Source organism: Micromesistius poutassou, assembly GCF_964030765.1.
Source record: "Micromesistius poutassou genome assembly, chromosome: 7".
NCBI lineage: Eukaryota > Metazoa > Chordata > Actinopteri > Gadiformes > Gadidae > Micromesistius > Micromesistius poutassou.
In genome coordinates, this window is record NC_140277.1 from 82,277 (window position 1) to 154,365 (window position 72,089).

Below are 72,089 nucleotides of genomic sequence, written 5' to 3' on the forward strand. Positions count from 1 at the left end.
GTGATGTTTTTGTCGTGGATTGTGATTTTTTTTATTTATAAGATTATTATATTATAAGATTATTTATAAGGAGACAGGCGTTGGTAAATGTTGGTAAATGTCTCCATGTTGGATTCATACTCACACAGCGCTGTGTTCAGTCACAGAGACACCTGTAAAGTGACCCTCCATGCAGAGGATTTATAAACTGACCACTAAAGAAGGACCAGGAGACGACAGAATACACATCTCTTATTTCTGTATTTATACATTATTTTTTTTTTACATTATTAATGTTATAGATTTTATTAATTTAATTGTTTCATTTATTTTCTCCCGGTCTTGATCAATACCTAATAGGTTAACAATCATTAGTTTCCATTTCAAAAGTGTTCACAATTCAGAATTCATAAAATTAGAATAAATTAGAAACACTACCATCTAGTGGCCATACTCGGTTATAGCACCAACTTTATTTTATTTGTTTAAACAACTACATACAAACATCATTCATTTAAACATGATTATTTGTTTTTGTAGGTTGAAGAATAAATTACTCAAATTACTTAAAAAACACATTTAATACACTATCTATCCCGATTCATAACCTCAGTACATTTAATACACTATCTATCCCGATTCATAACCCCAGTACATTTAATACACTATCTATCCAGATTCATAACCTCAGTACATTTAATACACTATCTATCCGATCCATGACCCTGCTTGTTTCAGTAAAGTTAAGGACTGTTTAAATCATCATCATGAATCAAATCAACATCAACATAATATAAAGCAAACAACAACAAATATACTACAGAATTTACCAATAGAGCGATCACTAAAGATAGAAATGTAATAATTACTGATAACTGAGGGATTTATTGAGCATCACTGAAAACAAACCTTTTTAAAATAGCTTTCATCATCAAACTCTCCTCATCTGAACAATTAATCTTTCTAACTGTAGAGGAAGCTCAATGCATAATATTTTTAATAACTGTAGAGGAAGCCAAAGATATGATATTGAGGATAATGAATTCCCTATTGCATAAAAAAAAGTTTTTGAGTTAAAAAAAAAAGAACATATGGAGTGTGTGTGTGTGTGTGTGTGTGTGTGTGTGTGTGTGTGTGTGTGTGTGTGTGTGTGTGTGTGTGTGTGTGTGTGTGTGTGTGTGTGTGTCAATACAACTGACTCAGAGAGACTGAGATACCATCATCTAAAAACCCAAACCCAGGGAGGAGGTCCTCCTGGGTGAAGGAGGTCCTGAAGGTGTGGATGTGTGTCAGTGTGTCTGAGGACCCTCCTACACCTGGGGACACTCTGTAGAAGGACAGAGTGCCAGCAGGCCGGTCCAGATACACTCCTACTCTGGTAGAGCCAGCGGGGGGGAGACGGATGGCTGTTGCTATATTGTTGTGCCCGGCAGAGTAACGGTCATCATAACAATAAAGAAACCAGGACTTGTTGTTCCCTCCAAACATGCTGTCACGACCATTTCCTTTCCTTGTGATTCCTCTGTATGTCACTCCTACAGCAACACCTCCTTCCCACTCTACCTCCCAGTAACAGCGACCAGTCAGAACCTCTCTTCCCAACACCTGGTGCCAGCGGTCAAATCTCTCTGGGTGATCAGGATACGGCTGCAGCTCTTTAACCAGCGTCACCTTTCTGTTGTCCTCAGACAGAGAGAGTCGTCTGTGGGCTGTGTTTGGGTCCAGTGTGAGTTCACAGGCATCTGAGGGGAGAACAAGACACCGTTACCAGGGCCGGTTCTACACTGAATTGCGCCCTAGGAGAGACCCCGCCCGAGACCACCCCCCCCCCTCCGCCCGAGCGCCCGGGCTCATTCATGCAAATGAGCTGCTGCCCATTGACCAATCAGCTGTCAGAGTGAACCACAGCATGGAGGAGAAGTGATTGTTGCCGTTTGCGGACTCCCTGAGCTCTATATCTATATAATAATAATAATAATACATTATATAATATATAGGTATCTATATAATATAATATCTAACATCAGGGTCAAAAGCTATGTGTGCCTCTGATGATATTATGAATCATAAAGACTGCGTCTGACGTCTCTGGTACTTCCACAACAAGTAAAGACTCGTAGTGGGGGTTATCTCGGCCATGGTTCAGAAGAATTGGGGGAAAGGGACTTTGGCTTTGACTCTCTGAAGTCCGGATTGAACCGCGACATGGAGGAGAAAGGGATTGTGCTCCCGGAGCTGAGCTGCCGGACTGCCGCCGAAGCTCCCCCGCCGTACTCCCGGAGCGGGGCTGCCGGACTGCCGCCGGAGTTCTGGCGGCAGTCCGGGAGCTCCGGCGGGGGAGCTTCTCCCTGCCAGGCGGTCACATCTATTTCTGTATGGAATCTCCCTGCTTCTGAAATGCGCGAACATCTCCGCCCAGCGCTCGTCCGCTGGTCCAGGTCCACAAAATCGTATCCATGCTCTGATTGGAGGGGGGTGGGGAAGTGGGTGGTAATATGCAAATGTGCCCCCCCCCTCCTGTGTAGGAGGGGGCGCCGAAACTGACTCGCTCGTTTGGTAACTGTAGGCGGGGTACTTTCAGAAACGCATATCTCACTCAAAAAAGCATGTACAGACTTATTTCAAAGTTTGTATGCGTGTGGCAGCACCAGAGACCCAAAACAACAGCCCAAATCCCAGGAAAAGTGTTGTTTTCATAATATGTCCCCTTTAACACACTCACTGTTAGAGTAGCACTACTAATAACATGCGGTCTGGTAGCGTTTAAATGGCGGCTATTGTGACACGGTTTCAGTATCGGTATACCGTACTGCGACACTATGAGGGGCTGTTCCGTTATTATAGGGCAGACTAAAGGGCTCTTTATGGTTCCACGTCGACGCAACGACCCCGCAGACGCTTCCACGCAGTCCTGAACCTTTCTGGTCCTGCGTCGGGTTTTAGTGAGCGGACCAATCACAGCCCTTGCGGCTGCGTCGCCTCGACGGAAGGTTACGATTTCTGGGAGGCGCACGTCAGGCCCTCGCGGTGGACGCAAGGAGGGTCCGCAAGGACCCCCTTGCGTTGCGTGAACGTGGGACCATAACCAGCCCTTAACAGTCCTCCGCTCTCTGTTCTCTACAGGCTGCTTGTTCCTGCCGCCGTCCTGATTGTGGGCGGGGCATCGGATATTGTCGTTATTATTATATCCTACCTTATCTCCTAAACAATGTAAGACCTTCCTTGTGTTTCCCTGAATGAAAAGCACTCGGGGCGTCCTGTCTGGGCCTTAGATCTACTAAAGCACTGGTCCTGTCTGGGCCTTAGATCTACTAAAGCACTGGTCCTGTCTGGGCCTTAGATCTACTAAAGCACTGGTCCTGTCTGGGCCTTAGATCTACTAAAGCACTGGTCCTGTCTGGGCCTTAGATCTACTAAAGCACTGGTCCTGTCTGGGCCTTAGATCTACTAAAGCACTGGTCCTGTCTGGGCCTTAGATCTACTAAATGGGATGGGGGGGGGGGGGGGGGGGGGTCCTCGCTGGGCGGCCCTCACACGTAGCATCGGAGCTACAAATCATATTGGGTTAAAAATCATTTTGGCGGGTGTTCATAAAAACTTACTTTACGCCAGTTTGGCCGGTGATGCATGAGGCAATCTCAGAGCCACTCTACACGGCATTTCAGAATGTTAGTAAACAATAGCCGTAAGGACACTTCAGAATGTTTGTAAACAATAGCCGTGAGGACACTTTAGAATGTTTGTAAAAAATAGCCGTAAGGACACTTTAGAATGTTAGTAAACAATAGCCGTAAGGACACTTCAGAATGTTAGTAAACAATAGCCGTAAGGACACTTCAGAATGTTAGTAAACAATAGCCGTAAGGACACTTCAGAATGTTAGTAAACAATAGCCGTAAGGACACTTCAGAATGTTAGTAAACAATAGCCGTAAGGACACTTCAGAATGTTAGTAAACAATAGCCGTAAGGACACTTCAGAATGTTAGTAAACAATAGCCGTAAGGACACTTCAGAATGTTAGTAAACAATAGCCGTAAGGACACTTCAGAATGTTAGTAAACAATAGCCGTAAGGACACTTCAGAATGTTAGTAAACAATAGCCGTAAGGACACTTCCGGGTGGCAGAACGCGAGCGGCTGCCACTGACCTGAAGCCATCCAGCCGGCTACTGTGAACATAGTTACATAGATAAAACCATTGTTGATCTGGAGTTGAAACGATGACGTAAACAATATTAATATAATATAATATAAGTTATATTTATATATATTAATGAGACGTCCTGTAGCACCCCGCAAGAAGAAAACCATTCATTCAAGCCATTGACTCTGTTTTCTGGATCGCTCTGCCCTGGTCAAATGACATGGAAGGGTTTGTTTACTAGTGGTGCCATCGGAGAACGCTTCGGCTTTTGCCACCCGGAAGAACGAATTGTGACGTCATGGTGAATTGTCGTACTGTTCTCGCTCCCTGGGCAGTACTGACTACATTTCCCATGAGCACTGTGGTGATGCTACGTGATGTTGTGTGGGGCGCGCCCCACTGGTGGGGAATAGAGACGTGCAGGTGGGGCGCGACAAACGGGAGGAAGTGTCACTGAAAACTCCATGTTTCTTATGGTAGGAGCGAAAGCTTGACAGTAGGGCTGGGCGATATGGGCCAAAAGTCATATCTCCTATTTTCAAGCAGAATGTCGATATAAGATATATATCAATATTTGTTCATGCAATAAAATAGGTGCCGTCGCCGCGCTCCAACTGGTCGTTCTATATCGGGGGCGCCGCGTCGCTGTGCTCGTTAACCTGCCTTGCCGATTGCAACTCAATCCTAAATTTGGGTGTAGGCCAGGGTAGCTAAACATTTTAAAATGAGTCCGTCAAAAACAGTCGGAGCAAGATGTTGCAAATGCATGTTTCGCACTGAAGGGGATTTAAAAAAGTGAGGCGAGTGGTGGAAGAGCGGGGCCGGGGCAGAGTGTGTGTGAGCCAGAGGCAGAGCGGAGTGGAGAGAGATGAGCAGAGCAGAGTCCTGCACGCCTCTTATTTGCAAACCCGCACCCGTCCTTACCCGCAAAACTTAAAACCACATCCGACCCGTGTTCCGACAGTAGCGCAAATTACATTCCGCACCCGACCAGACCCGCTATAAATTGATACCGACGCCCGACCCGCACCCAAAGGAAAATCAGACACATAAGATGGAACGCTGGGGAATTACACTAGTGGTGTTTGGCGTGGTGCTTTAGATTGCCGTGCAAAAAAGCACATCATCCACTGTGGACGGTTTTAGTTGACTCCTCCGCTCCTGAATAGGCATCAGATCCAGCACCGGAGAAGTCTCGCTCTTTTTTCTTTTAGCTGCACTTTTATTTTCTCTATTTTTGAACTTGATGCAAGTTATAACACAGCTACACTTTTATTTTCTCTATTGTTGAACTTGCTGTTATTTGATGTTATTTAGTTAGAATTTAGATACAACATGATGTAACTTGATGTTACTTCAATAAATTGGGAAATGTTAAGCTTGGCGTATTTCATTAGCATTGTGTTGGGGCGATGGGGGCAGGTGGGGCTTGAAAATCCCCCCTTGTCCAAAGTGGGGGGTGACCGAAAAAGTTTGAGAACCACCGCGTTAAACTAAACGCGGCGGTGGTTGGTTGGACAGACGTCTGGGGGCGAGAAGGGGAAGGAGGCAGGGGATGAGATTGAGAATATCAACAACAAATATCAACAAAAAATTGGGCTAGTGGAAATTCTGATTGGCTGGTAACTTTAGAAAGTTACCAGCCCAATTGGCTGGTAATCAAAAAAGTTAATTTAGAACCCTGCACACGGGGGTCAAACTCGCACACGTTTCAGCCCTCGCGGCTGGCCGCTCACGGTTAATATTTCTTAATGCTGCGTAACATTCACTAGGAAGCAAATATCAAACGAGAACGAAATATAGATTATTGTAGAATATAATTATTATACATCAACAGTTTGATGAAGGTGATGTCCACCATCATCTTCATCTTCATCTCTATAGTTAGTGTGTGTTGAGATGAATCAAACTAAACAGACACTTACACTTCTTTAGAGCTGGTTTCATCCTCCACTCTCCACCGTGCTCCACACTGGGGAGACAAAGAGAGAGCAGCATGTTGTCTTTAGACAGGGAAACATTATTCACATGTTAACAAAGAGAGAGCAGCATGTTGTCTTTAGACAGGGAAACATTATTCACATGTTAACAAAGAGAGAGCAGCATGTTGTCTTTAGACAGGGAAACATTATTCACATGTTAACAAAGAGAGAGAGCAGCATGTTGTCTTTAGACAGGGAAACATTATTCACATGTTAACAAAGAGAGAGCAGCATGTTGTCTTTAGACAGGGAAATATTATTCACATGTTAACAAAGAGAGAGCAGCATGTTGTCTTTAAACAGGGAAACATTATTCACATGTTAACAAAGAGAGCAGCATTTTGTCTTTATAACAGACATATTAACATTTCTAACTTCTGAAACAATAATCATAGCTGCTTCTAAATGAGAGCACATTATCTAATAATATAACGGTAACATGTTCCACTGATCCTTGTAGGAGACATTGTCCCTGAGTGGTGAGCTGTCCTCTCCATACCTGAGAGTGTCCAGTCTCCAGTGTGGATCCTCCAGTCCAGCAGAGAGCAGCGCAGCTCCTGAGTCTCCTGGGTGATTGTAGCTCAGGTCCAGCTCTCTCAGATGGGAGGGGTTGGAGCTCAGAGCTGAGGCCAGAGAAAAACAGCCTTCCTGTGTGACCAGGCAGCCAGACAACCTACACACACACACACACACACACACACACACACACACACACACACACACACACACACACACACACACACACACACACACACACACGTTCAACACATGCTGAACCATTGTGTAAAAATGTCTTGATAACAGGGAACAGACCAGTGTAAATGTATTGGCGAGAGTGAACAGCTATTCAGTCTATGGTCAGAACGTCCAAAATAATTTCACAAAAATCCAAAAATGTAACGAAGAACTTTAACTTCAACAATCATTTACACACTGAATAACTGAATAATATAACATAAGTCTCATTATATCAACAAAAATGGCGACTTGAAATCGGTCAAATGTCTTCTGATATGGAACATTGTGGCGTAACTGTTTGCACATTATGTAAAACTGCCATTGTAATTATTAATACATTTCATACCACAATTAGTTTAATTGTTTTTGCACATTGACTAAAACTGACCTGAGAGTTTCCAGTGTACAGTGTGGACTCCCCAGTCCAGCAGAGAGCAGCTCCACTCCTGAATCCTGCAGATCATTGGTACTCAGGTCCAGCTCTCTCAGACTAGAGGAGTTGGAGCTGAGAACTGAGGCCAGAGCTTCACAGCATCTCTCTGACAGATGGCAGCCAGTCAGCCTTCAAACAATATGCAGTTGTTTTAATTATACATAAATTATACATCTATAATGTTTTATGAATGATGAAACAACTGGAAAACGTGTCTTCAAAGAAACTTTTTAAGAAGAGTCTGTTATTCTACTTTAGGGCTCTAAACTCACACAAACAGACAGAAACATGTTACTCTTCAGAACATTTTTAACAGACAGTTAAACTACTGTCTATTAAAAATATTCACACAACTAACCCCAGTTGAATATGTAATTTAAGACATTTTAAATGTATACAATCATCGCTAGATCGTTGTTTCACACTAACAGTCAGTACCTCGTCCCTGGTCCCTCCTAGTGTCTACATTGTTGAGTCCTTGTGCTCCGTCGCTCACCCTAACAATCTCCTCCCTGTACAGTGTCACCGACCCCTCCCCTGTCTGACTACCCTCCTGTCACCGACCCCTCCCCTGTCTGACTACCCTCCTGTCACCGACCCCTCCCCTGTCTGACTACCCTCCTGTCACCGACCCCTCCCCTGTCTGACTACCCTCCTGTCACCGACCCCTCCCCTGTCTGACTACCCTCCTGTCACCGACCCCTCCCCTGTCTGACTACCCTCCTGTCACCGACCCCTCCCCTGTCTGACTACCCTCCTGTCACCGACCCCTCCCCTGTCTGACTACCCTCCAGCCTTCAAGCCCCAAGTCCCTCCTTTACATATTTGTGTCCCTCAGTAAAGACCCTTTGATTTACTGTCTGTCAGCCTCACTCTGTGTGAGCATTTGGGTCCACTCGCTCTACTTCCCCTTAACAGCTGCTCAGACGGAGCTTCACAGAGGAGGGGGGTGCCCCTCGGTCGTGACGTCAGACTTCCTCGGTAAAGGTCTGACGTCACGTAAAGAACGCCACCTGCGTTCAGCAGGGTGGAACGTTCATGCCGTGTTTTGGGGAGAATGGCAAAAACATAGGATTTTACCCCTTTTCTCTCTGAATTGGGGACTTATTTCAGTAACAGATACAATGGCATGGATTACTATATTGAAGATCATATAAAACATATTAAGACTCGTTAAATAACAAAAACAGCACATTTATTTTTGCCATGAAATCTTATCTCAGAATTCTGAGATAATTAACACAGTAATTCAGAAAAACAAGAACAGAATTCATTTTCTCAAGTGAATTTCCAAGTATGTTAGGTGGCATACATACAATGATTACGTCTAGGCTTGTGACAACTACTACACTATTTAAGAATCAGCTGAATGTCTGCTGATAGTAAAATGTTATTATGCACTTTAAGTAAACTGACCTGAGAGTTTCCAGTGTACAGTGTGGACTCCCCAGTCCAGCAGAGAGCAGCTTCACTCCTGAATCCTGCAGATCATTGGTACTCAGGTCCAGCTCTCTCAGACTAGAGGAGTTGGAGCTGAGAACTGAGGCCAGAGCTTCACAGCATCTCTCTGACAGATGGCAGCCAGTCAGCCTTTAAACAATATGCAGTTGTTTTAATTATACATCAATTATACATCTATAATGTTTTATAAATGATGAAACAACTGGAAAACGTGTCTTCAAAGAAACTTTTTAAGAAGAGTCTGTTATTCTACTTTAGGGCTCTACACTCACACAAACAGACAGGAACATGTTACTCTTCAGAACATTTTTAACAGAGTTAAACTACTGTCTATTAAGAATATTCACACAACTAACCCTAGTTGAATATGTAATTTAAGACATTTTTAATGTATACAATCATCGCTAGATCGTTGTTTCACACTTAACAGTCAGTACCTCGTCCCTGGCCCCTCCTAGTGTCTACATTGTTGAGTCCTTGTGCTCCGTCGCTCACCCTAACAATCTCCTCCCTGTACAGTGTCACCAACCCATCCACTGTCTGACTACCCTCCTGTCACCGACCCCTCCCCTGTCTGACTACCCTCCTGTCACCGACCCCTCCCCTGTCTGACTACCCTCCTGTCACCGACCCCTCCCCTGTCTGACTACCCTCCTGTCACCGACCCCTCCCCTGTCTGACTACCCTCCTGTCACCGACCCCTCCCCTGTCTGACTACCCTCCAGCCTTCAAGCCCCAAGTCCCTCCTTTACATATTTGTGTCCCTCAGTAAAGACCCTTTGATTTACTGTCTGTCAGCCTCACTCTGTGTGAGCATTTGGGTCCACTCGCTCTACTTCCCCTTAACAGCTGCTCAGACGGAGCTTCACAGAGGAGGGGGTGCCCCTCGGTCGTGACGTCAGACTTCCTCGGTAAAGGTCTGACGTCACGTAAAGAACGCCACCTGCGTTCAGCAGGGTGGAACGTTCACGGCGTGTTTTGGGGAGAATGGCAAAAACATACGATTTGACCCCTTTTCTCTCTAAATTGGGACTCATTTCAGTAACAGTGATAAAATTATCATATTATATATATTATTAATACATTACTATATTGATGATCAAATAAAACAAATGACGTTTAAAACCAAAAAATGTAGTTTTGGGTTCACTGGTTCTTTAAGGCTGATGAGCAGCAGCTACCGTACTCCATAGAGGGGAGAGCTTCTCTTGGGATTTGGAGGTATCTCGTTAAATCACAAAAACAGCACATTTATTTTTGCCATGAAATCTTATCTCAGAATAATGCGATAATTAACACTAATTTAGAAAAAAAGAGCATCTTATTATTCCATAAAAACTCAGAATTCAACATAATTATGTCGTTAATTCAGAAAAACAAGAGCAGAATTTATTTTCTCAAGTGTATTTCCAAGTATTTTAGTTGGCATGCATACAATGATAATGTCTAGGCTTGTGACAACTACTTCACTATCTAAGAATCAGCTGAATGTCTGCTGATAGTAAAACTTCATTATGCCCTTTAAGTAAACTGACCTGAGAGTTTCCAGTGTACAGTGTGGACTCCCCAGTCCAGAAGAGAGCAGCTTCACTCCTGAATTCTGCAGATCAGTGGTACTCAGGTCCAGCTCTCTCAGACTAGAGAAGTTGGAGCTGAGAACTGAGGCCAGAGCTTTACAGCATCTCTCTGACAGATGGCAGCCAGTCAGCCTTTACACAAAACAAAAACAGACAGGAACATGTAACTCTTCAGAAATTATATCACTATTAACATGAAGTTGGTTGAATATATGTCAGTTCAGCTTTTATTTAAAGGTTATACCACCAGGTGTGAGTGCGATTAGCCTCCTGGTGGTATAATATGTCACCTTTAAACAAAGTAAATATCTTTGTATCATATAACTATGTCTCTGTATACTTATATTTGTTATAAGTGAGTATATTTGTTATGCCTGGACCAACAGACATGTATTGTAGATGTTTATATTATTCTAGTATTATTGTGTTGCATGTGTTGAAATACAAGGTCTTAGAACATATACAGAAATGTTTTGTATATTATTGTAACCTTTAACTTGTGTTGTGTATTGTAGTACATGTTATTAATGAACCTACAGAGATGGTTTGTATATTATTATTACAACTTATATTCTAGTGTTATATATTTTGTAAAACATGTTATAAGTTAAACTACAGAGATGTTTTGTATGTTGATATAACTTTTATATTGTAGTACTGTGTGTATTGTGTTGTCTATTGTAATACATGTTATTAGTGAACCTACAGAGATGTTTTGGAGGCTTTGACCACTGGCAGCAGCCTCAGAAGACCCTCCTCTGAAGCAGAGTATTTCTTCAGTTCAAACACTTCCAGCTCCTCTTCTGATGTTAGTAAGATGAAGACCAGAGCTGACCATTGAGCATTCGAGAGAGATTTTCTGGAGAGACTTCCTGATGTCAGGTACTGTTGGATCTCCACTACTAGAGAACGGTCGTTCAGCTCATTCAGACAGTAGAACAGATTGATGCTTCTCTCTGGAGAGAGATCTCCCTTTATCCTCTTCTTGATGTAAGACACTGTATTCTGATTGGTCTGTGAGCTACCTCTTGTCTGTCGCAGCAGGCCTCGTAGGATATTCTGATTGGTCTTCAGAGAGAGGCCCAGGAGGAAGCGGAGGAATAAGTCCAGGTGTCCGTTCTCACTCTGTAAGGCCTTGTCCACAGCACTCTGGTAGAGGAGATCAGATTTCTTTCTAATAAGAGTAGACCACCTGGATGGTTGATCTTCTGAGAGCAGATTGACACCAGTGTCGATGAAGGACAGAAAGACATAAAGGGCAGCCAGAAACTCCTGGATGCTCAGATGGACAAAGCAGAACACCCTGTCCTGGTACAGCCCACACTCCTCTTTAAAGATCTGGGTGAACACTCCTGTGTACTCTGAGGCTGCTCTGATATCGATGCCACACTCTGCCAGGTCTGCCTCGTAGAAGATCAGGTTTCCTTTCTCCAGCTGGTTAAAAGCCAGTTTTCCCAGAGAAACAATGATCTCCCTGCTCTCTGAACTCCAGTGATGATCTGTTTCAGCTCTTCCATGATACTTCCTGTCCCCCTGTATGGCCTGAACCCTCAGGAAGTGGCTGTACATCTGAGTCATGGTCTTGGGCACCTCTTCTTCTCCCTGGGATGTTTTGAAGAAGTCCTCCAGAACTGTAGCAGTGATCCAACAGAAGACTGGGATGTGACACATGATGTGGAGGCTTCGTTGTGTCTTGACATGGGAGATGATCCTGCTGGCCAGCTTCTCGTCTCTGAATCTCTTCCTGAAGTACTCCTCCTTCTGTGGGTCAGTGAACCCTCTCACCTCTGTCACCATGTCAACACAATCAGCAGGGATCTGATTGGCTGCTGCAGGGCGTGTGGTTATCCAGACGCGAGCTGAGGGAAGCAGGTTGCCCCTGATGAGGTTTGTCAGCAGCACGTCCACCGAAGTAGACTCTGTGACATCAGTACAGATCGGGTTGTTCTGGAAGTCCAGAGGAAATCGACACTCATCCAGACCATCCAAGATGAAGACAACTTGGAACCGGTCGTTTCTGCAGATTCCTGCTTCTTTGGTTTCAATAAAGAAGTGACAAAGAAGTTCCACTAAGCTAAACTTTTTATCTCTCAGTAAATTCAGCTCTCTGAAAGTGATTGGAAATGTGAAGTGTATGTCGTGGTTGGTTTTGCCTTCAGCCCAGTCCAGAGTGAACTTGTGTGTTAAGATGGTTTTACCAATGCCGGCCACTCCAGTTGTCAATATTGTCCTGATTGGTTTATCTTGTCCAGCTAAGGGTTTAAAGATGTCTTCACATCTGATTGGTGTTTCCTCCCTGGCTGGCTTCCTGGAAGCTGTTTCAATCAGTCTGACCTCATGTTCCTTGTTGACCTCTCCACTGCCTCCCTCTGTGATGTAGAGCTCTGTGTAGATCTCATTCAGAGGTCTTGACTCTCCTGCTTTAGCGATTCCCTCAAACACACACTGGCTCTTCTCCTTCAGATGAGACTTGATTTTATGTTGACACTCCTTAGCAACTGTTTCTAAATAATAAAAAAAACAGAATAATATAAACATTAAAGATCACTTCTTTTTTCAAAATAAAAGTGTCTTTCTGTTACATTCCCAAAAAAGAGTATATTCTTAATCTGTTTTCCAAATAAGAGTATTTTACAGTTCTGTTTCAAAATAAGAGTATCTTACTGCTCCTCAGTGTGTCGGCCAGCTCCTCCAGCTTCAACTGCTTCATGCAGAGCAGTGTGATGTCTTCTACTCCCTCTCTGGCGCGCCTCCTCTGCTCCTCCTCCTCCTCCTCACCATCCACCTCCTCCTCCTCCTCCCTCTGGCTCTCTGAGCATTGTGGGTAATCTGGGAAGAGAACCCTCCAGAGCTTCTCCACCTCCTTGTCTAGAAAAGCGTGTGCGTTCTCCTTGATCCGCTGGAACAGAACAATCATCAATGAGAACTTTACTGTGAACTAACTGAGCACATCAGAAGCGTCTGTCCTGGATTCACGTCCTGCTGGTCTGAAGAGGGAAGCCTGGAGACTGTTAGCTCCAGGAGAGATGTTGTTCACATGTCATTCATGACTGAACTCAGTGTTGTACATTTACACACCTTCAACTCTGTGTGCTGCTGCTGTACAGACGGACCACTGGGAACCTTTGACCTCCTCTGGTGTCTGTGGAGAACAAACACACACACACACACACACACACACACACACACACACACACACACACACACACACACACACACAAAGTCCTGTTTTTTATTGCAGAATAACAATATGTCAAATTGGTTGAGATGAGATTACTGACTGTTGATGTACAGGCTCCAAAATAATTTGTTTATCCTGACCTTGTTCCTTTATTTATATATGAATCAATTAATCTATACCTTTATTCTTCTTTTACATAGAATTGCATTGAAATTAAACTTGGAATGCTAATTTAGAACTACCGTATTGACCTGAATATAAGACAAGGTTTATTTCCTGGAATTGCGTCTGACAAAGTGTGGTTGTCTTGTGTTCGGGGTCTAGACTTTTAAAAGTCGATCTACATTCCGTCTTCCTGGTGATGAATGCCTTTCATTTGACCGACTCCTTGTGGTTCCATGCTGCTTCCCTTTCCCCGTAGGAGCTGGGCCCTAACAGTTACTGTACTTTGAGAGAAAGTCTCTTTGTTTGCTCTTTTCTTTGTTGCGGTGTGCGAGCAAGGTTTGGGGAAAACAAACTGTTTTAATTATTAGGATTTTCAAATAAAATGATTTTCTTTATAAAAAGTGATTTGATCTTAAAAAAATATTTTTCCAGAAACGACTCTTTAAAAAGTGGGGGTCGTATTTTGTCTTTTATCCAAAGAGACTTGTGACAGAAAGTGAGTGAGCTGGAGGTACGAGGAGCAGGGTCCTCTTGCTGAAAGACGTCAACTCCAGTAGTGCTCAGGCTGAAGAACAACTGATCCATATTCTGATGACAAGCCGGGGGAGAAACAGTTCTGATGAACTCAGATATGGGTCGGATATCAAGTGGTCTGTTTCATCGTCTGTTTGAAACTCCTACCTCTCCTCTCTGGAGGGGCGTCCATCTTTAAACAGAACAGGTAGAACCATAGAGCGGTCACTCTTCATGGAGACACAGCTGGGTCCAGGGGAGTCTGCTCTCTCCTGCTGCCCTGGGCTTCACAACACACACACACACACACACACACACACTTGAACATAACCTGCATGATTTCACACGCTGTGATTGGTTCATGATAGTTTGGAAAAGGAGAAATCAATAAAGTTTGACATAGGAGTTGTGTTGATACACTAATGTACAGGCTACAGAATCATTTGATTCTCCTGACTTGTGCCTGTATTTAAAGATATGATATAGTATCAATCAATGACTTTTATAATTTTCTTACATAGAATTTCATAGGAAATACACGTGGAATACAAATTTAGAACTTTTTTTTTGTCTTTTATCCAAAGAGACTGAGTGACAGAAAGTGAGTGAGCTGGAGGTACGAGGAGCAGGGTCCTCTTGCTGAAAGACGTCAACTCCAGTAGTACTCAGGCTGAAGAACAACTGATCCATATTCTGATGACAAGCCGGGGGAGAAACAGTTCTGATGAACTCAGATATGGGTCGGATATCAAGTGGTCTGTTTCATCGTCTGTTTGAAACTCCTACCTCTCCTCTCTGGAGGGGCGTCCATCTTTAAACAGAACAGGTAGAACCATAGAGCGGTCACTCTTCATGGAGACACAGCTGGGTCCAGGGGAGTCTGCTCCCTCCTGCTGCCCTGGGCTTCAACACACACACACACACACACACACACACACACACACACACACACACACACACACACACACAAAGTCCTGTTTTTTATTGCAGAATAACAATATGTCAAATTGGTTGAGATGAGATTATTGAATGTTGATGTACAGGCTCCAAAATAATTTGTTTATCCTGACCTTGTTCCTTTATTTATATATGAATCTTTTCTTCTTTTACATAGAATTGCATTGAAATTAAACTTGGAATGCTAATTTAGAACTACCGTGTTGACCTGAATATAAGACAAGGTTTATTTCCTGGAATTGTGTCTGACAAAGTGTGGTTGTCTTGTGTTCGGGGTCTAGACTTTTAAAAGTCGATCTACATTCCGTCTTCCTGGTGATGAATGCCTTTCATTTGACCGACTCCTTGTGGTTCCATGCTGCTTCCCTTTCCCCGTAGGAGCTGGGCCCTAACAGTTACTGTACTTTGAGAGAAAGTCTTTTTGTTTGCTCTTTTCTTTGTTGCGGTGCGCGAGCAAGGTTTGGGGAAAACAAACGGTTTTAATTATTATGATTTTCAAATGAGATGATTTTCTTTATAAAAACTGATTTGATCTTAAAAAAATATTTTTCCAGAAACTACTCTTTAAAAAGTGGGGGTCGTATTTTGTCTTTTATCCAAAGAGACTTGTGACAGAAAGTGAGTGAGCTGGAGGTACGAGGAGCAGGGTCCTCTTGCTGAAAGACGTCAACTCCAGTAGTGCTCAGGCTGAAGAACAACTGATCCATATTCTGATGACAAGCCGGGGGAGAAACAGTTCTGATGAACTCAGATATGGGTCAGATATCAAGTGGTCTGTTTCATCGTCTGTTTGAAACTCCTACCTCTCCTCTCTGGAGGGGCGTCCATCTTTAAGGTCAGGAGGACAATTCATAGAGCGGTCACTCTTCATGGAGACACAGCTGGGTCCAGGGGAGTCTGCTCTCTCCTGCTGCCCTGGGCTTCACAACACACACACACACACACACACACACACACACACACACACACACACACACACACACACACACACACACACACACACACACACACACACACACACACTTGAACATAACCTGCATGATTTCACACGCTGTGATTGGTTCATGATAGTTTGGAAAAGGAGAAATCAATAAAGTTTGACGTAGGAGTTGTGTTGATACACTAATGTACAGGCTACAGAATCATTTGATTCTCCTGACTTGTGCCTGTATTTAAAGATATGATATAGTATCAATCAATGACTTTTATAATTTTCTTACATAGAATTTCATAGGAAATACACGTGGAATACTAATTTAGAACTTTTTTTTTGTCTTTTATCCAAAGAGACTGAGTGACAGAAAGTGAGTGAGCTGGAGGTACGAGCAGGGTCCTCTTGCTGAAAGATGTCAACTCCAGTAGTACTCAGGCTACTCTGCTCTCTCCTGCTGCTCCCTTCGAGATACACAACAACACCAATCTGTGATTCAGGACTCTTGGATGTACTGATGTATTTCATAATCTGACTGATCCTTACTTTTGCTCAATAGACAGATTTCCATCTTTAAAGGTAGCAGGATGATCCATAGAGCGGTCACTCTTCATGGAGACACAGCTGGGTCCAGGGGAGTCTGCTCTCTGCTGCTGCTCTGGGCTTCAACACACACACACACACACACACACACACACACACACACACACACACACACACACATACACACACACGCACACGCACACGCACACACACAAAGAGCAGGTGAACATCACTATAAACACTGCTCTGATTATTGGATGTGAACTCTAGAGAGACAACACTGAATCAACAGAGTTTGAAGGTCCACAACTATTTATTTTCTCCTGCCTTGTTGCATCTGATCAGTAGAGTCTGAAAACAACCAAATGGTCTGTTTTCATCGTCTGTTTGAAACTCCTACCTCTCCTCTCTGGAGGGGCGTCCATCTTTAAACATAACAGGTATACGCATAGAGCTGTCACTCCTCATGGAGACACAGCTGGGTCCAGGGGAGTCTGCTCTCTGCTGCTGCCCTGGGCTTCAACACACACACACACACACACACACACACACACACACACACACCAGCTTTTACTCAGACTAATGATGATGTATCACTGCTGAGCTCTGAGATGGACAACAGTCACAGACAGTGAGAGATCCTCTTCTTACCTCTTAGCTTTGCTCTGGCGGCCATGTTCCCCAGACAGAGTGGTCTTAGAGGTAGGACCCCCCTCCTCTCTCTCCTCATCCATAGTAGACCAGAGACCTGTAGTCCTACACAAATGTGTTGTTTTTCTACGGTCACTCAGATGAGTAAGCCGTTGGTTTGTTATCCACACACACACACACACACACACACACACACACACACACACACACACACACACACACACACACACACACACACACACACACACACACTTGAACATAACCTGCATGATTTCCCACACTGTGATTGGTTCATGATAGTTTGGAAAAGGAGAAATCAATAAAGTTTGACGTAGGAGTTGTGTTGATACACTAATGTACAGGCTACAGAATCATTTGATTCTCCTGACTTGTGTCTGTATTTAAAGATATGATATCGTATCAATCAATGACTTTTATAATTTTCTTACATAGAATTTCATAGGAAATACACGTGGAATACTAATTTAGAACTTTTTTTTTGTCTTTTATCCAAAGAGACTGAGTGACAGAAAGTGAGTGAGCTGGAGGTACGAGCAGGGTCCTCTTGCTGAAAGATGTCAACTCCAGTAGTACTCAGGCTACTCTGCTCTCTCCTGCTGCTCCCTTCGAGATACACAACAACACCAATCTGTGATTCAGGACTCTTGGATGTACTGATGTATTTCATAATCTGACTGATCCTTACTTTTGCTCAATAGACAGATTTCCATCTTTAAAGGTAGCAGGATGATCCATAGAGCGGTCACTCTTCATGGAGACACAGCTGGGTCCAGGGGAGTCTGCTCTCTGCTGCTGCTCTGGGCTTCAACACAACACACACACACACACACACACACACACACACACACACACACACACACACACACACACACACACACACACACACATAACCTGCATGATTTCCCACACTGTGATTGGTTCTTGATAGTTTGGAAAAGGAGAAATCAATAAAGTTTGACGTAGGAGTTGTGTTGATACACAGCTTTTACTCATACTAATGATGGTGTCATGATGTATCACTGCTGAGCTCTGAGATGGACAACAGTCACAGACAGTGAGAGATCCTCTTCTTACCTCTTAGCTTTGCTCTGGTGGCCATGTTCCCCAGACAGAGTGGTCTTAGAGGTAGGACCCCCCTCCTCTCTCGCCTCATCCATAGTAGACCGGAGACCTGTAGTCACAAGTCACCGGAGACTACACAAAGGCAAAATATTGTTTTTCTAAAAAATATCTTAGGTTGAGATGAGATTACTGATTGCTGAGGAGATGTTTGGATCAAATACACGGGCTACAAAATAATTTGTTTCTCCTGACTTGTTCCTTTATTTATCGATATGAGATAGTATCATTAATCTTTATTATTTTCTTACATAGAATTTCATAGGCAATACTCGTGGAATACTAATTTAGAATTCCATATTGACCTGAAAATAAGTTTATTTTCCTGGGAATGCGTCTGACAAATATTTGTATTGTGATCAGAAGCACTGCCTTTAATTTGCACATCAACACAATCAACAATGAGCGTCTATATTTTATGGTGTGTTGAATATGTGTGAAAGTACGCTGGGAGAATATAAACGTGTTTTAAGGCCAATCTATACCAATCGAAGGAGCTATTGAAAATACAGGCGACCATCAGCAACATATTCACACCATAAATGACCAGTGGCGTCACTAGGCTGTTTTATTCGGGGCTAAAGCCCCGGATATTATTTAATTAGCCCAGAATATAATTTGTTGGTAAAAAAATAAATAAATCAACTTTCCGACCGTCCTTGAACGCCCCTCGTTTACCGCACGACAACAGAGCAACAGGTGAGTCAGTACACTTAAGCAGTCGGACTCAGTATTCACAACAGGTTAGTAGTGAGCACAAGCTCTAGATTTCACTCTCTTTATTATATGTCAGTAATTCAAATGTCTGTAAACGTTTTGAAAACCAACTATACTAATAAGAAATGAATCAAGAAAAACATGTAAAGAATACATGACTGTGTAACTCATTAAACAGTCATTAAATAGTTCACTTTTGCTGAATGTTGACTGTTGGTGTGTTTGTGAATGAGGCACTTTTGTGTTTGGGCAAAGGGAAGTTTGTGAAAATGTGTATTTTTACCATTGGTATTTATTGGTATATTTACTGGTAACCATGGAATGCATTAATTCAATTCAGTCTAGAAGTGATGAAATTATTCTAGTCACTAATTGTAGTTAGTTATTTGTTGGACGTCCCGTGTGCTTTACACTAGAAAGAAACATGGGGATTCCATCTCAAAATAAAGTAGCCTAGTCCTTCTACAAAGAGAATAAACGGTTTAAAAACATAACCAGACTGTTTACCACCTCAAGTAAGTTACCTTATCATATCCCCAGTCAGATCCATATATATATAAAATGTAAGATCTGTCTCACTTGTATTCATTTTACTCTGAAATAACTTGAATGGAACTTTAGATGTCTGGGGATAAGCAGCACAGCAGTCAGGTAGTTATTTAAAGCTACAATAAACTGTGTATTTAGTTTATTTAGGTAAAGCATGATGAAAAAATTTGCATGCGCAATAGAGCATACAACATTTTTTAAATCCTTTTTCCTCTGGGCTGAGCCCCGGATGTTTCAAAAACCTAGAAACGCCCATTTATGACATACTGTATATAAAAGGGTTTGATGGCAATCCGTTGTTCGGATGTGAAAATCTGTGAGTGCTTCTGATTACAATAAAATGGTATTATAGATATTTCGTCCCGTCATTTAAATTAGATTGCAGCGTTACATATTTCTGCATGCACCTTTTAGACGATCCCTAAACACCGGCAGGAAAAGCGCTTCACAGCTTCGCGCTTCGACATTCAAAGCCGTCTATTTGTAATATCATCGAACTAGTTTGTGACGCTGAGCGAACTAAGAGTGTGATGCTATCACCAAATGTCCAGTAGGCCTATTTACAACAAGATTAATCTGTAAGGAATCGGTCCTGCTTTAAAGGCGCTATTGTGCACGCGCGCGCGCGCGCGCGCACACACACACACACACACACACACACACACACACACACACACACACACACACACACACACACACACACACACACACACACACACACACACACACACACACACACACACACACACACACACACGTAAATGGGGATTGAGGAAGAGGAAGTCTGGCCTCCACAGAGCGAGACGGAGCGGACCGTTACTTCAGCTGCACGGTGAGCAGCCTGGAGCTTCGACTGTGTTGAGCACGTCTGAACAGATCATTGATCATTAGATCATTGATCATTAGATCAGTACCATGATGAGCAGAACACGTCTTACCTGTGAGGAGGAGGAGGAGGAGGAGGAGGACGAAGGTGGTCGGGTTCTTGAGCTGATGTCGCACTTAAAGAATCGTCTGCACGGATGATTCTTACGAGTTCAAATGTAGTTCTTACAAGTACGAATTAAAACATAGATATCTTACATTAATCTCACTAAACTGATCTACTGTAAACTCTAATCACCGTAGGCCTAATAATGTAATTCTTACGAGTTCGAGTTGAACATCTGCCGCGTGTCGCCCACTCCAAAGTAGGAACGGAAAAGAAAAACTTTCAACAAAGTTTCACTTTCGTTTCCGTCAGAGGGCGTCACATCTATGGAAGCATATATGTAGTAAAATTAGGATTTTTTAATGTGAAAATGGCGGACATTCTTTATAATAACATGGTTGCTATGACGGTTGCTATGGATGCTGAAACCAGCAGCTCGCGTGCCGTTTAAATCATGGCTATAAATGTTTGTCTTTGCTGATTATGTTATTTTATGTAACTGTGTAATGATGTTCTCTTATTAACGTGAAACCAGGACGTTTTGACGAGTTTAACGAGAATAAATAAATAAATAAATATATATAAATGAAATAATGGTTCAATACCTGCTCGAAAAATGTATTAATGTTTTTTTGTTGTTGTTAAATAAGAGAACATCATTAGGCCTACACGTTACATAAAATAACATTTTATGTAACAAGCAAAGACAATGGTTTTATAGCCATGATTTAAACGGCATGTGAGCTGCTGGGTTCAGCGTCCATAGCATCCATGTTAATGTCTTCCTAATAACTATCCAATAGGAAAGACGCTCACAACGTCTACTAGAGCCGTAGTTGGGTTAATACAGGAGTGAATGGGCTGCTGGAGCAGCAAAACGTCTGAATGTCCAGGTTCTCTGCCAAAACAGAGTGGATGTCTTTCGTTTTATTCTTGATGGACAATTGTGGAGAAACATTTTAATATAGTTTTGGCAGCTTAATGACTTTGATGCCATTTGTAGCGATTAAAGTGCATTTTATATTCCCAATCTTTAGTCAGTGAATGATGTTCAGTTTGTTAGTTGATGCAACGTTGTCTGTCGTTGCCATGGTGATTCATATGGAGGCTGCTTCCGCTGAAACCAAGCTGTAGTGATTATCTCGATCAACAAGATGTATTTATATAAGGAGGAACGTTTGGCATGGATTTCTTTCGGAGGAAGCGAAGCAAAAAATCAAGTTCCTGTTTTCCCAAGAAAAACACGTCAGCTTAGTCTGTCCCCAAGAAACTGAAACAAGAATAATATCAAATGTATTTGTAAGATATCTGATAAAAAACTACAAAATTATTTTCAATATCCTATATTTTTTGATATAGGAGGGGTGCGGGGCAATACGCCGTGCCTGTAACATTATTTTACAACTCCATTGGCGCTCTCTAGTGGCAAAGCCGCGTCATGACAGCCTATAATAAAGTAGTCTGTATAGGAGATACTACATTAGGCCTATCTATAATAAAATAATGACATAGAGTACTATGTATACCAGATACTATAACCATTAACAATGTATAAACAACATTTGTGAGTGGGGAATGGACATACCTACTGTATGAATGCAATAATGATTGTAATACCCATGAACGTAATAACTTTTTCTGAATAATTTCTGATGATGTTATGATGATATTATCAATTATCAATTAACATAAAACTTGCTGCGATACAACTGACAATGTCCTTTGTGTGATTGATCATCTCCACCATCTCTCTCTCTCTCTCTCTCTCTCTCTCTCTCTCTCTCTCTCTCTCTCTCTCTCTCTCTCTCTCTCTCTCTCTCTCTCTCTCTCTCTCTCTCTCTCTGGAGGCCGTCACCCAATTGGAAAACTACCACAGCTTTAACGCAGGTGAGAGACTTTGCCCAAATTAGGACGGCATCATCTCATAATACCACTTTGTACCCCAAGAGGCGACGGCCGTTACTGCAGCTTGGAGTCTGCCTTCAGTCCAACATGAGAGGATGAAGTGAAGGGCGCGTTCTAACCTCTTGTCAATCATGGCTCTAACCTACCGGATCACTACAAGCGCCGTGGCACAACTTCACTGTCAACCGTAAGCTCGACGCAATATTCAGCGGGTGATGCGTTTAGGGGGAGGGAGGAAGTGGGGAACCAAGACGGGGAGGAACTGTGCATTTCCTTGTTTCTTACGAAAGGGGTGGACACCACAACTGGGATTACATACTGCCCCGTATTTTGTGTAGGACTAATTTGACCGTTTAAATCGAGACAAATCATAAGATAAATCTTGTAGTTTCACCTTGACATCTAATTGAGATGACAACTCCCGTAAACACCGATGAACATGTAAGAGGTACTGTATATATGTGTGGTCCACACCCACACATGCAACCAATTAAACACAAACGCCAACCTAATTTATAATCCGATAAACAGTCAAACACTGACAGGCTGGCAAAGCTGTGCTGTGCTGTCCATGACACACATGGACAAAAGGAGGGACATCAACGCAAGCATGTATAACATGGGTCATAATAACCAAGGCTGAGTTTTTGCATTCACATTATTTGGCTGCTAACATATCCGCAAAAAAAACAATATACAGTTCAAAGACCAACCTATACTACTTTTGACTCAAAATGTTCAACTTGAGGTGCCATTATAACCTATAGATTTTGTGGGAAGTGGATCTATTATTCACCCCTTTAAGGAGGACTGCATAGGAGATGTAACACAATGTGTATCTTTGAGGAGCCTATGATTGCACACTAGTGTGCTTGTAGGAAAGCGTAATGCATAAATCCTCCTTAGCCATAGCTCTCCCCCCCCCCCCCCTCCAGATGTGTATCTATGCTCTGCTGTTGCTATGGCCTGAAAGTATGCAGCAATGTTGCAAGAATATGCTCTCAAAGCACAGACTTTACGTCAATGGAACGGCTGTCAAAACAAAGTCTATCTACGGTAATGATCTTGCATTCCTCTATGTTATCTGGACTGTGGATGATGTAGCCTACACCGGAGAATAACCAAGCAGGGAGTGAGCAAGGCTGGAGAAGGTTTGTAATGTGTCCTCCTGTGTGATGTTGTGTACTGACTGTCGACAGAGTCTATGAGGAACACCTTACTGTGCAGTGCTAAACAGATGGTGACGGTGGACCTCATAGATATATATATATATATATATAACACTAGCAGAGTGTAGAACGTCGTCACAGACGTCCATCTTGTCACAGGAAAGCTTTCTGGTGGTGCCGGAGGTAAGCAGTGATCTGCACAAACGCTCTTATACTCTTATCTCGCTGAAATCTTGACGGATTTACAAACGGTTTGGTTTCTCACAAACTACTACTATTTGTAAAGGGAAATCTTCTACCTATTTTAGATTATTCTATTTTTTTTTTAGAACATAACATAATTATTCATAAGTACGCAGTGTCATAACTACATCTCTGACGTTTATAACAAACCAAACCGTTTTGAAATCGGTTGAAAATTGAGCAAGTTATGGTTATTTAAAAAGTACATGTACCACCACCGACACAACGTTATGGGTGAGCCAGCTGACTGTGGCAAGATGGCCGCCGGTGCGGACATTCGACTCCATTGGCCAGCAGCGCGGACGAGACATCTAGTGGTCTGTATATCTATGGTGGACCCCCAGGGGCCGATGTACCCCGGACAGGACCTCACCCAGGTCGCCGGTGACCCCAACTGACAGAGGAGCGGTTTCAGAGTCCGAGGGGCGTTCATCCGCATGCTTCTATTTTTGTATTATTTTGCGAGTCACCAATCAAGTCGTTATTATTTTAGATGAACTGGGGAACACCGGAGAAGACACACTGGAAGGTGGCGGCCTGGGGTATTTGAGATGAGGGATTTCTGGACTGGCATTTCACTACTACTAGAGACCTACTTTTTGAACTACTTGTTTTAAGTGGATGTAGGGTCTTTCATGTATTTATTTTATTGGTTAGTGTGACACATTAAATATATATTCGTATGTAAAACAATGCATTTATGTTAAGTTTAAAACTAAACTGAAAGTCTTTCCAAATTATAACTGTTTTTAATGTGTGTGAAAATATGTTTGGTAATGATAAATCCTGTTTACATTTTACATTTAGTTATTTGGCAGACTTCTTTCTAAAGCAACTTTCATTGTATCATTATAACAGAGCAGGTGCATTGTTGTGTCCGCTGGCTAAAGCTGTTTCTATCCGCATTTGATATATTGGACATTGGCACTTTCGTCCACTAGATGGGGCTATTTCGACGATTATGAATGACAACAATTTGAACGGTTGTTGGTTTTTAATAACATTTGCGAGAGATCGTCAAGCCATCAGCCACTTGCATAAACAGAACTTCCGGTTTCACAACCTTCAAAATAAAAGCCTTAAACCGACCTGATATGAGGCACAAAACAGATCACACTCACTCAACATGTGCAGGCTTTGACAAGCTTTTTTTTTTTTTTACATTTACACCTGTTTTACCGAAAACCGATGCACAGCGTCGTATTTTGTAGGCATATTTAGTGTATTTAAAAAAATTAATTCACTTGCCCGGACGGGCAACTACATGCCACATTTTAGTTGCCCAATCACAGAGTTCACCTGCCCCGGGCAAGCGGGCAACCGTTAATGTGGAGGCCTGATGTGCGTTAGTAAGACTCAATAAATGGGTTTGTAATGCTTTTATTAACAACTATAAGAAACTCATAAGACTATTAATGTTATTAAGCAATCAATAAATAGTTAACAAGTGAACTTATACGTTTCTTGTAAGTGGTTATAAAAGTCTTATAATCTCACAATAAACATGTTTATTATGTTATTATTAACACTTATAGATAGTCGTATTAACACCAATTAATGTTAATAAGCATATAATAAGGGTCTTATTACCTATTAACTAAGGCTTATTACAAGGACCTTAATATAAAGTGTTAACCACATTTTGAATGTCCTACGTCAACAACAGCCAATGGCTTTTATATAAACCTTCCTTAAATTTCAATCCCTAACTTGGATTAAGATTTTTTTTAAACAAACATTGCAAGTGTAAATCTAGGCCTATTCATGGGGCCAAATCAAAAAGTGCATCCCACATTTCCAATGTTGCTCTATTTCTCTGTTCTTGTCTAGTTTGTAGCAATGAAACAGACAACACCACCATTCAACAATGTATTTATTTAAGTGAGAAACAATGATCAATGATACATTTTACTGTCTTTTCCTTTTTTCTGAAATGTATTTTAGGGTGCACTCACACTAGGCAAAGTGTCCCTGTACCGTACTCAAGTACGATTGATGATGATGACCTAACATCACTTTCCGAGAACATTGCCCACTGGGCAGTGAGTTTCGGCATTTCCATGGTTACCCTGACTGCACTGTTGAGTATACTCCATATAACCCATCCCAATCTGCCAAAGGATGGTAGGACCCTTCTCAAGATGAAAATGCATTATGCTATTCAGGAGAAAGCTGGGGGGAACCACCATCACTGTGGCATCCTTTCCTCCTTGAAGGCCACTCTAAGCAAATATGCCAAAACACTGGCAGAGGGCATGGCATTGGGGCTGCAGATTAATGTAGATGGTCTACCTCTATTTAAAAGTTCCACTGTACAGCTGTGGCCCATCCTTGGCTTACTGGTTACCGTCCCCATGAAGGAACCTGTGGTCATTGGGGCGTACTGTGGACCGAAAAAACCTAGTTCGGCCACAGAGTTCCTATCTGATTTTGTCAGAGAACTACAGGAGCTAGAGGCTGGGTTTTGCTTTGAAGATAAGAACCTTAAAATTGAGCTTCACACGGTAGTCTGTGATACCCCTGCACGGGCCTTTGTGAAAAATACAAAGGCCCATAATGCTTACCATGGGTGCGATAAGTGCCTACACCCAGGGCAATACCAGAACCGGCGTATGTCGTACCCTGGACCAGATCGCCCCCTTAGAACTGACATTTCATTCAACCTGAAGGTTGATGAATTACACCACCATGAGGGGCCACATCCATTTCAGAACGTCAAGGTTGGCACGGTAACGCAGTTTTCCCTTAGATTATATGCATCTAGTGTGTTTGGGCATTGCAAGGAAACTGCTCCAGACCTGGCTCCGGGGTCCGTTAACAGTAAGACTTTCCGGCATTAATAGAAGACGTGATGTCAGGCAAACTCCAGTCCATGAGGCCCTACGTGCCAATTGGAGACCGACTAACCCTAATTCCGACAGTTCTCACTGTACACCGGCCCTGCGGTGCTGGCGGGATTCCTGGACCGGAACTTGTACTACAATGTCCTGCTCCTGTCAACTGCTATATCCATTTTGGTAAGCCCTGAACATCTCAACCTTATAATATATACAAAAAATATTTAAAAAGTAATTTCTACGTCCCGCCGCCATTGATGATGCACATCGGGCAAGATGGATTCCCCCAACTCATCGGGGTAGAGATGCCGTGATTGGTCAGGAAGGCGCTGGGAGCGTTCTAAAGTCTAAATGGGATAATACAGAGGCAGGCACAGGCAACTGGACACAGATGTTCTCACAGGGCGTTTCACTCACTGATAGCTGACGGATGGCTATGGTATTTATTGCAATTTACACTCAAATAGTAGCTCTTGAATCTTACCTACAGCATCTTTAACAAGTGGGTCTAATGTTGCATATTGTTGCATTTAGTCACAAGGCTGAATCCAAAACAACAGCATTAAGGCAAATGACTGAATATATTGCATTGCATATATATATATATATACACTACCATTCGAAAGTTTGGGGTCACTCAGACAATTTCATGTTTTCAATGAAAACTCACACTTTTATTCAACAGTTTTCAGCTGTGCTAACATAATTGCAGAAGTGTTTTCTAATCATCAATTAGCCTTTTAACGTGATTAGCTGAACAATGCACCAGTGGAACACAGGAGTGAGGGGCTGCTGTACACCTGTGTAAATATGAGTCATTATAGTCATTTACCACATTAACAATGTCTAGACTATATTTCTGATAATCTGATAATTCAGATAATAATTTCTGATAATATTTCTAATGTAATGTTGGACATTTCTAAGTGACCCCAAACTTTTGAACGGTAGTATATATATATTATATATATTGCATTATGTTTTTATTTATTAACACTTAAAAATGCATAGCAGATGCACGCACAGCACAATTGCCTTTCATCAATTAATAATACATGGCATGCAAAACCAATTGCAGTGTCTATTTGGAAATTGTAAGGATGAGAATTCTCCCCATGTATTATTTATCCATGCATGGCAACAAACATTTGCATAAACAAACAAACACTGATCGTTTGTACCTAATGAGGCAAGAAAACACCAACAAGAGGATTCATTCTTATATTTCGGTTTACATTTAAACGGAAAAGAAAAAGAACAAAAGACAATGATCTCATAGAAATATGTCCTCTTATTTTGAGGACACAACACAGGGTGCTGATTGGTCAGGGCTTGAAGGCCAGGGAACAGCATAATGTTCCAAACAGCTGTGGAACATTATGTTCCCCACGCATTCTGCCTCCAAAACACCCCCTGGTGGTCACTTTGGGAATCGCGCATGTAAGCCCATACGATTTTACTCAAATAATGACTAGGACTGAGGGAAGTTAATATCACAATTCACTTCACTCAATTCGATTCACTCAATAATATATATATATATATATTGTCTATTTGGAAATTTGGAAATATATATATATTTTATATATTTTTATATATTTTTATATATATTTTATATATATTTTTATTATTATTATTTTTTTTTAAATTAAGATTAAGGTTTTTTGAATTGTGTGTGTGTGCGTGTTTGCGTTGTTGCGTGTGTTTGGTTTTCGTGTGTGTGTGTGTGTGTGTGTGTGTGTGTGTGTGTGTGTGTGTGTGTGTGTGTGTGTGTGTGTGTGTGTGTGTGTGTGTGTGTGTGTCTCTGCTCCTCAGGCTGCTATCCGAAAGGAGCTGAACGAGTCCAAGAGTCGTGAGATGGAGGTCCACGAGGAGAGCAAACATTTCACCAGGTGGGTCGCCTCATCCATGTCTCTGATTGGTTCACTCGCCGGTTGTTGGTCCCCGACTAACAGAAAGAAAAATAGGACTTTATTCAGTCCACTTAAATTCAGTCCAACCAATTGACTCCTCTGCTATCGATCCTCCCTTAAGTATAGCCCTGCTGTCTCCACTAACACGGAATTAAACGTCAGTGCCGTGATTAAGTGAATGTCCCACTACACCAGTACTTAGAAGACAAAGACAACTAGATTTATTCATGTCTACGTTTCCCACATCTATCTTCTAAACGTCTCTACGGAGAGAGACTTCTTTACACACACTAACCTGTCCTCCATTCCAGGTTCCGTCCACCCTGACCTCCATCTCTGCCCGTGTGGGTTCCTCCCAGCTGATGTCCCGGCCTCCGTCCCTCACTCCCATCTGCTTTTCATTGTTTTTCTACGCGTCTAAAGAGAAGATAGATACCGATGGTAAATAAGGCCTGGATGTGCTGTGCGACCGAAACACAATCTGATTTACACATTTCCCTAAAATGAGAGTTGGAGTCGGTAAAAGGGTAGAGCGATTTTATTTATTATTCAGTATTTTCTTTATTTTTTACCTTTTAACTGTGCCAAATTGTCGTCAAAGCCTTGCATAACAGAGGATCAAGGAGAAAATGCGATGTATATGGTTGTGCTCTCACGTGGCTATCTTAAAAACACAGAGAAATCTATTGTAGTGTGCGGTAACAGGGCAGGACGAGGGGTCGCTGATTGTCATGTGCTGCTGCCTCGTCTTATCTAAGTGGCCGAGAGGAGAAGAGAAACTTTGTCTGTCTGTGCTCATAGGTGCCTGACTAAATTGAGTGTGATCATGTGATCGTCCCACTGAGGACGACCTGCTTCAAAAACATGCATCGCCACTAGAGGGCGCAGTGTGTACACCAGAAAATGCGAGGGCTGGGCAGAAGGCCGAGCAGTACTCTGTAGAGTAGCCTAATTATCACCAAAAAATACATTATCACCAGACCTATATTTGTACTACATCTAAAGCCATTACTATACATAAATGATGATGGAGTTCTTGAAAATGTTGATCATAAAACAGCTAACATAAAAAGCGCGATGCTCGGTCAGCCAACCTCCTGATCACTTTTTAAATTTATTATCGAGTTCCATCTTTGCAAAGTCCGCTGCCGGTGATTCAGGTCTAACATGCACTCATTAAAGTTTAAGAGTGCTGCCCACACAGAGGTTTCCTCCACCAATTTTAAATATATTTGCCTTTTACTCCGCGGTGATTTAAAGCGGTGTCAAACTGAGTTAAGCTCCGCACGGGGCTGTGGATCATAAATGTAAAATGAGCCCTGGCAGGCGTCGTAAACGTGTGAACTGCATCCAGGCAGTCAAACAGTAGGCCTACTTCACGTTACGATGTTGAAAGGGTAAGATCCAGGTCGAGGGAAGATGACCATGTCTGTCTTGAGTGCTATAGCTCATACACTCCTCCATGTTTATACTCTCATCCCCCCAGAAGTGACATTGTGCACACATTGCCTTAAATAGGTGTTGAATTGGGCGGTCAACATGAGAATGCTCGTTTGAGTTAACATACAGGCCAACGTGGGGAGAAAACCTTGTAAGGGGTCTATTTTGCAAATGGAAAAGGGAGAGGTGAAAGGTGTAGGAGTTGAATATGTAGGAGTATGAGGACAATAATCTCCACTCTCCCCAGCCTTTCTGCTTATGTTAATTTGTGTCCATAATATTAACATATTTAATCACGATGTGTGTGGCTTCTCCTATGTGTCCTGTGTAAGCGCGGACTTTAGCTGAGCTGTATGGATGGGGTCGAGCTGCGCTCTCTTCAGGACTCGGACAGACACTATAGACATGTTCACTCTGTACACTTATATAAGCCCGGAGGTTATCAACGTTCAACAGCCGGGAAGCGCCACCAACAGTATTCAAATGCAAAACATGTTCATTTATTGGTTCTTTTGTACAGTATGTATATCAAGCATGTGCATACATGAGAAATGAAGTCTACTATAATGATGGCGTATGTTGTCGCTTTATGAATGCTATACGATATGATTGCTTTTAATTTTTTTTCATTCCCCAAATTTGGTCTAGTGTGCAGCTCATTGGCTGTTCAGATCAGATCAGGGAGTTTTGCTGTATATGCGTACATGTAATGCCTTTGTCAAAACGTGACGTGGTCTAAACACGGGCCACACCTGTAAATGGACATCAACTGTCGTGTAGTGGACAGTTGGCTGGACGCCACCGCCACTCCATCGGAAACCAATGAAGCCAAGCATCCCACTTGGCGCGTCTCGGGAAAAATGTTCTACCTTATTTTCCGTTCAGCATGATATTGCCTTCCAAACTGGTGAGGTCATGTTTTATGCATACATTAAATAGTGAGCTGAAGTCTCGTCTGGGAAATTCTCCTGGGGGCGGATTTATGGACGTGCTGTTCCTGGTGATTAGCAATACATCTTTCTTCACTGGCAGACTTCTTAGCGTCGGAGCGTCTTCATTTAATCTCTCTCATGTGTGCCTTTGAACTGTAATTCATATAAAGGCCTACTGTTATTATTACTACAATATATTGCAATTAAAATACATTACCTATGTGTCCCAAACTCCAACCCGTTGACTTTTCACCCAGGAAACAGTGTTACAAAAATAAAAGGACATGTAAATTCCTAAATATCCCTGTATATATATATATATATATATATTTATACAGGGATATTTAGGAATTTACATGTCCTTTTATTTTTGTAACACTGATATATATATATATATATATATATATGTATATATATATATATATATATCCCTGTATAAAACGGTTCTTCTGCAGGATAATGCTTTATTTACACCCTAATGTAATGGGCCCATTACTACTTAAAGCGACCCAGAAGGCTGAATTGCTTCTTCCCATTAAATGCTTATGTAGCTAGATCGACCAGTCTTAACAGATTTGTGTGATGGAATGTATTTATCTTGATTCAGACACAATGTTGATGAGGTTTGAAAACAGAATGCACAATGGTTTCCCCACTGCTATTATTGTTTTCCAATTGTAGTTACGTGTCCCTTGCTGCCAGCTTTTCCAAACAGAATAGGCCAAACTAATTGATTCTCTTCCTATCATAATCATCTTACCACACGGAGCCCCGAAACATGACTCATAAACAAACTTTATGAGTACAAACACAGAACGGTGTTCTCCAATGTGCTGAATAATGGATTTACCAGCCAGGAATACTGCTGCTGACTCCAAAGCATGGGTTTGTCATTCACAGCCAATTGTTTCTTTACTTTTCCTTTGTTTTTGCACAAAAGGTTCACTGAAAGATATCCAAACCAGGTAGAGAAAAGCACAGCCATCCTCTCATAATGTAAAATAAACATGGCATAATCTCTTGTGATTTACCCAACTTAATAATATCGATATTTTTCCAGGCGTTATACAATGACAGAGTTATACAGAGGAAGGGTAAACTACTTGTCTCTAATGTGTTATATTTGGCACAATACTACATAATTCAGTTGTGTATGGCTGTAATTGGTTCTGATAGTTCTATGATAGACACCCCCTCAGCCTCCCACCTGTCTGACCTAGGCCCATCTACAGGCTGTAAAGATAGTGATGACCGGAGAAGGGAAGGTTCTATACAATGATAAATACCAGATTGAAACCCCATAGTTTGTTGCTTGGAAATGTCCTTTTATATTCAGCCAGTGCGTTAATTATTAATAGTGCTGAACCTGAAAGAAGACAGGGCCATGAAGAAAGGTCATGCCATTGGTTGGTGATGCTTGAGCCCTAAAACATAAAAAATCAAATATTAGCTCATTGTGCCCTGCCCATCCTAGCCTAGTCTTTTATATCTTTGATGCCTTTAGGTACTGATGGCCATGGGGCAAGATGGTTTCATGGTTGTGATGTGTGACAGCGTTAAGGTACCCCACAGCTAACTCCTACCTGCTCTTTGATTACCCACATCGGTGTTCACTGTAGTCACTTTGGACAAAAGCACCCGCTGAAATGACCAAACAATAAATCACTACAGTTGATGTTAAGAGCCATTTACAATTACTATAGAACATTTCCCTTGTCCAAGGTTACACATGCAACCTTGTACAATAAGGGAATGAATTAACTCTGGATAAAAATGTGTGATTACAGTTACAAGCATGAACTATTAGTTAATTAACAGTTAACTAACAGTGTTCATGTTTACTAATGGTTTTCATGTTAACTAAGCTTATAGGGTTCCTGGTCACTAATAGACCCGCCCAGCCCGTTCTGCTGGCGATTTGAATTGGTATTAACGTCTACATTAAAGATCTATCCCTAACCCCTATGCATGTTCTATATAATAATGCATATAACTGCATTGACAAATGTAAATGATTGATTGATTCATGTCCCCTTAGTGTTAACAGTGTAACCATATCAATGGTCAAGCATCGACCTATTTGGGTTTGAACCCTGGACTTGTCAACTTCCACTCAAGAACCTGCTGTGGGCTGATCTACAACCGGGCTTTACTCAACCGACCGCAGACCATAGATTACCTTCTACTCTCTTCAATCTAGCCTCCAGCGGCCCAGTACACTGGGGCCTTGATGAACCACGACTTCAGCTTAATTCAAGGGAGGGCCAGGGCTACACAGACCATAGATCCTACACTGATGGTATTGGCAGGTGGGCAGCCAGGATGTGAGGTATAGACAGCCTGGTGACAAGCCCAGAGTTACAGGCTCAATATGGAGGCTAGGACAGACATAGTTGGGTTATTACCAGATGATCATGTACATGATATTAGGCGTTCTATATTACATAAACTATCATATACATATCATATGTCGTTGTTCAGCAGTAAGTTGTTATGCTATTATGCTAATACGGGTCAGTCACAGCTAAAGATCTATTATGACACTGGTGTAGGTGTCCATTGAAATGTTGGCAAATATGTGATTGGGAGCCTTGCACTACATGTATAGATACCAATGAAGCAAAGCTTTGAATGTTCTATAGCTATACAAGGGGCTGTAAACTATGTTATATTTCTGCCAACATTTAACGTGTATAGACATACATAAGAACAACCTGGTCTCAGAGGAATCCGTGAAATTGCCATCAGAAACAACCTTGAAACTGTATGACAACCATGTTGAAAATGTTTGCCTGAGTATGGTTGTGTTGTGATCAATGTTGGCATTTGTGTGTGTATGTGTGTATGTCTGTGTGTGTGTCTTGATGTGGGCGTAATTGCTGTGGTCCATAAAGAGAGAGACGTCAAAGAAAACATATGGAAAGGAAGCCAGAGATGAGAGACGACATTTTAGATAAGGCCATTTTCATTTTAGACACACAATTTAATCCACAAACGCAGTCATAATAAATACAATAATGGGAATGATAACGGGTACAAGAATACTAACCTCACATCTTTCGTACATAATGTGCAGTTGCAAGATGCTTAACATAATAGCACCGATAAAATAAATAACACAACCTGCTTGCAGAACAGATCATGAAACAAGGACATAAACGTTATAAAGTGCAAATGGGGAAAAGAGAATACATTGCAATAGTGTCAAATCATTACAGCCCTGTGTACAAATGACTGCAGTCACACAGGAGTCAACAATAAAGGCATGAGGAAATAATAATCATGTGTACAGAGAAATGAATGTGTACAGAAAACATTTCCAATTTCCTTCTGTAGGGTTTGAGCGGGTGGAGCGAGGGTTAACTAGATTCCATTGGGAACATTGTGATTCTGTGTTGCAGCACATATTGAGCAGTGACTTGTGCAGCCCCAAACAGTCACCTGTTGCTGTGCAGAAAGCCAATCAAAGGGCTTATATAGAAGTGGAAGAGGGACGAGGGAAGAGGAGCTGTGATCCTTTATGAATAGTCCCACTGCTGGAGAAAAATAATGAAACACACACACACACACACACACACACACAAAGCTTTGTGTGTTTGAGTGTATTCCTTTCCTTTTGATACGTGCTATAGCAATGCTGAAGCCCTAAAGGCTACCCTTCAATTGTAACCTTCACACAAAGATGAAGGCTCGCACTTCATAACATGGCTGTGAAAAATTCACACACAACCACACCGAAATACACTATCTCACACACACACACACACACACAGACACACACACACAGACACACACACACACACACACACACCTCTCTCTCCACCAGCCTACCAGGTGGGCTGTAGGGGTTGGTGTTGTGCCGGCTCCATTGTGCCTGGAGGTGTCTGCTCTGTTACAGGTCTGCAGCTGAGAGGGGGGATGCTGAGGGTAATATTCATCTCTCTCACACCCCAGGGGGCCGTGCACCACGCGCTGGCTTTCAGCCGACATACCGTTGTGATTAGGCGCCTCGTATACACAGCCCTGCAGCGCTTCAGCTCGCTCCCTACAGTGGAGAGTACAGTGGAGAACAGAGTGGAGAACACATGAGAACAGAGTGGAGAGTACAGTGGAGAACACATGAGAACAGAGTGGAGAACACATGAGAACAGAGTACAGTGGAGAACACATGAGAACAGAGTGGAGAGTACAGTGGAGAACACATGAGAACACATGAGAACAGAGTGGAGAGTACAGTGGAGAACACATGAGAACAGAGTACAGTGGAGAACACAGGGGGGGTTCAGTGGAGAACACTGGGGGGGTACAGGGCCGCCAGGGCCCTGTACCCCCCCAGTGTTCTCCACTGTACCTCCACTGTACCTAACGTAACACTCAGGAGGGATCCAATCAATGCCTGATATGCCTGGCCTCCCGACACAACGGCGCTTTGGAATTCAGATGATTTCTAGTGCCTTGCTTTATGCTCATTATAGGCAAATCCAATATGTGGGGGTGGTGGGGGGGGGGGGGGGGGACGGGACTAAAATATCCATTTGGGGTATTAGTGTCACGTTTGAGTTATTTATTGAACATACATGATTCCAGCATGCCCCTCAACGTAGGGAGATGTTGAGATGATGGACGGAGCTGGCGGGGAAAATGGCAGAAGCAGAAGAGATTAGGCATAGAATGGGCCAGATAGTTTGCTAACCAGCGTTGTGCAGCACTGAAGGGCACCTGTAATTGGATTACAGGACCGCTATTTAGATTCCAGCAGGGGGACGGCGACGGGGACGCGGGGGCCCGGCGGCCCCTGGCTCCGCTCCGGGGGTAATCAGAGCAAGAGTGAATGTGGACGCCGCCCAAATGAGATGCCCACCGCGCCGTCGCAGTCCTAGAACATCAAAGTAGGCAAATGCTAGCATTTTAGTCATAGTGCACGGACAAGGGTGTCCTTGTCCGTGCATTCAAACACACACACGCACACACACACACACACACACACACACACACACACTTAGTTGTTGTTTGTTGCTGGGGAAGCAGTGTTCCAACAGGTGAATAATGAATACACTATGTTGTTGATTATTCCCTAGGCTCACACACAAGCCCACACCTCAGCAGATGGGAAGACATAGACGAACACAACCACCGTATATATCAGGCTCCAGACACGACTCTTCTCACCATTACTCCTTGGAATTGCTGTGGTTGTTAAAACTGTAACTCTGATCATAAAGAAAGAGTTGGTAAATTATTCATCTTGAGTCCCACAACGATATGGAGTGAATTTGAATAGGTGACCAGCGCCTCCCAGAAGCCCCGTGGGGGAATGAGGCATCAGCAGGAACACGGAGGAGTAAGGACATCAGTGCACGCCGAGTGGTGTGATCGTGTAATGATGTAATCAAAGGGCGGCTGTGGACTCAAGGAGAGGTTAGCGGGCTCTGATCAAATAAATATAAAGTAATGATCCGACCCGCCCGACCTCATGCTACACCGTTCGACTGCATCCTTCACTTCCCAAGACAGCACCACTTCCTCCTTTTATTTTACATCCATCTACTTATGATTCTTCTATTCTTCTCTGATTGTCCATCAGGATGTGATTCTAGCAGTCTAATGGTTATATAGCATAAATGCCCTTTGGGTTTGAAGGATGCTATAAGAGTGCATGTATCTTGCCTCCAGATGGAAACTGAAAGGGTACTTTTAGAATACAATATGGAAGCTAACATTACTAGTCATTAACGATCAGCATTTGGCGGCAAAATCAAGTCAAAATAAATTGACCAGGAAATACATGAGGGACACGTCTTAAAAGTGTGCATGTGATTGCTGGGCGAGGTGCATTCCATGAACCAATGGGGGAAAAGATGACCCGACGGTCAGAAATGAGCTGGGAGCCGTCAACATGTCAGTCATCTCACACAGAGGAAGGTGCAGTCCACCAATGGAAGTTCTCACTGCGCATTTCAATGACTCACAGAGCTGAGGGAGGGCTGCAGCATTTCTAACAAATTGTCAAATTATTGCTACAATCTTACAGAACATTTAATTAGCCCAGGGTGCCTTCGTCTAGAAGATAGGCAAGCGCCTTATAGAATATGCTTCAGTCAATTTTAAACCGGAGATTATTTTAAAAGTTCCAATGTCTGCACATTGTGCATAGATATTTGGCATCCAACTTCCCTGAACCAATTCAATTAATGAATGATTCAAATGTAAGAGTTCTAGCAAAAATACAACATCAAAACCTTTGACAACTGGTAAATATAACATCCTGTTTATTTATGAAGCAAGTATTAAATGTCATCAAATATAATCTCTGAAGCATTTTAAAACTCAAAAACTCCAATGGGGAATGGATGAAGTGTAAAATGGTTACATTTGTCAGCTTGTTGTCCTCAGTTAATTAAAATACACAACACTGCACTCAAAAAATAAGCTTCAATCAGCAAAGCCATGTTGACTCTAACGAGGACAGTCCCTGAGTGGCTGTCAAACCCACGACAGCACAGCTCACCTGAAGCCACTAGGCCTCAGCCCAAACAGATCCACAGCCGCACAGCTCAAACATAGGCTTCTCTCACACCTTTATTAGAAACCAGTTTTAGGTTTTCAAACTCCATTGCAGGCCCTTACTGAATTATTTTCAGACTTCTCATCATTGCTGGAATATCATTTGTTTGCGAGTGTTGCTTTTAGGCAACCGTAGGCAAGCGGTCCACACAACATTAAAGTGAACAGGCCGAAATACTACTGGGGGGGGGCCATGGCACGACACTAACAACCAACGACTGACTAATAGTTGACGTTTTAAAGGCCAATGTGCAGGTTTTTTTTTTTTTCTTTTCTGGCAGTTTTCTAGTTGGTAATAAACATTTAAACAATTATCCATTGTATTTGATGTTGTAGGGTATCACAAAAAAGAAATATAATAAGGAAAAGTAGGTGATATTTTAGCGGTTAGCTAACAGGTTAGCGATGATTCTTATTTCTCCCACAATGCATTGCATGACGTCACATGAGGTACTCCGCTTTGGGACGACAGCCGAAAGCCCGCCTTGATATCTTTGAGAGAGACGAGTAGCAGCCAGTGAGAGAGTGACAGTGTCAGATTATATAAGTAAATATATAGATAGAGATAGCCTAGATAGATAGATATAGATAGATAGAATAACAACATAACATGACACACGTGTGGTTTGAGAACGTTTTAGACTCAATCAATATGAGACCGTTTTAGACTCAATCAATATGAAGTCGAGGGGAGACGAAGCTCTGTTCGTTTGTATCTTTTATTTACGTGACCATATTTTTATTTTATGTTAAAAAAAAAAAAGGAATCAGTTCTCTTCTTTTTGGGAATCAGTTCTCGTCGTTTAGATATATACTGTTGTGTTAACATTTCATTGATTAAAAATGCGTTAGAACACGTCCATCTCGAAGACGAGTCCGTTCAGAATCAGCTGCTTATCGCAGGTCGACTGACTCGATTTCCTTCTCATACACTTATGTGTTTAATTTGCGTGTGTTTAGACAGATGGGCGCGCACCAAGCATCACCCGAATTCATTCATTCTATTAAATACTCACTCGCGGTAAAACAGTTTTCTCACGATCAAATACTCTTCAATCCTTAAAGTAATGGGCTTGTACACGATGTCTGGGTCAAGAACATATGTTCGCTGTATGGTGTTTGCAGATGCATTGATTTAAAAGTACAACTTACCGTTGTATCAGCTGTTCTTTCCCAAATCATTTAACCAATCATTTACTCTAAAACTAGATTTTGTTTTGGAAGCCTGGAATATACTTTGCTCGAATGTATTATTATTATTTTAACGCATGGCATAGCCTACTATACTTCATTCATGTTCATTCATGCAGCCCTATGGAAAAAAAATGTTTCCACAATCCACACGCTATTTCTATGCAGTTTCACACGTATGAATAATCTTTGACATCATAATATTTAACATGCAAGTGTAGTGGTGCCTGGTTGCTGCGGGGGAAGATCAGCTTTGCGCCGGGTGCAAACTAGCAACGACACATGCGTCGGTGTAGAAAGTCAATTGCGCCGGGCGCAAGATAGGGCCCTTCTTCTGTTTGGCGCACATGGCTAATTTGCATACGCGCACAGGGCTGTCGGAATGGGAACTTGTCGTACTGGCAGCATTTCGGGGGCGCGATTACGGGCTGGCGGAGTTACATTTAAAAATCGCGTTCAAGTAAAAATAATAAGAAAAGCGGATTCAATTTGTGGCGCTCGTTGTTCAATCTGTGGCGCAGCGCCACACATTGGCCTATGTGTGGGAAACACTGATGCTATCTTTAGCACAAACGGATTCAGGCAGCATGCCTCAAATCCAGGATGCTCAGTTAGGCACGTTACATCTGCATCTTACATCGGGGTGAGCTCCTCGACCAGCGACCAAAACGCGCTCACCTCCCTACAACACAAGCTCTCCACCACAGTTTCCATGGGACGACACCGCCCACACAGACACCTGCCAAACACAGCGACAAAGACACGCTTACTACTCTCTCCCTGTCCCGGTAAGCGGTACCCTGACGGTGTCAATGACAATCAATCACGAGGAAAACTCGTGACGATCAAAAATAATCACACTGAAGACATGACCAGCCTACTCGGCTTCGGTTACGTTTGCAAACAACATTTTCACAGGAGAAAGAGGTAAAAGCTTAGAAATAAAGCCAACGACATAATCACTGTCACTAGATATAAAGAAAACGTTGACTTTCACTCGATGCTATTTGTAAATGATTCTGATGAAGGTTAAAAATAACCACTTCCTCCATGCTTTTATTTTGATAGTGTATTTTGACGTCATGGGTCCTTTATTTTGACGGTAACTTGACATGAAGGAGATCGCACGGGAAAGGTCAGAAAGGGTAAAGGTTATGTAAATCCGGAAGGAAATCAGGTCACACACGGTTGCACTGCAACAAGTTGTTGTAATTAATAAGCGCCTCGCTGGAATGGGAACAAGGTATTGTGTGTTTAATTTGGTATATTACTTAAAATGTGTTTAAATGTGTTGTGTGCAATAGTTGTATATGTGTAAGAGCTAATTACTGTTATTTATCTGTCCTGTAGCTCTTACGGTGTCTATGGAGAAAGGACTATTTATGTTCAAAATAAGGCTGAAGGCTGAACGTAAATAAAGGCTTCTGAAACATCTGTACGCTTCACCATTGTCCGGCTGGGGTTCGCTACACTATTCACTGACAGTAAAAAAAAAAAAAGTTGTTATTGTATGCACTGCTGTTCATAGACTACTAGCTCCAGCGCTCCTTGCTGCGTTTCTAAATAGCTCACCAGGACACTTCACCAACTCTCCTGTCATTCTCCTCTGACCATGCATTTATTTGTCTTTGACGGCCATCGGCTCTCGGTATTTCCTCATTCGCCCTCTCACGTCTAACCGGTTCGAAATGATATGGCTGTGGGCCATCATAAATGTTAACTGTGGGTCTTGCCACCTCTTCCCATTGAGCCTCTTCCTCATCCCAGTTAGACGCCATAGTGCTCTAGTAGCAGCTTCAAGGCTGAGGCTACCTTCCACCACGACTACCTCATGTGACGTCATCGCCGAGCGTGTAAAAAAAATAACCGAAACTGGACTTTAACACCATTTTGGAGACATTTCTAACTTTATATACATATCTTGAGTGCTTTATGTACCCATTAATCGACAGTGGTGTTTAACCTGCACATTGGCCTTTAAGCCTTACGGACCCTGCTGTTCTGCAGCGTTGGCCAGGGACAATGTTCCCACCCCACTGTTCCCCAACCCCGTCTCCCTCAAACATGCCAACGCATATTTGGTAATTTCGTCTGAGAAACGTTGTACTACTAAAGTAGTTTTAAACCCTGTAGCAATGTCCGTGCTACACTACTGTACTGGGCTCCTCCATAACCAAGGACGCAGGTTGGTGGTGTTGGAAACAGGTTTATTGTAATTGATTGCAGACACATGCCGATGGTGATTCATGCTGCCGCCTAGGAGATGGCGAATGTGTGTGGTGATGGCTGCTTTAAACTGTGAACACGGACTACTTAAGGAGCAAGAACAGGTGTGCAGCCTCAGAGGCCAGTCAGTCAGACTCTCGATAAGTGCTTAAAGCAGCCATCATCCACACACACTCCCACCACCCCTTTCCTTCTTATGCTATCCATTAACCTCTCCCTTTCCACGCTATATCTCACAGTGCAACAATACACAAACTGCTTCTAATCATTCCATAAAACACTTCCTGTGGGATGCGTCCCTATATGTATAGGTACTTAACTAGCTGTGGCCCAACCTTGTCAATATTATTTATCTCTCTCCCTTCGTGATTCTACCCTTGACTCAATTATGAACAAGTGCCCTTCTTTTCCCATTCCCACATAACTCGGAACCTGCTGCTGCCCATATTCTTAGTTTATATTCTTGCTGAAACTCATTCAACCATAACCCATCCCGAGCCTTTCCCGGGCCACTCCTGTGAATGTTTTTTTATTACCTCATTTCAGTACCACACTCAAATCTGTGGCGTGTCTTTACCAACTACAAGGCAAGCAGGACAGCCAAGGGCTCAAACGCAGACACAGCCATATGGATTCTTTACTCTTGTCCCTTACTGCTACTTTATTACACGGCTCTTCTCAATGCAGTGGAACGCTCCGTTCACTTGCATGGGCCTTCCCGACTTCCCGTGGTCAATTATTTTTCGATAATGACCGTTGCTAAGCATATAATGACCGCTGTCAAGGAAAGTGGATTTTTTTTTTGCCTCTGATTCACGTCTCTCTTATCACTCTGCATGTAGTCCGGTAACTTATCAACCCCAGCGTACTCGGTTGCTAAGCAACGTCAATGTCTTTGGCAGACTATTTCTCTGCTGATCAACATTATGAATGCTGGTAACAGATAAAGTGTAAAAAGACACACCGTGTGAAGTTATTTTTTTCGTTTTGGCAAGTAGCCGTGTAATAAGTGGGATAATGTACAGAACGTTGCCGGTCATTATCTTAAAGACCGGGTAAACCAAGAATAATTATGGGTTTTGAGTTTATAATACCACAGGAAAATATATTATTAACCACCCTGCCAAATTTGAAGGACTAAAAAAATCGCGAAGTATATAAAATTATGCTTCAAAGTTGATGAAAAATGAGCAGTAATCCCTGGCTCAGGACGGTGGGGGCGTGTGCGCTGCAGGCCAGGAAACCACGCCCATCACCGGAGAGAGACCGTCTTCGGTCGGAAACTTAAATAAAGTAAACGAACCGTTAACGTTACGTTTCCCACTGTGGCATCCAGGGAAGATGCACCAACGAGGTTGAAGAGGCATAACGGGCAAGCTAGCTGCAAACTGACAATTCAAACCAGACTCGTGAGCGGTAAAACCATAGACGGGTGAAACCACAGAATGCTAGTGCGCGGTTAATGTATTTATACCTAGAGGGCAGCAGGGGGCGGGTCTACATCGAAGACCGCTTTACGTAAAGCGGTCTTCGATGTAGACCCGCCCATTTTAAACCTGCACACAGAACATTCTCTGAGGCCTAGCTCCTCAAGGAAATTATGAATGGGAAAAATATTTTTTACATGTTTTGAGGGACACATTTAAGGCCTAATTAATATGATAAGAAGAAAAATACTGAATTTGGTTTACCCGGTCTTTAAATAAGCCCCTTCAGGGCGAAGCAAGACACCTCTGCTTCACGTTGGTGTCCGGTTCGCCCTGTCGGGGCTTATTTTAGATAATGACCGGTGTTCTATACATTATCCCTTATGTATATACTGACCCTGTGTGACTGCTTAGCGCATCCCTCCATCCAACTTGCAATAATGTATTAATTATGAATCCTAATTACTTAATAGATCCACCAACTCATCCCTTTGTCTAACCCCATGCATGTTCAATATTTCTATATCTACTAATGGTTGGTGAAGCAGCCACTGCAGACTCCTTGAAGTAAACATCATCCAAAACTCACTACTTTCACTACCTTGCTGAAAATATATTTACATAGAGAGCATATAGAGAACATAGATGGCATGAATGAACATTATCATCTCTGTCCTTGTACCAAGTCTCCTTTACCGCAACACAACCTCCAACCGTTGCTCTCAACCTCAGAAAACCCAGGAGAACTAAGGGACTGAGAGAGGAGGCCTTGAGTTTACAATGACCAGTTGATGTTATTAGATATACAGTAAAGAACATAATCGGAATATACACTTCAAATCCACCCTGGTACACATATATAGGCAATTATGTATGGCCTTAAATAATCATGTACTGTATTGTGTCGGGCTCAACCCAGCAGGGGGGCGGTGCTGTTTGTTGCTGAATACATGTAAAGGAAATACTGTGCATTCCCAACCCTAGCCTTGTAATCAGCCCTTATAAGGGGTCATACTGCCATTCCACATTCCACTCGAAATTACGAGTGCCTTTGTAACTAAATTATTCTTCAACTTCCAGTGTTGAATTGGTGTTTCTCAGTGTATCACTCGGAGCAGTCCTCCATTATACCCCAAATGTGTTCCACCGATTTGCGAAACTGGTTTTGTGTCTCATATAAATATGTAAATGAGACATGATTAACAGGAACCTATATGGAAATTAGGTTTCACTATCAGAGGAATGAGCTTGACTCGATTCCCTTCTCGCCATTATACACATTTATCTCTCTCTCTCACACGCACGCACGCACGCACGCACGCACAAGAGAGCGAGGAGGAAGTGTATGCGTGATGATGATCCATGCATGTGCATCATACTGATCGTTTCCACCAATGACGGTGTGGCTGCCTTGGCATTGTCACGTCTACGGCTCTTGCTGTGTGGACAGATGGCAAGGACTTACCCCATTGAGAGACTTTCCAACAAACAAATGATATCATACCCCCCCCCCCCCCCACGCACTCTCCCCCACTCAGACACATGCATGTGCACATTAAGACATAAACACACACACACACACACACACACACACACACACACACACACACACACACACACACACAGTCCAAAAAAAGACTTCCTTGGCACCTGTAGATTAATCTCTATCCAACAATGAGTCATGCCCAACATCCTCTCCCCACTGTGTGTGTGTGTGTGTGTGTGTGTGTGTGTTGGAGATAAACTATCTGAGGTCAGTAGCTCAGATCTCAGGTTCCTGTTATCTTCCAGCCAAACCTGGTGAGACACATAAGGTTTTTGCATTGAGAAAGCTAGGCGTATGTTATAGCTTTGAGCGGCTAATGATTTCTCTTTGTGGAAGCTCTTTCATTAAACTGTGTGAATGATGTCATACAACTGTACAAACTGTAACCGTATACGTTTGTTCTTTCTTTTTCTTTTTCAGAATAATCCTAAAAAATTTGACTCTGTAGATTTTACCAGTGACCAGTGATGAAAAGGGTCTGAAACAAAATATCCATTTAGTGTATTTTTTTGTCTTCTCCACGGAAATCCTTTTTGGCTCCGTTTGAGAGCAGTTCCCACTTGGTTTTGTGAGAATGTGTGTTGAGAGCCGTCCTCCTCCATTTGCCAACATTGACCTTTCTCTTTATGTGCCCAACAGGGACATGGAGAGTGCATTCACGCAGATGCATCATGATTGGAACAAGGTATTGGTTGTTTTCCAAAGGCTATGATGGTGCATTTAAAGTGACATTAACCAGAACCTTTGTGAAGTCAAGTGCACTGCTTCTTTGTTGTTGCATCATGAGCTGGTCTCAATCACAGAGGTGTGTCTCTTTGTCCTCAGTGGTGATGTGAATGCCTTGCTGTGCATCTCAGTGAGTCATGTTTCTTAACGTGTGGGTGAGCGTCGCAGTGCATCGATTTCATTCTTTCGGGGTCGGGAGCTGATTGGCTGGATCTTCAGGGCTGCTGCCTGCTTCCTACCAGGCTGCTTTCAGGTGGTCTAATCACAGCCTTGTTTGCGTGCCCTGGGTCAGGGCGAAATCAATGGATCCTCGACTTATAATTAGTGACTGAAAATCAAAAATTCCATCTAACTTAAAAACAAGCTAGCGTGCAATCTGTTGATTCAGCAAAAGGTCATTGGACCAATACAAATCATTAAGTCTTGATTGGCTTAACTAATTGCCATTGACTGGCCTAGAGGACAGAAAATCCCTTGAAAAAACATTAGGCTATTTACTGAACTACTGCCAAATTGTGAATTCAGAATTTAAGACCATGATGAGGTGGTGGTTTCCTAGGCCTTTGGGCGGATGTCACATGATTTCTGCTGGGCTGTTATCTGGCCACCTGACACTGCTGGAGTTATGCTCTGTCCTAAATACTATCTCCCAAGACACGCCTTGGCCTGCCCTCTGGGACAAAAGGCATATGCATTTATTATACCACATTACCGCACGTGTAGGAGCAGAACCAAAACACAATGAAAATCAATATTACTCATGCTGATAGTATTTATAATTGTTTATTTATAAATATGACCAAATGAGGTACAGGGATAAAAATGGCCAATGTAAAAGATTGCCAAATTTCACCCAGAGACAAATCGTGTTCAATGAAAAACGTTACGAACATTTGAATATAAAACATGAATACATGTCAATACAAAAAAAGTAAAAAGTTGTCTTATTTGTGTGTGATAAAAGAAAACCTATTATTTTTATATCTGTTTGTTTGTAGTCTGAACCTCTCCAATCACACCCACGTCATATCATCATACCACCGACTACATCCTAGACCGGATCCAAACGGAGGGTTATGGATTTTCCCTTTGACGTCTCAGTCCAACACACAAACAGTAGATGAGATAACTTCACCGGAATTACATTCTCTTCTAAGCGTCGTCTGGCTTGTCTGTCGGCGGCCCGCATGGCTGCAGCATCTTCTCCATCAGGTTGAAGCGGACCCGCGCCTTGCTCTCATTCTCCGCGATGGAGAAGTAGTTGAGCAGGTCAAAGTGCCCCATGTAGGAGCAGTAGGAGTCCCTGTGCTGGTTCACCAGCCACTCCCACTTGCTGGTGTCTGCGTGACCCGTCCCGATGTATTTGGACTGCAGATGCTCCAGCTGACTGTGGATGTTGTAGCGGTCGGTCATTGTCACTTCTCAAGATGTCCGACTGTGTTGGAGACTATTGAATTAAAACATAGAAAACAAGGTTCAACAGACTGAGTCCTGAATCTTTGAATCGTGCATAGGCCGCGATTCCCTTTCTGTACAATTACTTTGAATCAAGATCACATTTCATTTACGAAACGATGAGCTTAAAACTGAGCATTAATCTTGAGGGGAACCAGCGGAGGACTACCACAGCATGCTACCTTTAAGCTAGCATGGCTAGCATCCTATATCCTCAGATGAAGAGTTGTTGTGGCACAACCTCTCAAAAGCCTTGCCCAACGTGTAAATGTATACCATACATCACTGTATATTAGTAATTTGTTATAAATACTTACACAATATATGTAAGAGAAGTCGATATTCTAAACGAATCGCCGCCACAACACAACGGCAGCTCCAGACTTTGTTAGCGGGTGCGACCTTAAAAGGTGTCCGTGTAGAACATGCAACCGATGAATTGTTCCGCACCTCGAGGCTGCTTCAGTCTAACCAGAGATATTTAGAGTCAATTAAATTAGAAATCTCTCTAAATGGCTCTTATAATATATAATATTAAAAAAAAACAATGAAGCCTGATACTTTCAGAGCAGACTATTATAGCAGTGTAGGCTAGACGATGTCATATTTTATTAATAAAAATAAATTACACAAATACTTCGTATAGGCCTACCGTATGCTCCGGTGAAATGTCAGGAAGGTATGATACCGTCCAAGGCTACTGCCTAGCGTTCGAGAGACAGCGGTCATGTGCAATGAGTGCACGGGCACGGCTACCTCAGGTAGCCGTGAAGTTAGACAGACAGGTAAGCCATTACAGTCCCGCGACTAAGTGGAACAGCTGATTGCAGACCTGTGGCAGCCACAGATGACAGATCTTTTTACATTTTTCACAACATTGGAACAATTGATTGCTGTCAGGATGCCAGGAGATTTTAAACAAACTGGTCAAATAAAGCTTCTAAAAATAAATTCCCTACCCTAGCTTTTTTTGAATGCACAAGTCACCTACAAACGGACAGTTACATGTATATAGTATGTTTATCTTATCCTAATAGTTTTTTTTAAATTATATTGGTAATTTAATTGGTAAATGTATTTGTATATATACTTTGTTTTCACACTCTCTTTTCCCACTGTACTGCTGGTCACTTGTGAATTTCTCCTAAGGGGGATTAATAAAGGACTATCTATCTATCTATCTATCTATCTATCTATCTATCTATCTATCTATCTATCTATCTATCTATCTATCTATCTATCTATCTATCTATCTATCTATCTATCTATCTATCTATCTATCTATCTATCTATCTATCTATCTATCTATCTATCTATCTGAAGCACTGCTTCATCTATCTGTCTTCCTGAAAAATAAACAAATGATCAGACCTTTATTTACTCAGGGCATTGATTAAGTAGAATAGCTGTGCTTCAAAATATGTACGGGTTACAGAATGAAGCATGTATTTCAGTATCAAACATTGTGTTTGTCCCTCAATGTATAAAAGTATAAAAGCACACCTTTAGTTAGGATAGTGATATCAAGTCTGTAAAGAAAGACGTTAACGTCAGTGTGTTGAATTCTGAATTATCAAGTTAATTCAAACTTAAAATGCTATTTTAGTTCTTTTTTTCTTTTTTCTTGCGTAAACATTGGCTCAGTAATGACCCTCCCCTCCTCTCAAAGCCTTTGAATAACAGACAGTGTTGAAAAGGTAGGATGGTCACTTGAGTCCACCCTTAAAAGGTTTACTTAGTCCTTAGATTCTGCACCACAGCCCTAAATCCTCCAACAGACACACCTGCAGAGGACGATATAAAAGCTCTGGTCCCATCAGACCGACAACAAACCTCGAGGAGTCTCTCCGTTGTAGACATCCAGAGAAGCTCCGGTGCCAGTGTCCAGAAACAACCAGAGAGACCCAGAAGATGAAGACCTGCCTCAGCCTCCTCCTGCTCTTGCTGGGCCTCTGCCAGGCTCAACCTCTGGTGGAGGGAGAAAGTGTGGCTGATGTCCTAGAAGACAATGAGGACATGGAGATCAGCACAGAGATTCTGAATCTGATCTACAACAACGTCTCCAGTGAGATCCTGCCGGAGGGAGACCTCTCCCAGGCTCAACCTCTGGTGGGCCAAGAAAGTGTAGATGATGTCCTAGGAGACAATGAGGACATGGATATCAGCACCAGGATTCTGATCTCCAACAACGGCTCCAGTGAGATCCTGCTGGAGGGAGACTTGCTTCTCCCAACCACCAGAAACGCCATGAGGTGTTTTAGAAACAACTGCCTGTGGAAAAAGTCCTCCAATGGCCTGGTGACCATTCCCTACACAGTGAGCAGAGCCTACACCTTCGCGGAGAGGTCAAGGATTGTGAGCGCCATGCAGTCCTTCCACCGCACCACCTGCATCCGCTTCGTGCCCCGCCGGAACCAGTACGACCACATCAGCGTTGAGAGCGGAGGTGGATGCTACTCCGCTCTGGGCAGGACAGGAGGCAGGCAGGTCCTCTCTCTCCAGAGATCGGGATGCATGCACTTTGGCATCATGCAGCACGAGCTGAACCACGCTCTGGGCTTCAACCACGAGCAGACCCGGAGTGACCGCGACCGCTACGTCAGGATCAACTGGATGAACATCGATCGACGCAACGCCTACAACTTCAACAGGCAGAACACCAACAACCTGAACACGCCCTACGACTACGCCTCCATCATGCACTACGGCAGAACGGCCTTCTCCATTAATGGACGGGACAGCATCACCCCCATCCCAAACCCCCGTGTTCAGATCGGCCAGAGGAGGGGAATGACCCGGAATGACATCCTGAGGATCAACCGACTCTATCGCTGCTAAGACCAGCCACCGACCAGACCAGACCACCTGCCTACAAATATCAAACTGATGTAGTTGTTTTTCTCCCAACAATGTTCTCCTGATATGTGTCATTAAAAATGTCGCTTCACTGCAATTCATTTGTGTAGTTGTCATTTTTCATTTTGTTTTGGGTGATTATCATCATGAAGTGTTGATAAACCTGAAGAGACATGAAGTGTTTATCAACACTTTGTGTTGAACAGCTTTATACATCTTTGATGAATGAACCTATTACCATGTCCACCACAAGATGATGTTGTGCTTCTAATCACACAGACTACAAGGTGATCATGCGATTCTAATTACATACTAGTTGTAACAAAAACATGAATATTGGTACCATTGTTTTTAAAAAGGTAACTGCATGCTAACTCAATCACAAGGGATATATCCAAACCGATTTAGAAACCAGACGTATTTTGTAGATTACCAGGATACTGTTCCTGACCTCTATGCTATAAGCATTGTTCTGGACTATCACTACTACAACGATTGATGCTTCCTCTATTACAACTGCTAAAACCACTTTCATCCCCCAGATTAGGAGATGTCTCCATAAGGCCTTCATGTTAAAAGATGATTACTTCATTCTAAGACGGAACACGTGAATGATGGATCCTATCACCGGCACTCCCCAAATGACCCAAATCATTCCTCCTTACTGCTCCTTCATCCTGTACCAATACTTACTCCTAATACTAAAACTGTTTTAGTCGTTGAGACAGTGTGAAGTGTGTGTGTGGTTGAAGGCTAGTTTAACCTGTGTGCCTGGTACTTCATTGCACCAGTTGTGCAGCCTAACCCGGCCCCAGAGTTCGATATGCCAGACTCGGGCCAGGTAAGGCTGCTTGAACCAACCATCAATCACCCCCACACCCAGTGTGTGAGTAACACGCATAGACTGTTTATAATACAGGTTAGACTTACTTTCCATATGTGTGCATCGGTGGAAACTATCGCTGAATTGAAAAAAACAAACGAGTACTCAAGTTGGTCCTGCTCGTTTCGATTAAGAACATATCTATGGAGGGGCGCTTGTGTCCTATCTGTCCATTATTCTATAGGCTATAAGTATTTAAACCAAGCATGACTTGTCGAGGTCGGCAGACAGCATTTTAGACACAGCAGTGTAGGCTAGACAATGTCATACATGCTACCAGGACTTCTGTCACCAGAAGCTCAGCTTAAGTTGTTTTATTATTATTAATAAAAATGAATTACGCAAATACTTCATATACCGTATACCAGTGGTGGCTGCTGGTCTTTCAAAGAGGGGAAGCTAATTTTCGGCCTACATCATATAAATTGTCAATTTATGCATATACTGCATAGTAAATTCTGCTCTCTGTTCCTTTTCAAGGAAATGCGCTGTCATACCAACTAGCTGTCCTTTCCAGTGACTAGACCAGTGTCCTCTCAATGGCCAGCAGAGCTAGGCTGCTTAAACGGCAAATGGCCCATTGTGTTACGGGTGTAGGACTTGAGCCGCTTTAAACAGGAGAAGCTCCTTTCTACACCTGCAGATGTAGCTCTAATTGTTGCCACTAATGAAAACAGTTTGTAAAGCTGAGGCATTGCACTGTCCAACTCCATGTCTTTAAGGAACACCAAGAAATCACACAGCTTTCCCCTGTCACCCTGCAAGTCCTGATCTGAATACAGGACTTGAAGTTCAGACCTCAGGCTCCCTGAATCAAAGTGATGGCCAATTACCAAAACGATATTAAACTTGAACAAGTAAATGTGGGAATTATGTTAAGCTGAAGCAAGGAATTGTGTGAATAAGTGTATGAAATGTACGATGAATATTGTCTAGCAATTTCGCCAAGCAAATATCAAGAAATAGGTTGCAGTTCATCTTTCGACTCGCTTGCAGAATCCGCGATGGGACTGAGGAATGAATACAGCTCCGGTGACTTTTTATAGTTCAAAATCGCTGTCAATCAAAAAGCAACTCAGTCTTTCGCAGACCCTCCAATCATCACGCAGAAGCCCAGCGTCCAGGCCAGCCCACTCCTCCATTCACCCCCAGAGACGCTGAGCGTCCGTGGGAGGGACATAATCGCAGCATTATCCAATGACCGTCGACTTTCGACGCACTAAAAAAAGCTGTTCTATGCAGCCCCATTGAAGTGGATGGACGCTGAGCTTCAACAGGCAAATGCAATGTGACACTAGGGGAATGTATGAGAAGGAAATCGAGTCAGTCGACCTGCGATAAGCAGCTGATTCTGAACAAACTCGTCTTCGAGATGGATGTGTTTTAACGCATTTTTAGTCAATGAAATGTTAACACAACAGTATATATTTGACCATTTCATTTTAGAAATTTTAGTGGAAGCTGAGCTTCCCTTGCAGTGTTAGAGAAATCGCCACTGCCGTATACCCCGGTGAAATGTCAGAAAGGTATGAAAATGGATACCGCCCAAGCCTACTGCCGAGGCGTTCGAGAGACAGCGGTAATGTGCAAGCACGGGCATTGGGTGCCCTCAGGTAGCCATGAAGTTAAACAGACAGGTAAGCCATTACAGTTGTCCCTCAATGTATAAAAGTATAAAAGCACACCTTTAGTTAGGATAGTGATATCAAGTCTGTAAAGAAAGACGTTAATGTCAATGTGCGGCATAAAATTCAGAATTATCAAGTTAATTCAAACTTAAAATGCTATTTTAGTTCTTTTTTATTTTTTCTTGCGTAAACATTGGCTCAGTAATGACCCTCCCCTGCTCTCAAAGCCTTTGAATAACAGACAGTGTTGAAAAGGTAGGATGGTCACTTGAGTCCACCCTTAAAAGGTTTACTTAGTCCTTAGATTCTGCACCACAGCCCTAAATCCTCCAACAGACACACCTGCAGAGGACGATATAAAAGCTCTGGTCCCATCAGACCGACAACAAACCTCGAGGAGTCTCTCCGTTGTAGACATCCAGAGAAGCTCCGGTGCCAGTGTCCAGAAACAACCAGAGAGACCCAGAAGATGAAGACCTGCCTCAGCCTCCTCCTGCTCTTGCTGGGCCTCTGCCAGGCTCAACCTCTGGTGGAGGGAGAAAGTGTGGCTGATGTCCTAGAAGACAATGAGGACATGGAGATCAGCACAGAGATTCTGAATCTGATCTACAACAACGTCTCCAGTGAGATCCTGCCGGAGGGAGACCTCTCCCAGGCTCAACCTCTGGTGGGCCAAGAAAGTGTAGATGATGTCCTAGGAGACAATGAGGACATGGATATCAGCACCAGGATTCTGATCTCCAACAACGGCTCCAGTGAGATCCTGCTGGAGGGAGACTTGCTTCTCCCAACCACCAGAAACGCCATGAGGTGTTTTAGAAACAACTGCCTGTGGAAAAAGTCCTCCAATGGCCTGGTGACCATTCCCTACACAGTGAGCAGAGCCTACACCTTCGCGGAGAGGTCAAGGATTGTGAGCGCCATGCAGTCCTTCCACCGCACCACCTGCATCCGCTTCGTGCCCCGCCGGAACCAGTACGACCACATCAGCGTTGAGAGCGGAGGTGGATGCTACTCCGCTCTGGGCAGGACAGGAGGCAGGCAGGTCCTCTCTCTCCAGAGATCGGGATGCATGCACTTTGGAATCATGCAGCACGAGCTGAACCACGCTCTGGGCTTCAACCACGAGCAGACCCGGAGTGACCGCGACCGCTACGTCAGGATCAACTGGATGAACATCGATCGACGCAACGCCTACAACTTCAACAGGCAGAACACCAACAACCTGAACACGCCCTACGACTACGCCTCCATCATGCACTACGGCAGAACGGCCTTCTCCATTAATGGACGGGACAGCATCACCCCCATCCCAAACCCCCGTGTTCAGATCGGCCAGAGGAGGGGAATGACCCGGAATGACATCCTGAGGATCAACCGACTCTATCGCTGCTAAGACCAGCCACCGACCAGACCAGACCACCTGCCTACAAATATCAAACTGATGTAGTTGTTTTTCTCCCAACAATGTTCTCCTGATATGTGTCATTAAAAATGTCGCTTCACTGCAATTCATTTGTGTAGTTGTCATTTTTCATTTTGTTTTGGGTGATTATCAACATGAAGTGTTGATAAACCTGAAGAGACATGAAGTGTTTATCAACACTTTGTGTTGAACAGCTTTATACATCTTTGATGAATTATATTACCTATTACCATGTCCACCACAAGATGATGTTGTGCTTCTAATCACACAGACTACAAGGTGATCATGCGATTCTAATTACATACTAGTTGTAACAAAAACATGAATATTGGTACCATTGTTTTTAAAAAGGTAACTGCATGCTAATTCAATCACAAGGGATATATCCAAACCGATTTAGAAACCAGATGTATTTTGTAGATTACCAGGATACTGTTCCTGACCTCTATGCTAAGAAGCATTGTTCTGGACTATCACTACTACAACGATTGATGCTTCCTCTATTACAACTGCTAAAACCACTTTCATCCCCCAGATTAGGAGATGTCTCCATAAGGCCTTCATGTTAAAAGATGATTACTTCATTCTAAGACGGAACACGTGAATGATGGATCCTATCACCGGCACTCCCCAACTGACCCAAATCATTCCTCCTTACTGCTCCTTCATCCTGTACCAATACTTACTCCTAATACTAAAACTGTTTTAATCGTTGAGACAGTGTGAAGTGTGTGTGTGGTTGAAGGCTAGTTTAACCTGTGTGCCTGGTACTTCATTGCACCAGTTGTGCAGCCTAACCCAGCCCCAGAGTTCGATATGCCAGACTCGGGCCAGGTAAGGCTGCTTGAACCAACCATCAATCACCCCCACACCCAGTGTGTGAGTAACACGCATAGACTGTTTATAATACAGGTTAGACTTACTTTCCATATGTGTGCATCGGTGGAAACTATCGCTGAATTGAAAAAAAAAAAACAAGTACTCAAGTTGGTCCTGCTCGTTTCGATTAAGAACATATCTATGGAGGGGCGCTTATGTCCTATCTGTCCATTATTCTATAGGCTATAAGTATTTAAACCAAGCATGACTTGTCGAGGTCAGCAGACAGCATTTTAGACGCAGCAGTGTAGGCTAGACAATGTCAAACATGCTACCAGGACTTCTATCACCAGAAGCTCAGCTTAAGTTGTTTTATTATTATTAATAAAAATGAATAATGCAAATACTTCATATACCGTATACCAGTGGTGGCTGCTGGTCTTTCAAAGAGGGGAAGCTAATTTTCGGCCTACATCATATAAATTGTCAATTTATGTATATACTGTATAGTAAATTATGCTCTCTGTTCCTTTTCAAGGAAATGCGCTGTCATACCAACTAGCTGTCCTTTCCAGTGACTAGACCAGTGTCCTCTCAATGGCCAGCAGAGCTAGGCTGCTTAAACGGCAAATGGCCCATTGTGTTACGGGTGTAGGACTTGAGCCGCTTTAAACAGGAGAAGCTCCTTTCTACACCTGCAGATGTAGCTCTAATTGTTGCCACTAATGAAAACAGTTTGTAAAGCTGAGGCATTGCACTGTCCAACTCCATGTCTTTAAGGAACACCAAGAAATCACACAGCTTTCCCCTGTCACCCTGCAATTCTTGATCTGAATACAGGACTTGAAGTTCAGACCTCAGGCTCCCTGAATCAAAGTGATGGCCAATTACCAAAAGATATTAAACTTGAACAAGTAAATGTGGGAATTATGTTAAGCTGAAGCAAGGAATTGTGTGAATAAGTCTATGAAATGTACGATGAATATTGTCTAGCAATTTTGCCAAGCAAATATCAAGAAATAGCTTGCAGTTCATCTTTCGACTCGCTTGCAGAATCCGCGATGGGACTGAGGAATGAAGACAGCTCCGGTGACTTTTTATAGTTCAAAATCGCTGTCAATCAAACAGCAACTCAGTCTTTCGCAGACCCTCCAATCATCATGCAGAAGCCCAGCGTCCAGGCCAGCCTACTCCTCCATTCACCCCCAGAGACGCTGAGCGCCCGTGGGAGGGACATAATCGCAGCATTATCCAATGACCGTCGACTTTCGACGCACTAAAAAAAGCTGTTCTATGCAGCCCCATTGAAGTGGATGGACGCTGAGCTTCAACAGGCAAATGCAATGTGACACTACGGGAATGTATGAGAAGGAAATCGAGTCAGTCGACCTGCGATAAGCAGCTGATTCTGAACAAACTCGTCTTCGAGATGGATGTGTTTTAACGCATTTTTAGTCAATGAAATGTTAACACAACAGTATATATTTGACCATTTCATTTTAGAAATTTTAGTGGAAGCTGAGCTTCCCTTGCAGTGTTAGAGAAATCGCCACTGCCGTATACCCCGGTGAAATGTCAGAAAGGTATGAAAATGGATACCGCCCAAGCCTACTGCCGAGGCGTTCGAGAGACAGCGGTAATGTGCAAGCACGGGCATTGGGTGCCCTCAGGTAGCCATGAAGTTAAACAGACAGGTAGGCCATTACAGTTGTCCCTCAATGTATAAAAGTATAAAAGCACACCTTTAGTTAGGATAGTGATATCAAGTCTGTAAAGAAAGACGTTAATGTCAGTGTGCGGCATAGAGTTCTGAATTATCAAGTTAATTCAAACTTAAAATGCTATTTTAGTTCTTTTTTTCTTTTTTCTTGCGTAAACATTGGCTCAGTAATGACCCTCCCCTGCTCTCAAAGCCTTTGAATAACAGACAGTGTTGAAAAGGTAGGATGGTCACTTGAGTCCACCCTTAAAAGGTTTATTTAGTCCTTAGATTCTGCACCACAGCCCTAAATCCTCCAACAGACACACCTGCAGAGGACGATATAAAAGCTCTGGTCCCATCAGACCGACAACAAACCTCAAGGAGTCTCTCCGTTGTAGACATCCAGAGAAGCTCCGGTGCCAGTGTCCAGAAACAACCAGAGAGACCCAGAAGATGAAGACCTGCCTCAGCCTCCTCCTGCTCTTGCTGGGCCTCTGCCAGGCTCAACCTCTGGTGGAGGGAGAAAGTGTGGCTGATGTCCTAGAAGACAATGAGGACATGGAGATCAGCACAGAGATTCTGAATCTGATCTACAACAACGTCTCCAGTGAGATCCTGCCGGAGGGAGACCTCTCCCAGGCTCAACCTCTGGTGGGCCAAGAAAGTGTAGATGATGTCCTAGGAGACAATGAGGACATGGATATCAGCACCAGGATTCTGATCTCCAACAACGGCTCCAGTGAGATCCTGCTGGAGGGAGACTTGCTTCTCCCAACCACCAGAAACGCCATGAGGTGTTTTAGAAACAACTGCCTGTGGAAAAAGTCCTCCAATGGCCTCGTGACCATTCCCTACACGGTGAGCAGAGCCTACACCTTCGCGGAGAGGTCAAGGATTGTGAGCGCCATGCAGTCCTTCCACCGCACCACCTGCATCCGCTTCGTGCCCCGCCGGAACCAGTACGACCACATCAGCGTTGAGAGCGGAGGTGGATGCTACTCCGCTCTGGGCAGGACAGGAGGCAGGCAGGTCCTCTCTCTCAAGAGATCGGGATGCATGCACTTTGGCATCATGCAGCACGAGCTGAACCACGCTCTGGGCTTCAACCACGAGCAGACCCGGAGTGACCGCGACCGCTACGTCAGGATCAACTGGATGAACATCGATCGACGCAACGCCTACAACTTCAACAGGCAGAACACCAACAACCTGAACACGCCCTACGACTACGCCTCCATCATGCACTACGGCAGAACGGCCTTCTCCATTAATGGACGGGACAGCATCACCCCCATCCCAAACCCCCGTGTTCAGATCGGCCAGAGGAGGGGAATGACCCGGAATGACATCCTGAGGATCAACCGACTCTATCGCTGCTAAGACCAGCCACCGACCAGACCAGACCACCTGCCTACAAATATCAAACTGATGTAGTTGTTTTTCTCCCAACAATGTTCTCCTGATATCCTCATCCTCATCCTCATCGTCGTCCGCTTATCCGGGGTCGGGTCGCGGGGGCAGCAGCTCAAGCAGGGGGCCCCAGACTTCCCTTTCCCGGGCCACATTGACCAGCTCTGACGGGGGGATCCCGAGGCGTTCCCAGGCCAGTGTTGAGATATAATCTCTCCACCTAGTCCTGGGTCTTCCCCGGGGTCTCCTCCCCACTGGTCGTGCCTGGAACACCTCCCAAGGGAGGCGTCCAGTGGGCATCCTTACCAGATGCCCGATCTCCTGATATGTGTCATTAAAAATGTCGCTTCACTGCAATTCATTAGTGTAGTTGTCATTTTTTATTTTGTTTTGGGTGATTATCAACATGAACATCAGCTGCTCAACACTTCATGTTGAACAGCTTTAAACATCATTGATGAGATGGACCTATTATCATGTACAGGGGCGGATCTTTGGGCGGGGCAAGCGGGCCCGCCGCCCCCGGGCCCACGCCCGCCGCTGCGTCACGGGCCCCTCCCATTCTCCTCAACGGGGCCCGCGCAACAACAAGCGAGAGAGGGAAGAATAAATTACATAGATTGGTTTTTCCTCGAATCTCTAGGCACAGCTAACTTTAAAGTTAATGCAGAATAAATCAACATGCGAGTTGATATACCCGTGATTTAAGGTATGCTACTTCATCATGGTGTGAGTCAGTATTTTGAAAAATAAAAAATAAATCTTGAAAAGGAATAAATTACTGACTTATTTTGTTAATCTATGTTGTTGCTTTTCGTATTCAATCAAATCAATTCATTGCATGGTGCCCGTATGCATGATGGGTACCATATCCGCCCCTTGACTTCATCTGACGTCAACCGTGGCCAACAGACTGTAGGCTGTTAGTTCACTCTGCTGAACAGACCATTGGGCTTATTGAGTATAGAACCATAGTAGAGGCTAATTAAGTCTATGAGTGGTTCTGTATTTAAAAAGCATTGAAAAAGTAAACAAAGCATTCAGGATTGTGTCTTCAATGTTAAGCCTTTAATACTGCCTCTGCTTAAATGTTGTGCTGTACGATGTATACGTCAAATGCCTTTATTGTAGTTCTACTCGATTAACTGGGTACTTGCTTTTTTAATATATATATATATATATATATATATATATATATATATATATATATTTATTTATTTGTTAAGATGCTTAGAATTCATATCATGTTATCTTTGTGGTGCATCATGCTTCTGCATATTGCTGTTACCATTCTTTGTGATTGTCATCATCATGAAATGGTAGAGCGTTCACTGTTGCGCTCTATTGACATTGTCAATAGAGCGTAACAGTGGCCCACTTTTTGAACCCCTCTGGTTCCGGAAGTAAATTTCCCATTCATTTTCACCACTTTTCGTAAAAATCGTTACATTTGAGTTTTAAGCATGGAACCAAGGCAATCGTTTGTCATGGTAGTCGTTACCATAAAACGTTTGATTCAGGGCAAAAAAGAATTTGGAAAACGGAAGAAAAGGCGACGGTACAAGACTGTGTACATATATTTTTGTGACCGAGTGAAGGAACTCCTCGTCCCATAAACCATTGCGAACCTTTTCACAATGGTTCCAACCCAATAGTTTAGTGGGCTTCTTGCATCTTATTACCTTTATCATTATTATATTGTTTATATTGTTAATACAAGTTGTGTCATATATTGTGTGTGTGTGTGTGTGTGTGTGTGTGTATGTTAGTGTTTAATATAATCTCACTGTAATATAATATAATAGTCACTGCATAATAACGTTGCTGCTTTTTAATACGTGTGAATTCAGTCTCTTATTCCAGTTATGTATTCATTCAAAATTATATATTCCTAGCTTTTATACTACCTAAATTACAAATGAGCACTGCTAGTGCTATATTATCTATTTTTACTACTTACTTTACTTTATTTTTAATCATGTATTATATATCAACATATCTTTTAACATGTAGAGCTCATTTGCTGTACAGCTTTTCAAACAACTCTACCTTTCCTTTGATCTAAATCCTGGTTGCTGCCGTAAGCGATCGAGTTGAGTGACAGCAGTCATCCACGCCTTGACTTTGATGTTTCCTGGTAACAGCGAGCTCCACCAATCAAAGACGACTGTCACACTTCAGGATTATTGGTATTGTAGTGATTTCAAAGGACGTTGTGAATAAAACGTGTTTTTCTAAAAAAAAATACTTGTGGCTTCTGCAGGAGCATACACCATCGTTTCACAATATAACGGCGCATGGTACGTATACTTTGGATGATTACGACTTTATGGCTTTTAATCAAAACCTCTTTGGTGAAAATGAATGGGATTTTTACTTACAGAACCACACTGTCGCTCTCTATGACTTTGCTGAACGCCAGGTGCGTTGAATGCCTTTTCAATAAAATCGCAATGAATAGGTAAGGTGTAAGCCTGTGGCATTTTGTGTGCATGGCATTTAGACTTTTCCTCAAACTCAAACTACCAACATTTTGAACACAAAATATATAGGCTAGACTAAAGGCTATAAAGGATTTTTTTTCAGTTTAAGGCTTATTATATAATTCCCCAGCCAGGCCTTCTAATCAGTTATTTTTATAATTTGTCCATATCCATACGTTCTTAGAACTTCTGATCTCTTAAAACAAATTTGTTAAATATTTTTGTTGGACTAGCCTACTATAGGCCTATATTTCAGATGCGGTTCAGTAGTGTGTATGTGGCTTTATTTTGTTGGAATCTTTGTAATATATGTTTATAGTTTGGCCTAACCCAGCCACTTAAGGGGGTTAGTCAGCTCGACTAGGTTCCCGTCCCAAGCCTGGATTAATGGGGAGGGTTGGCATCAGGAAGTAAACACACTACTAAAACATGAATATTGTTACCATTGTTTTAAAAAGCATGATGAAAGCATGATAACTCAATCACACGGGACACAACGGTGTCCATTTTGATTTGTTTGACCTTCTCACAGCGGAACATAAAGCTCTCGGAAAAGTCATGTGATTGTATCCTTTGAGAGAACCACTTGCAGTGAGATCTGTGGAAAAAGCCATCACAAAGACATGGAGTACAAATATAGCAAGAATCATGATGCTACTAGCCCATGCTATTAAATGCTCTCACAACAGTACGGGGCCTTGGATAGGTGCAATGGGAAAGCACACTGGAGTGTGCTTTAAATGGAGTGCATACAATGCATGTTCACTGACTGTGAGACCAAAATAGGACGCATGATTCGAGCACTTTTCCGACCCTTATGCACGCAGCACCCAACACGCAGTCCAAATTCAATAGGATTTATTTGCTAAATTCAACAAAGTGCACTGTGAAAAAAGAAGTGCAAGAATTCTTTCAACGTAATAAAATATCAAAATAAAAGAAGGTGAAACAAATTGATTAAATAAACAAAAAAATGTATAAACGTCAATCATTTAATAACGGATAGATTGAGTGTCACGCTCAGAGAGACACCTCAGGAGGTTCAAAACAGCAAGCCCCCCCAAATGCCTCACAACACACTGACTGTAAATACCGCGTTGGGATTATTGTGTTCATGTGCCAAGTCAAGTCAAGTTTTATTTGTATAGCACAATTTTACATGCGGCTGAGCCGCAACCAAAGTGCTTCACAGGAAGTGCAGATACACAATGAAAAAAAAAAACCTAGGGCAAAAAAGCGCAAGAAAATAAAAGAAAAGGAAGGATTAAAAGACAAAGACTCTAGGAGTTAAAATAGGATAAAATAGAAGAGAAATTTAAAAGGTAACTAGGGGACACTATTTGCTGGCACTTGTAAAAAGGAAACGCTAATCGAAGGCCAGTGAAAAAAGGTGGGTCTTTAAATGAGATTTAAAATCATTTAGCGACTGGGCTGCCCGGATGTGTAGGGGGAGGCAGTTCCAGAGTCTGGGAGCTGCCACCGCAAAGGCTCTGTCCCCCCTGGTTTTTTGCCTGGTCCTGGGCACCTCCAACAAAAGTCGGTCCGCTGACCGCAGTGCTCAGCGCTGTGCGGTGCATCTGAGTAGGAATGTGTCGGCACACAAATCTGGCAGGCAGGCGGCCGGCTGAAGGCCTGCTGACAGGCGCTCAGAAATAAACGTTGATTTTATGCCCGGCTTCTTTCTGTGCCAGAAAGGAGATCCCCTTGGGAGACAGAGTGAACAGTAGCAGGGGGCCTGGCCCGGCTCCAGCGTGGGTCGGCTCGTCCTGGGTTGAGCTCCACCAGGTGGGTCATGGTCTGGTGGTGTGGGGGATCGCCCTGCACTCCGACCATTCATGGTGCCTTCTATTTGTCCACCCGACTCGATCTGCGAGTCGGATTTCCGAAGCCGTTTCTCAATTCGCGTTCTCGTGTGTACTCGTGTAGTACTTGCGTTCTCGATAAACGTCATCAGTGGTGGCCCCAAGCACTGTTCCAATTCCAAAGTACGCGAGTACTGTCGTAAAACCCGGAAGTGTTCTCGATGAGTTCTCGATGAGGCCGTTCTACCGAGGATGCATCGGAGGTGACTCGTGTGGACAGTCTGTACTTGAAAGTCCGGACTTGCCAAGTACGTACTTCCAAGTCCCCGACTCAAACGGCTCGAGTTACGAACCGGAAGTTGCAAATAGCACGCCCCCGAGGTCGGAAAAACGACTCGTCAACTCGTCTGAACTCAGAGGACCCCGAGTTCAGTAACAAAGATGGCTACTCCGAGCATCACATGTAGTAAACATTGTGGTTTTCTACTATTTTAAGCACTTGTGTTTTTGTTGTAACCAAATGAAGAAGTCGTACACATAGCACTGTATACGGTTACCTATAGGCATGTCGTTGCAGTCTTATTATGTGTTAAATACCGCCTATTTTGTAGCTTGTGCCGCTGAAATTGGCTAGAGACGCTCCATGTTGCTATAACAACGCCGATTCTTGAGCAGAAAGCAGAGCTCCGACTCGTCTTGCTGTGCGCCAAATAGAACGAAAAAACCCGGGGTCACTCGTTTTACGAGACGGATGTGACGTCACACCCGAGCTGCAAGTCGCGATTACGAGACAAATAGAAGGCACCATTATTCTGCGGAGCCCCAGCTCTGATGCACTCCGTCGGTGCTCTTCAGTTCGTGGAACAGAGACGGCGTCGTGATTGAAAGTGGAAGGGCAGGAAATCAACGGCCAGGAGATCTCCACAGGCCACAGGAAGGAGGCTGAATCACTGTCTCTACGTCACACACACACACGTGCACAAAAACACGTAGACACAGACACAGACGCGCACACACGCACGTGCACACACACACACGCACACACACACACACACACACACACACACACACACTCATACACATACACCTACAGCTACACACACATACACATACACCTACAGCTACACACACATACACAGTCATTTTCTCTGGCTCTCCTTCTTGTTTCTAAGTCTCTAATCTCTCTCTACCAGGGGATGGGATGGGATGGGATGGGGGGGGGGGGGGGGGGCTTTGTTCAATCAATTGTGATTTGATTGTTCTCAGCCCCACTTGTAAGAGGCTTTGGATAAGCATCATGAGTTTTTTTTAATGAATTTGTTGAATTCAGACACAGAATCAAACCATTCAGATACAATATATAATATATATAATAATATAATCATCATTCAATTGATAACATAGAAAAAATAGGTTATTTGGAAATACATTACAACTAACATAACTAGACTTTGGTTTAAATGTTGAAATTTGACCAAAGTATGTTGGAATAAATTAGCAATTAGTGTTTAAGCCATTAAAGTATTGATTCTGACAGGAGACATCATGTTGCAAACTGCGGGTTAGACAGACCGTACCGCACAGCGAGACAGCGTGCCTGCGCACTAACATATGCATGGTCAAACACAGGCTCACCGATGCATGGTTAAATACACTCACAGACACGTGCACGCACACACACACGCACACACTCACACACACACACACACACACACACACATACACACACTCACAAATACACTTGCATTTGGGCACACCCTTACGCACACATGCACACTTATATGTATGTGTGTGAAACACACAAACACAGGCTCATGCAAGCCCACACACACACACACACACGCACACACGCACACACGCACGCACGCACGCACGCACACACACACAAACTTACATGTGTGTGCACAAGCTCACACACAAACAGTGAATCCTGGTGGAATAAACACATTACCACGCTCACTATGTTGTGACCTTTATCAATCCTCCCACACTCTTTCCAGAGGCTGTCCCCGGAGACCTTTGTTCCTGGATGTTTCTGTAGTGGATTGCCTATTTGACACACTTCTTGTATAAATATTTGGACTATTTGGACAGGTGAAAAATGATTTCAATTCTAAAACTGCTGGCCGGGGCTATGTATCATTGATCACACACACACACACACACACACACACACACACACACACACACACACACACACACATGCCTGAACACATTTCAACACAGACCACACACACACACACACACACACACACACATGAACACATACATACACACACACACACACACATGAACACATTTCAACAGACCACACACACATACACACGCACACACACACACACACACACACATGAACACATTTCAACACATACCACGCACACATACACACACACACACACACACACACACACACACACATGAACACATTTCAACACAGACCACACACACATACACATACACACACACACACACACACACACACACACACACACACGCATGAACGCATTTAAACACAGACACACATCCCATCAGGATACTTAGCAGAACTAAATTAGCAAGAGTTTTAAAAAAAATCAAGGGACATGGTGGTACTGATGTGGTTATTTCATTTAGTTACAAATTCCAGTAATTGCGTATCCTCCAGAATTGTCATGAAGAGGCAGTTAGAGCGAGACACAGCTGCTATCAAACACCCCCCACCCCCCATAGAGCTGCTGCACACAACCGCTCATACTCCCTCCAATCCCCCCCTAGCAAAGCCAGCAGGGCAGCCTTGTATTTCCTTTATGGGGCCTAACAGGAGTCGTAATGTAAGCTGTACATAACAAACAATGGTAGAGACCGATCAGATTTATGTATTTATTCCATTACATTGCATCTATAATTCTATAACTGTGGACATGTACAGCCAATGTCATGCATACATTGGTCACTTTAAGATTGGTATACATCACAAAATGCAGATGAGCGGTACGAGACTATAACCAGACAATCTCCCTATTAACTCGATACAAACACAGTTTATGGAACGGTAATGCCATCAAAGATTACTGCAATTTGATAGCTGTTGACAGTGTACTATACAGCTTGACTGTACAAACATAAAATAAATATCTGCATGTAATGTGTTCATGCTGAGGAGCTGGAAAAATAGATGTAACATTTGGCTGTAGCGCAAAAGCTAATACTTTAATACTATGCTGCTTAAAGAGCACCCGTATAGTCTGGTACTCATTATCGTTTGTGTTCAATGGGAGGAGAAAGGAGATGAAATATGGCTTATTTAATGTTATGTTTTCAATGTTATGTCATCTTTTGACTGGCGAAAGTAACATTTCAGTAAAATCTGCCAAATTCATTTCCATTAAATGATGATGACAATCACAAAGAATGGTAACAGCAATATGCAGAAGCATGATGCACCACAAAGATAACATGATATGAATTCTAAGCATCTCAACAAATAAATAAATATATATATATATATATATTAAAAAAGCAAGTACCCAGTTAATCGAGTAGAACTACAATAAAGGCATTTGACGTATACATCGTACAGCACAACATTTAAGCAGAGGCAGTATTAAAGGCTTAACATTGAAGACACAATCCTGAATGCTATGTTTACTTTTTCAATGCTTTTTAAATACAGAACCACTCATAGACTTAATTAGCCTCTACTATGGTTCTATACTCAATAAGCCCAATGGTCTGTTCAGCAGTATCATACACTGGCATATACACAATAAGAGACCTTGCAAAACACAGAAGCGAATACACTTTCAAATGCTGTGCAATGTTCACAGAGGCTGAAAGGCCCTCTGAGTGGATCATAATGAGCTATTGCTCAACACAAGCGTGGATCAACGGACCTTGTAAGTGGCACTGTCATTTTGAATGCCGTTCAAACCGTTGAACCCACTGATCTATGAAAAGTTAGGAAAATAATAATACTCCATCATTTAATGCCCGTTTCATTAAGTTAAAGTCGCACTGCATAAGACTGAGCCCCTCCCAGTTATTAAGACTTTCAGAAACCAAAGAGAATTCAAGTGTCCATCCTTACCGGCTGTGCAACTGTGTGATGCCAGCTAGCGTACCGCGGCCAGCTAGCGTACCGCGGCCAGCTAGCGTACCGCGGCTGGCTAGCGTACCCCAGCTGGCTGGGTGACTAAGTGGAAGGGAATCATCAGCAAAGGGAGAAGTACGAGCTGCTCAGCATTTTTTTTTTTTTTTTATCATTTACATTACCGGATCTGATTTTATTGAGAACATGAAATCAGATAACACTGAAATCCTCATCGATCAGCATTGACAGATACAGCTACAAGCTAGTTGAAATGTTGTGACTTTAAAACCGTTTTTTAATTAAGGCTTTGAGAACCCTCTCAGGACGAAGGGTTACTGTTCAGACCAACCCACTGTCCTGACAATCATACAACATGTAAGCGGTGATTGACTGAATTCATAGATTTTCTGAAAGCAAGGTTCAAGTGATGCCAGCAGTAAACAGCGACCGTGAAATAGACAATTACAAACGCTGTCGCCCACCCTGAAGGAGACCGGCACAAGAAATCACACCAAGGTCTTGGCGTCAGTCCAGTCCAACACCTGTTAACCCTCTGCAAATGAGAATGCACTTTGACCTCTGGTATGACCGGCCAATCGGGAGGGAGGGAGGAAAATGCTCAGAAAACGCAAACGGGTGAAGAAGGGCAGAAATGTGTGAGAGAAAGTGTGATAGCCATCTGTCGAGGGAGGGAATCGGTTCATGTAGCGTGCACAAGACATTTTGATCCGTCCAGTCAATGTTAACGAAGCGACCAGAGCACAGCGCGGAAACCGCTGAACTCAAGTTGGGCAACGATCTCGCAGAAAGCAACGTGGTACCAGAGAAGCCGGCGGCGTCATCGCTCTGAACACCTGGTTCAGATGAGAGCCGCATGGAGAGAGCGCGCTGGTCTTCCTCCTCGCCACCGCAGAAGGCGAAGAATTATTTAAGGACAAGCCACGGGAGACGAAGGGGAGCAAAAGGTGTGCTGAATGGGTTAGGCGTAGGTTTTTTTTCTTTTACTGATTCGACAGCGTCTGGGGAACAGAGAGCGTCGGGTGGTTCTGCTCTCGTCGGGAGCATCGGGGCGGAAAACGTGAGCAGAATGCCGCGCTGCTGCTTTCCAGCTCCGGCTCTCCCGTAACAGCAGCGAGAGAGAGAGAGAGAGAGAGAGAGAGAGAGCGAGCACATCGTCACGTCAAAGGCTTTTCAAGTCACCCCCCCCGGGGCCATAGAAATGTGTTCACCCCTAAACGACCCTCTTTTAACAGCAATAGATTTTCTTTCATTTCCTGGCTGCGTTCAAAGCGCGCAGTTTACTCCTGGCCGTCAGGCCCCTTTGCGGATCCCCGCCTGCACTGTGCTTGCACTGCTCAGTTCATCAGAACGCCGGGGCTCTTAGGAGGCATAGGCAGCATCGTAGCGACGTGTTAACGTCTGCGCTGACCGTCATAAAGCAGAGACGGAGGGGGGGGGAGGAGAGGGAAAGAAGAGAGAGCAAGAGAGAGAGGGAGAGGGAGGAGAGAGACCGAGACAGAGAGAGAGAGAGAGAGTGTTTATAAAAGCTTGGCTCAAGCTATTCCAAGAGTAAATTGAACCACATTGAGAGTAACCGCTGCTACGTGAACAGCCGTTAAAGGAGAAGGGGGGGTCCGCGGGGGCGGGGGGGGGGGGGTCGCCATGCAGTAGCAGTCCTTGAAGTCGTGTGTCATGTCGTCTGGTGTCACGTTCCCTCCCGGTCATTTCAGCCGTTCGGCCCCCCTGGTTTCCGCGGCGACGGGTCAGAGCCCCATGGTGACCTGCGTGACCTCCGAGGTGAGGTCGTCATGGCCGGCGCCGCTGCCGCGGCCGCACAGGTCCACCGACGACCCCTCCAGGGCTAGTCATACCTGGAGGGGACCGAGGACAGAGGAGACACAGGTCAGAGGGGGAGGACAGAGGAGACACAGGTCAGAGGGGGAGGACAGAGGAGACACAGGTCAGAGGGGGAGGACAGAGGAGACACAGGTCAGAGGGGGAGGACAGAGGAGACACAGGTCAGAGGGGGAGGACAGAGGAGACACAGGTCAGAGGGGGAGGACAGAGGAGACACAGGTCAGAGGGGGAGGACAGAGGAGACACAGGTCAGAGGGGGAGGACAGAGGAGACACAGGTCAGAGGGGGAGGACAGAGGAGACACAGGTCAGAGGGGGAGGACAGAGGAGACACAGGTCAGAGGGGGAGGACAGAGGAGACACAGGTCAGAGGGGGAGGACAGAGGAGACACAGGTCAGAGGGGGAGCGGGACGGACAGAGAGACGGTGTACTGTCTCTCTGGGACTGCAGCGGTGCGACCGTCCCCGTGGGCCCAGTTGTTCTGAGCTCTGTCATGGTGTTAAATCACTGGATCTGGGAGGATATATATTTGTGTGTGTGTGTGTGTGTGCGTGTGTGTGTGTGTGTGTGTGTGTGTGTGTGTGTGTGTGTGTGTGTGTGTGTGTGTGAAAGAGTACGTGTGTCAAAGACAATCTCTGGAAATAAAGATAGCCAAGATGGCAGGAACGAGATTATGTAGGAAATCACATCTGGTACATCTTATCTAGATAAATGTATGCAAATTAAGTTACAAAAGAGAGGAGAGAGAGAGAGAAAGAGCGTGCGAGAGAGAGAGAGAGAGAGAGAGAGAGAGAGAGAGAGAGAGAGAGAGACAGACACAGACAGAGAAAGAGAGAGAGACAGACAGACAGAGAGATAGACACAGAGGAAGAGAGACAAAGAAAGAAAGAGAGAGAGACAGACAGAGAGCCAGAGAGCCAGAGAGAGAGAGAGAGAGAGAGTGAGAGACAGACACACAGACAGAGAGAGAGACAGACACACAGACAGAGAGAGAGACAGACAGACAGACAGAGAGATAGACACAGAGGAAGAGAGACAAAGAAAGAAAGAGAGAGAGACAGACAGAGAGCCAGAGAGCCAGAGAGAGAGAGAGAGAAAGAGAGAGAGAGAGAGAGAGAGAGAGAGAGAGAGAGAGAGAATGACAGAGAGACAGACACAGACAGAGAGAGAGAGAGAGAGAGAGAGAGAGTGAGAGACAGACACACAGAGAGATAGACACAGAGGAAGAGAGACAAAGAAAGAAAGAGAGAGAGACAGACAGAGAGCCAGAGAGCCAGAGAGAGAGAGAGAGAGAGAGAGAGAGAGAGAGAGAGAGAGAGAGAGAGAGAGAGAATGACAGAGAGACAGACACAGACAGAGAGAGAGAGAGAGAGTGAGAGACAGACACACAGACAGAGAGAGAGAGAGAGAGAGACAGAGAGCCAGAGAGAGAGAGAGAGAGAGAGAGAGAGAGAGAGAGAGAGAGAGAGAGAGAGAGAGAGAGAGAGAGAGAGAGAATGACAGAGAGACAGACACAGACAGAGTGAGAGAGAGAGACAGACAGACAGAGAGATAGACACAGAGGAAGAGAGACAAAGAAAGAAAGAGAGAGAGACAGACAGAGAGCCAGAGAGCCAGAGAGAGAGAGAGAGAAAGAGAGAGAGAGAGAGAGAGAGAGAGAGAGAGAGAGAATGACAGAGAGACAGACACAGACAGAGAGAGAGAGAGAGAGAGTGAGAGACAGACACACAGACAGAGAGAGAGACAGACAGACAGACAGAGAGATAGACACAAAGGAAGAGAGACAAAGAAAGAAAGAGAGAGAGAGACAGACAGAGAGCCAGAGAGCCAGAGAGAGAGAGAGAGAGAGAGAGAGCGAGAGAGAGAGAGCCAGAGAGCCAGAGAGAGAGCGCCCGCCTCTCCTCCACCTGTTGGTTGGTCCTCTCCCCTGTGTTGGCGCTGTGGTGGTCCCCCTGCTGGAGGTGGCGGTGGGCCGTGCCGGCGCGGGACGAGTTCTGCAGCTCCAGCACCGAGGGGCTGGGGGTGCAGAACTCACGGAAGCACCGCTTGAAGTTCTCGTCCAGGAAGGCGTAGAGCACCGGGTTCAGACTGCTGCGAGACGCACACACACGGCCAAAGCACACAAACAGCTCATCAGAAACACAGCGCCGCGCCCGCAGAGCCCGCTGTGTGGATCATGCAGAGCAGAGGGCAGCAAACGGTATTCAGTAACACGCAGGTTCAAGCAAGCACTCCGACTGGTCGATTCCCGTTCTCGAGCGTGTTTAAATGCCCGGTGAAAGAACGGACAAAAAGATCGTGCCTATTTACAGAAAGTATCGCTGCGCTAACTAGCCGAAACTACTTTCATGAGCCTAGTTTCCATAACAACGTTCAACTGACCAAGAGTCAGCTATCGTTACTATAGGAACCATTTTCTGATGGAGATGAACTCGGGCAGAAAGGTTGAATTTGAGGGCAAATTAACCCACAATATGAAAATATTTTACAATATTGTTGATAATGAAGATGGTTTGTGTTATTGAATCGCAATCTTACACTCGATGGCGTTCTTGAATGTCACTTGAAGCACAGGCCTTCGGAACTCTGTGCCAGCGCCTCGTTCCTACTGCTGTGCTTCGCGTACCAATAATGACATTCAAGAACGCCATCGAGTGTAACACTGCTTGATTATAATTCTGCATACCGTTTTGCGAAGATCATTTTGGATTGCCTCCCATTTCCATTAAACAGGAGGTTAAAATGTCTACCCTGACTGAACAGATTGCGTGCTTACCGTTCAACTTTGTGTGCATCCTTACCAATGGTCATATAGGTAGAGTGTGTGTGCGTTTGTTGCCATCCAATCGCAATTGAACCTATAATTTGCATTGAGTAGGACGCATCAAGAATTGAACCGGCTCCATGTCACTTTTCCCAATGCAGCCGTCAACGCTGCGCCCTCGCTGTGCCGTCATTCATCATCATTACTGGTCTTCAGAGCAAAAACCATCCGCACACGACAGCAGCATCTCTCTGTTTCTCTAACCAAGTATGTGGAAGAAAACCCACGAAATTCCCATTCTTTGTGACGTCTGCAGTGCAAACATCACCCCCACACACACTGCAGGTCTGCCTCGACACACACACACACACACACACACACACACACACACACACACACACACACTGCAGATTGGCCATCCACACACACACACACACACACACACACACACACACACACACACACGTTGCAGGTCTGCCATCGACACACACACACACACACACACACACACATACACACTGCAGATCGGCCATCTACACACTCACACACACACACGCACACTGCAGCTCTGCCATCTACACACACACACACACACACACACACACTGCAGCTCTGCCATCTACACACACACACACACACACACACTGCAGCTCTGCCATCTACACACACACACACACACACACATACTGCAGCTCTGCCATCTACACACACACACACACACACACACACACTGCAGCTCTGCCATCTACACACACACACACTGCAGCTCTGCCATCAACACACACACACACACACACTGCAGCTCTGCCATCTACACACACACACACACACACACACACACACACTGCAGCTCTGCCATCTACACACACACACACACACACACACACACACACACACACACACACACACACACACACACACACACACACTGCGCTGCAGGGCCCACCTGTTGGTGTAGCCCAGGGCGATGCAGAAGTGCCAGGTGACGGTCTGCAGCAGGGAGTCGGGGATGTTCACCAGCGCCTTGATGATGACGAAGATGTGGATGGGCGTCCAGCAGATGATGAAGACGGCCACCACCACCAGGACCATGCGCGTGATCCGACGGAGGTTGCGGTCTTTCTCCTGTGTGTGCGTGTGTGTGTGTGTGTGCGTGTGTGTGTGTGCGTGTGTGTGTGTGTGCGTGTGTGTGTGCGCATGTGTGTGCGTGTGTGTGTGTGCGTGCGTGTGTGTGTGTGTGTGTGTGCGTGTGTGTGTGTGCGTGCGTGCGTGCGCGTGCGTGTGTGTGTGTGTGTGTGTGTGTGTGTGTGTGTGTGCGTGTGTGTGTGTGCGTGTGTGTGTGTGCGTGCGTGTGTAGGTTGTAGGTTATGTGTAGGAGGAAGGGAGACGAGGAGGTGTTAAAGTACGGAGAGGAGCACAATCAGAGGTGTGGATGAGGTCGAGGGTGGAGGAGGAGATGTCATAAGAGGAGGAGGGGTGAAGATTCGACAGCGGCAATTAAAAAAAAACCAAGGGTTACACTTCTCCGAAAACCCCCGGGGGGGGGGGGGGGGGGGGGGGGGTTGGGAAGGTGTTTCCTATTTGCATTTGAATTCACCTGCACTGCGATGCAGTGGAGGGACTCCGGCGTGCTCAGGAAGCTCAGCCTTTAAGGATAATCATGTCGTTCGTTTTTCTCATTCTGCCTTCAACCGCTACCATTCAGCCCGCTCCTCTGGCAGCCAGAGCAGAGCCGCGGCCTCACGCACGCCGGCTCTGCACGCCGGCCGGGGGCGCGTCTGCTGCCTTCGCTTTATCGGCGGATAAAAGCTTTGATGAAGCTTTAACGGACGGATTAGAAAAAAAACGATATTTAAGTGAGCCCTGGCTTTAGCCCTGGCTTTTCCCCCAATTCCTTCTCCACCATGGGCAAAATAACCCTCACTAGGCGTCTTTACTTGTTGTGGAAGTAGTGAGAGTCGGAGAACCCAACGCAGTTGCAGTCGGTATTCAGAGAATACCCCCGTCAGTTCGGCCGTGGCGCAATGAATGAATAAAGATCGTAAACACGTCGGGAGAAAAAAACTTTTATTTTGACAGATGTGCCCGAAGGTACTACTTTACAACCTCGTTGATGACCCACATTTAGAAAAACATGTACTTTTAATTCAGCCTTGGGTGAAATGGAAGCGTAGTGTCCGTGTGCTTCCACCTTTAATGAATGCATGCCATGCGCGCTCCCG

At 43.8% G+C, this 72,089-nt stretch overlaps 3 protein-coding genes and 4 pseudogenes across 9 annotated transcripts in view; 4 read left to right on the forward strand and 3 right to left on the reverse strand.

The window, feature by feature from the left end:
- Positions 1–807: 807 nt before the first annotated feature.
- Positions 808–20,846, reverse strand: LOC311350897 (NLR family CARD domain-containing protein 3-like). Of its 3 annotated transcripts, XM_084470989.1 has the most exons (16): positions 20,602–20,846; positions 18,353–18,472; positions 17,964–18,080; positions 17,258–17,362; positions 16,610–16,726; positions 14,962–15,078; positions 14,344–14,460; positions 13,395–13,458; positions 12,981–13,215; positions 11,023–12,820; positions 10,275–10,448; positions 8,695–8,868; positions 7,234–7,407; positions 6,607–6,780; positions 6,051–6,097; positions 808–1,721 (listed from the first exon to the last, which is right to left on the reverse strand). In XM_084470989.1, the coding sequence occupies exons 2-16, from the start codon at positions 18,433–18,435 to the stop codon at positions 1,165–1,167; spliced, it is 4,053 nt and encodes a 1,350-aa protein (XP_084327115.1). In that variant the 5' UTR covers positions 18,436–18,472; positions 20,602–20,846; the 3' UTR covers positions 808–1,164. The 3 variants fall into 3 exon arrangements, with proteins under 3 accessions (XP_084327115.1, XP_084327113.1, XP_084327114.1); XM_084470987.1 differs by lacking the exons at positions 10,275–10,448; positions 14,962–15,078; positions 16,610–16,726; ... (2 more) ...; positions 18,353–18,472; positions 20,602–20,846 and having other exon boundaries at positions 14,344–14,456; XM_084470988.1 differs by lacking the exons at positions 7,234–7,407; positions 14,962–15,078; positions 16,610–16,726; ... (2 more) ...; positions 18,353–18,472; positions 20,602–20,846 and having other exon boundaries at positions 14,344–14,456.
- A 3,322-nt stretch (positions 20,847–24,168) lies between these two features.
- Positions 24,169–26,976, forward strand: LOC311350096 (annotated as a pseudogene). Its single transcript has 2 exons — positions 24,169–24,263; positions 25,899–26,976. The product of its transcript is annotated as an uncharacterized misc_RNA (transcript).
- Positions 26,977–45,480: 18,504 nt separating this feature from the next.
- Positions 45,481–46,574, reverse strand: sf3b5 (splicing factor 3b, subunit 5). The gene is made up of 2 exons (XM_084471051.1): positions 46,486–46,574; positions 45,481–46,160 (listed from the first exon to the last, which is right to left on the reverse strand). The coding sequence occupies exon 2, from the start codon at positions 46,124–46,126 to the stop codon at positions 45,866–45,868; it is 261 nt and encodes an 86-aa protein (XP_084327177.1). The 5' UTR covers positions 46,127–46,160; positions 46,486–46,574; the 3' UTR covers positions 45,481–45,865.
- Positions 46,575–48,079: 1,505 nt separating this feature from the next.
- LOC311350097 (hatching enzyme 1.2 pseudogene) lies at positions 48,080–49,006 on the forward strand (annotated as a pseudogene). Its single transcript has one exon. The product of its transcript is annotated as a hatching enzyme 1.2 pseudogene (transcript).
- A 2,998-nt stretch (positions 49,007–52,004) lies between these two features.
- LOC311350099 (hatching enzyme 1.2 pseudogene) lies at positions 52,005–52,931 on the forward strand (annotated as a pseudogene). The gene has a single exon. The product of its transcript is annotated as a hatching enzyme 1.2 pseudogene (transcript).
- Positions 52,932–55,935: 3,004 nt separating this feature from the next.
- LOC311350100 (hatching enzyme 1.2 pseudogene) lies at positions 55,936–56,862 on the forward strand (annotated as a pseudogene). The gene has a single exon. The product of its transcript is annotated as a hatching enzyme 1.2 pseudogene (transcript).
- A 10,245-nt stretch (positions 56,863–67,107) lies between these two features.
- oprm1 (opioid receptor, mu 1) overlaps positions 67,108–72,089 on the reverse strand; it is a gene marked incomplete at both ends in the record, with an annotated part of 37,559 nt that continues 32,577 nt past the window's right edge. The window contains 3 exons of the mRNA XM_084470129.1: positions 67,108–67,117; positions 69,000–69,194; positions 70,814–70,992. Of these exons, the coding sequence (XP_084326255.1) occupies positions 67,108–67,117; positions 69,000–69,194; positions 70,814–70,992 (384 nt within the window). The remainder of the gene's footprint in view (positions 67,118–68,999; positions 69,195–70,813; positions 70,993–72,089) is intronic.

Coding starts and splice junctions, on each gene's coding strand:
- sf3b5 (XM_084471051.1), bottom strand. CDS start 46,126: ATGACCGACCGCTACAACATCCACAGTCAGCTGGAGCATCTGCAGTCC.
- LOC311350897 (XM_084470989.1), bottom strand. CDS start 18,435: ATGGATGAGGCGAGAGAGGAGGGGGGTCCTACCTCTAAGACCACTCTG. Junction 12,821..12,980: donor GGCCGACACACTGAGGAGCA/GTAAGATACTCT, acceptor TTTATTATTTAG/AAACAGTTGCTAAGGAGTGT. Junction 1,722..6,050: donor GAAACCAGCTCTAAAGAAGT/GTAAGTGTCTGT, acceptor TTCTCCCCTCAG/ATGCCTGTGAACTCACACTG.